Raw genomic sequence first — 54,454 nt, forward strand, 5'->3', positions numbered from 1 at the left:
TGCTACTTGGGTGTGGAAAAGTATCCTTCTGGTGCTCTTCAGTTTGGGGATTCTAGTCCAGCATTTATTGAAGAGATCTGATGCACTCGAGAAGGTAGTATGTTAAAAAGCCTTTATTCTTAGTTGGCTATCATTTACAGAAAGTTAAAAACATTGCCTACGCGTTTCAGCCTCACGGCCTTCATCAGGGCAAGTCTGAATGGTTTGGGGTGTGGCATTCTTTAAAAAACAAGGCAGGCTACTCGAGGTAATCAAGGACAAGTGAGTAGTCACATGGTGCAGGTCTAATCAGATGACACTTCAAATCATATTCAAACGAGAGCTATACATTGAAAAACACTAATCAGAACATCAATAAAGCAAACTAATCTTCATATTTACAGCAATCAGTAATGCAAACATCTTTTATCATTTAGTTCACAATACATTAAGGAAAGAAAGGTACCCAGTAGCCTATGAGCTCACATAACTGAATCAATAACTACAAGAAAGGCAAGAAGTCCAATTCAAAAGAAAAAACAGGAGAGCATGCACATCTACGAGAAGTCAGGTGCTGGACAAATGAATAATAATTAGAAAAACAAATAGAGTCCGCACACTGGATTTTAAGGCTCCTGGTCAATTTATTACGTTTCGATCCCAAGGATCTTCGTCAGAAGAAAGAAGTCCAATTCACCATTTAAACCAAACAGCCTGATTGGAAAGAAAACATTGCCACTGAGATGTCACAACAAGCACTTTTATTATTATTATTTAGTATTTATTATTGCTGTTATTATTACAGTGCACACACACATGGTTATTCAATTATTGCACAAATCAATCAAGCAGTATTCAAGTCTGTTCGTACCTGAAATGTCTTCTTCCTGACTTTTGCCGTGGCAAAGCGTTTGACTAGAGTGGTGAAGTCCAATGTTCTAACAATGTCACTTTCCAATGACATCAATTTTTTTTTTTTTTTTTTTTGGGGCCCCTTGATGTCCCGGGCCCCGGGGCTTCCGCCCCGGTAAGCCCGTTGGTAAAATCGGCCCTGCTTGGAAGTGAGAGCAAAACACGAAGGAACATTAGTTCCTGAACAGAAACAAATACATTTTAACTCTTTTAACCATACTTCAAATCAATTATTATTTATTTATCTATTGAAACTATTTATCTATTTATTAAATTAAATTATTATCCACCACTAATTATGCAGCATGGATTTATAGCATCTGACGTTTTCAGCATTTTAATATAGCATTTTTAGCAGCATTTACATTGCTAATATTTTGACTTTGAGTGTTAGCAGAAGTAGCTCAAGGGTCTGATGTATAATGTGTTAAAGTTGTGTTAACTGTCGCAGCAAATGTGTGGATTTAGTAAAAAGTACAGCCTGCTAGAGTCAGACACACTCAAGGCTGGCTCCATAGGGTCCCATTATAAAGGCTGAAAAAAAAACACAAAACATAAACTGTGATTTCTCAAACATTACAAAACATAATTTAAAGCTGAATTAAGGTGATAGAGTCCTAAAAGTGGTCACTCGTTTAAAGTGTAAATGGCGTGTCTAGCTATGAAGGAGCAGTTACAGTTCAAAGAGCCAGGGCATGGTTTCACCTTGAACTGCTATTTAAAACTAACTGTAGTTGCCCCAGGAGCTGTTGAAGCCATTTGTTTACCAACATCCTGATCCCTCGTATAGATAAATCGTGATCTACCAGTAGATCTCAGGCCATCAAAAAGTAGCTCGCCAAAGAAATCCCAAATGTTTTTTGTTTTTTAATGCATAAACTAACTCCCACTAAGCTAACTCAGTTTCTACAGTATTTAACATGATTAAAGTCCCTGGAAACCAAAATCCACAAAAACGTTCTAACTATGTTATTTAGGGTCTTATGTTAGTAATTGTGTGCCTCCGAAATTATTATACATTACTTTCAACCCAAAGCCTTAAAATCGACACTTTTCTACAAGATTCTACAAAGTACTTCCTCATTGAAGACAGCAGTGCGCGAGGTGCTAAAACGCAGGAGCTTATGACGTCATAAGTTCTATATAACCTTTGTACACGCGCGTTCTTTGCCCCCACAGCGCTGTCTGTCTGTCTGTCTCCCTCCCACTCTGTGTGCTGTGTTCGTTCGTTCGTTCTCTCTCTCTCTCTCTCTCTCTCTCTGGACTAGTGAGAGAGAGAGAGAGAGAGAGAGAGAGAGAGAGAGAGAGAGAGAGAGAGAGAGAGAACGAACGAACACAGCACACGGTGGGAGGGAGACAGAAGCGCTGTGCACTCGAAGTGGCAGAGCAGAGATTAGTCTCGTCGGCGGTGTGTAGAAACCTCTCCTCTGCCTGCTGCGGCGCTGCTGTGTGTGTGTGTGTGTGTGCGCGCGTGCAGACAGATAGACAGATAGACAGATGACCGCCAGTACGCTATGCACGCAGCAACACGCGAACACACACACACACACACACACACAAACCATCTCTCTCTCTCTCCCTCTCCGAGGAGAGGAGAGAGGTCTGACTGAGAGAGGGAAATTTCCCTGCTGTAGACGGGACATGCCCACACAGTACGCGGGAGAAAATACACTCTAAAAAATAATTGATTCTCATGACTTTTGCCAGGACTGTCAAACCTAAATTTATATACTTTGCGACGTTCATCATCGTTCAAATTTGGCTGGTGGCTTATTAACATATTAACATCACATGTGATGTGATGAACTCAAAATGCTAAATAATAAAGAAATATTTCTGGTTTCCAGGGACTTTAAATAATGTTGAATAAATAATGTAATACTGTTAAAATGTACTAATATATGTATGGGAAAAGAAGTAGCGACTAGTTTTATTTTTGTAAGTAGCTCTCATCCTAAAAAAGTTTGGGTACCCCTGGTCTAAACCCTAGGTCGAGGTCTAAAACCAATGGAATATGACTCAGGGAGAGAAAGGCAGTTATATTTAATGGGAGGGGCAGAGGGGTGGTATTGTTCAAAAAAGTGAAAATAACCTCAGAGAAGAATTGTAGTCTATGTGGGAGCAGCCTATGATCAGAGAATAGAACACATTTTTACCAATTACCTGTTGTTGTCTGTCTGGGCTTATTCAATTCTGCAAGACCCAAATACCTAAACCGGTGGTATCGATGAAATGCAATGAGATGAATCTTTAATAAGTGCATAATTGTTCTAACCTTGAAATTATAACATATGCTTTGATCTTATCAGGAGGCAACAATGGCAGAACATATCTTGGAAATAATGGATAATTTGGCTGAGGATGAGTTTAAGAGGTTCAAGTGGCACCTGCAGCAGCCTGACATCCTAGCCGGCTGCAAACCCATCCCTAAGGCCAAGCTGGGCAATGCAGAGCGGGATGACGTAGTGAGTGCGATCACGGCGGCCTATCCCCAAGAATATGTGGAGCTGACTAAGCAGATTTTAAGCAAGGTCAGCAGGAATGATCTAGCACAAAACTTGCCAAGTTCAGGACCCAGAGGTAAGTCATGGGAAGATTAAAAAAAAAAAATGTGGAGGAAAAAAACAACATAGAACTGGCACATTATTCAGAGACACGTCAATTGAGGTATAATACAAAACGTATGTATAATTTATATAAATTGTGAGCTGTATTATGGGAGATCAGGCATAACTAAGTAATGCTAGCATTTGAGGGATCAAGTGTCATTGTTGACCGACATAAATACCTGAGGAGTAGCTTCTTCACAGATTGTGAGATTTTCAACTTGGATATCGCTTTTTTTGTGTCAGCCTAATTCATTTGGTTGTTAGCATGCAAGCTGACATATTGTTTACTAGTAAGTTAACCTGGTTGTTCTGGCTCAAAGGAAAGCATATAGTCCAAAATCACTTGTGTTTTATGACTAAGACACACAATATGAAAATACATTCAAATCTATCTCATTATTAAGACAGAAGTTAAATTTAATATATACTGTATGTAGGATAGGCCAATATACATGATAGATATGGTCGCCGGTGATAAACTGTCACCCGGTCTACTATGATACAAACATTGTTCACACCATCCCATTAGGCTTTTTCACTCCCACCCAAGTCACCCATTTTGTGTCTAAAAGGCAGGAAGTAACACAGGTGCACGCAGAACATTAATGAGGTTTTCCAACTTCCAATCCCTTTGGTGATCCAGTGCTGGGGCCCTCATTACTGTTTTGCTTGCACCTGTGTTACTTCCTGCATTTTAGACACAAAATGCATGAATTGGTTGGGAAGTGAAAAAGGCTAATTAGCATTTTGTTATTTGAGATAGTGATATCAAAAAAATATTACTAGGGATTAACGCAGTTACAGGGTAAGACCCTGTTCAGACCTTGCACTAACTCGGCCCAGCTCCGATCTTTGGCGCTCCGATCTCAGTAAAGTACAGGTCTGAACGCACCCAATGCGCATTGGAAATGCATCGTTGAAAATTTTAAATATGTAACTGCCATGCCACCTTTGGATGATACGCTAATACAAGGGCCAAGTAATCCACAGCAAATGGCTCTCCTGTATAGGCTACCAAACGTGATTCTGGAATGAAATGCAGTTGGGCAACGAGCGCGAGCAATTGATTGATTGATTCGCCCGACAGGCTGTCAATTTAGCGGAGGTAAAAGCGCTCGTATGATATGAGGAGATGAATCAAAATGCTTAGCCAAATGGGAGCAGAGAGCGAGTGCAGGAGATTTGACGCAGGTGCCAGGTGTGGAGTGGGAGAGATGAAGGTGCGTAGCCTAGGCCTATGGAGATTCAAATCGTGCGCTGTCTGCACTGACACTGTTGCACTTATTACTTTTAGCTGCTTTTTCATCAAGGCAATGTCCAGGCAAGATATTGGCTCATAATAAGTGTCCACAAATGCAGATAGCTACAGTAGGAGCGTGCATGTTGTCTGTCTTTCAATAACGAAAGTGTCCTTCCTTACCGAGAATGACATACATGCCTGTTGAGTGCCGACTAATTACATTTTCTTGCTGCAAAGTCGGCCTCTTAATGACAACACTGGAATAAAGATCGACTATAGAGGCTATAAAGAATTAGACTACAGAGAAATAAATGGATTCAAAACGTTTATTTAGGAAACAATTATTTTATAACATCCTTTTTTTAGTGCCCGGTAGATATTCTATATGGCTGTCTGAAGCAATGACTATCGGAATCCCTGCTTCCCACACAGCCCATGACTTTTCTATGATCAGAATTTCAACTACACAGTAACAAGAGAGAAGCACACAAGACACTGGATGGAGATGTCTTTATTTGCATATAGAGCGGGGAAGTGAGATCTGGATACTCCAGACCCCTTGTGGGCCGCATTGTAATGCTAGGTGTGAACTGACGTATACTCAGGTCGGATCTCCCAAGATCCAACTTTGGCCTGTTTCAGGCCAGGTCTGAACAGCCCCAAGTGACTTTATCTGTCACAGTTGGAAGTGTTCTGCCTATCATATAAATAGTTATTATGATGCTGACTGACTGAGAACATCATGATGTCTGTATAATATAGAGACATCATGATTATGAAGAGAGTCATTCTTTGAAAGTCTTTCCAAATGATTGCTGGCATCAAAGTAAAAGGGAGGGAGAGGGAACTGACAGTGTGATTATGTCGCTATGAGGGAAACAGAAGTATGTATACAGTCTAAGACATATACATTATCATGTAATTTTCATTTAATGTCTTGCAGCCTCAAGACCCCCGACTGGAGCGGCTGGTGGAAGAACCACAAAGGCGGTGGGAGGTAGATGAAGTGAAAATCAGTTGATGTTTAGAAAATCTGAGGAGCGAGTCTGAATTTTTGAAGTATGAACTAATGAATTTCAGACAGCAGTTGGATTTATAAAATGGATATACCGTTTTGCCTTTTGCAATGAAACCCTTCATATTGTAATTATTGAAATAGCGAGATGCAAGTGGAGTACAGCCTGATTTTAAATAATTTTCCACTCCCTTTCTCTAGAATTCCTCAAGAATTGTCAGATGCGTATACGAAGAGTTTCTCCCCAAAATGAGACATCCACATTTTTTTAAGATTGACACAACATTATAGGATTTAAAAAATATAGTAACCAACAATAGAATTTATCAAATTTAAACTAAAATGATCATAACAAGGCCTTTACAAAATAAAATGCCAACTGGGTGATACAAAGTGTCAATTGTGAAATAGGCTTTATAGAATTGTATATATTCACTGTATTCCCATGATGCCACATGCATTTCCTACCAATATAGTGCTTTACCATACTGTATATTCAGTGGTGTAGTGGTCCGTGGAGAAGTGGGTAGACTGTAATTTACGCCCCCCCCCCCCCCCCTATAAATGTGCAACCCCCCCTTCCCCCTGGGTACATCTACCTGTTCCCCTTCCCCCGTTCATACATCATGCTCTCCTCATTCACCCCCCCATGGGTACATTGTTTTTGTCCCACTGATGATGTGTCACAATGTCTATGACAGCATCAGTGATGTCATCAGTGAAATCATTATTGACCAAAATCATCATATGGCATCACTGATGATGTCATGGGCATGACACATACATACAGACACTCATGGAATATTGGCACAATATGACACTCAAACACTTGCCAGACATTCTGACAAACAGACACACGGACACTGCTGGAATTATAGTATAGATTAGTTTGTGGGTCACTTCCTGTTACATGACTGTTACATGAGTCATCTTAATTGCTTAGAACAGCCAGTGGTTCTCCAATTGTTTTGGTGTCAGTACCCCCTTTCCCTGATTTCTGATTCCAAGTACCCGACTACAACATTTTGCTTAGAAAACTGCAAGAGAAAACTATAGCCCCATATGTAAAATTACAAAACAAGAAATGGAGTGAAAGAGTTGCAATTAGTGCCTCCTGAGCAGATATATTTTAATGTTTCATTTATTTTTATGATTTATTCTTACATTTTTCCATTTTCCCCTTTCTTGTAGTACCTCCGCATACCCCAGTTTGGGAACCACTAGCCTATCTTACAGAGCTCCACCAGCCTTAAAATCTGATGAATGAATTACCCAGATGAGTCATTTTTCATTCCCTTTCTTTTCAGGGAAACACTTTGTGGATCAACACCGGGTAGCGCTAATCAATGGAGTGAGCAGGGTCGACGCAATCATGGATAAGCTTCTCAGCGAAGATGTTCTCGACGAAGAATCCTACGGTAGAATCATGACTAAATCTACCAGTCAGGACCAGATGAGGGAGCTCTATAAGTCACTGAAAGTCAATAAAGTCAAAGATATCTTCTATGGTATCCTTGAGCAAGAGGAGAATCATCTTATCGAAGACATCTTGGGTTAATGAGTAACTGCCATTTTCTTAGACTAGACATAGACAACTTAAGCTCAATATTGTTTTTATACATTCACCGAACAATTGTGTCTGATCAGAGAAATATTCATTGGTAAAAAAAGGTACAGTAGGGTCCGCACACTGCGTCGTAGCCTTTTAACTGCAAGTTTGTTTGTTTTAAATCGTTGACGTTTTGGTCATGGCGACCTTCATCAGAATGAATATTCATACTCTATCTTCATTTTCATTCCAATTTCTGCCAATTGTTGTTTGACCCTTGGCTTTATTCCATTCAATGTTATGTAAAGCTCTCATACTTAAGATCAATTAGCGTGATTAGAAGGCAATGCCATCACTGCCATCATCTTCTATGGGGTAAGAATTCATCAAGAATCCCACCTGCATTTGACTTTGGATGTCTGCTTTTATTATTCTCCTCAATTTATGCAAATGGACCATTACAAATAAAATAATGAAGAAAAAAAAAGATTGTCCTGCTTCCATCTGCACCTTTAGGTATATTTAAGGTATTTTTTTAGGTATATATTTTAGTTATTTTTAAGTTGTTTTTGATTTATTCCAGATTACCCAAAAATCGTTCAATGTGTGCTGATACATTTATCATTGTGTGTGTGTGTGTGTGTGTGTGTGTGTGTGTGTGTGTGTGTGTGCGTGCGTGCGTGTGTGTGTGTGTGTGTGTGTGTGTGTGTGTGTGCACACGCGCGCATGTGTGTGTGTGTGTGTGTGTGTGCGTGCATATGTAAGGATGACTGCTGTGTGTGGGGAATACAATTTGCATTCTGCATTATTCAGAATTACACAGAAACAACAGGATATTAATGTGATGTGTGTAGTTCTTCATATCTACTAGCCTCTTCATTTTGCTCTCAGAGTGCCCCAGATTAATGCATTTTATTTTAAAATTTACAAAATTTCTTTATCCAGGGGGGGCAGAGCCAAATAGTAAAAGGTCTGTTTTATCTTTTAAGTGCAAGCAGCTTTTGAGGACTGGTCCTTCAGGGTCTCTAGCTAGCATATTAAAGCATTTTTCAAGTAGCCTAGTTTAAAAATACTAGGGTAGGGAAACGCCATAATAAAAGTTGCATGAATATTTATACATGGTTTATCCTTAATTTGGTCAGGTAGCCTATTCTACAGACACCGTAGTAGGCCTATAGGCTACCCTTTAAAACATTAGATTTGTGGCACACTAATCTTTATTTATTTTTTACTTTCATAATGAAAGCACATATGAGCACTGCACATCTGGCATTGTATGCACTGCACATCTTGCATTGTATGCACTGCACATCTGGCATTGTGCACTGCACATCTGGCATTGTATGCACTGCACATCTGGCATTGTATGCACTGCACATCTGGCATTGTGCACTGCACATCTGGCATTGTGCACTGCACATTGTGCACTGCACATCTGGCAATGTATGCACTGCACATCTAGCATTGTACTCACTGCACATCTGGCATTGGCATTGTATGCACTGCACATCTAGCATTGTATGCACTGCACATCTGGCATTGTACTCACTGCACATCTGGCATTGTACTCACTGCTTATCTGGCATTGTGTGCACTGCTTATCTGGCATTGTGCACTGCACATCTGGCATTGTATGCACTGCACATCTAGCATTGTACGCACTGCACATCTAGCATTGTACGCACTGCACATCTGGCATTGCACGAAAGAGCAGACTGTAGTTTCGCCATCGCCACATCATGTAGATACACAGACAGATAGATCGCCCGCCCTGCAGCTCACCAAACTGGCCATGCAGCTCGCATACGCAGCTCGGCTGCTGCGTGGCCTCGCCTGCCCTATTGGTGCGCGCACAATATGTCTCCCTCTCTCTCTCCCTCAGTCTCTCGCCCCTCTCTCTCCCTCAGTCTCTCCCTCTCCTCTCTCTCCCTCTCCCTCAGTCTCTCTCCCTCAGTCTCTCTTGTGTGTGTGTGTGTGTGTGTGTGTGTGTGTGTGTATGTGTGTGTGTGTGTGTCACTGATGACATCATCAGTGATGTCACGATGATGTCACAATGCCTATGTACTGTATATCACTGATGACATAGGTAATTAGGCCAATCACCTAATTAAAAACTCTGTCTATTCTATTCTAAAGCATGGCACCCATTCTCTTTCTCCTCCCCCCTTCCCCTGCTCCTTCTCCACCTCTCCCTCCCTGTTCTCTCCTCCCCCACTTTTCCCATTCCCTCCCCACACGAGGGGGGGAGGGGGGGGCATAAAAATAATCCAGTAGAGATCAGTATCTAGCAGATAGTATAAATACATAGGAAGAAAGACAGAAAAACATAATTAACAATAAGTAACAAGAACAATAAACAATATGAGAAATACAAGGTCTTCCAAGACTAACATATTAACATGGCAAAGAAAAGTAATTTTTCATGTAGTTTAATAAAAGTTACATTAATATTCAGAGGGATTAACATTAGCCTGGGTAAACCCATCCCCCACGTGACCTGCTCTCAGACCTGTTCTCAGTCACTACGCTAGTGACTGGGAACTGAGAGAGCAGGTCACGTGGGGGCTGGGTTTACCTAGGCTACATTAACATATGAACAGGTGCGTCTCTCTCTCTCTCTCTCTCTCTCTCCCTCTCTCTCTCTCTCTCTCTCTCTCTCTCTCTCTCATATCTTTGTTTCTATCATTATGAGAACCAGTTTGATTTTTAAATATTGGCCGGTCCTCAGGAGAATGAAGTAGAATGGTCCTCATGAGGTTAGAAGCAAAAAGTCCATCATCAAATTATTTCAGCGCTATTCAACATTTCTCTGCAGCCATGGTGACAAGCAAATTGGGCCTACCTTCTAGTTCTAGGGCTATACATGCACCTGATTCTGGGGCCGGTGAGTGGATTTATGGAGTGTGGTGGATTATGGGAAGTTGAGTCCAGGATACCAAGTATATCTTGGGATTTTCTACATAAACATCTACACTTGCGCAATGTGGAAAAAGTATGAAATTGTAATCCTGCCAATACACATTTTTACTAAATGTAACTGTAATCTTGATTATGCCTATTTTCTATAACTGTAAGGGATTATTACAGTTACCTTTTTTGTAATCTGATTATGTAATCCCGTTACATGTAATCCGGTTACTCCCCAAGCAGCCAAGCCTGTGCCCACCCATGTGTGCCGCATGTCGTATTTAGTTGTGAATTAATTCAACTCTCAGGTGTTCAGTTTGTTTTCCCAAAAGGAATAAATAAAATCAACTTCCAAAAACATTTGATAGGCCTAGTAGGCTATACAGTAGAATCAGATTTCAATCAGATTTATTGGCCAAGTATGTGCACATATAAGAAATTGTGCATTATAAGGAAATTGGCTCCGGTTCGCATTAGCTCTCAATTTACTCACACACAAAAGAACAGTGAATGGTCAGTCTGAGACAGGCAAGAGTAACAAGCAAAGGATAGTTAAACATTTACATTAACTGCTAACAATTCAATAATTACATTACATTATGTCATTTGGCGGACGCTTTTATACAAAGCGACTTACAATAACACATTTTTGTCAGCAATAGAGCAATCAACTATGCAACACAGTCTGACAGCTACAACTTCTGAAGAAATAGTGGTAAAGGTTTTTTTGTTGTTTTGTTTTGAGAGAGAGAGAGAGATGTTAGTTCAAGAAGGGGCCAGGTGGATTAAATTTTTTACCTAACTTTATTATTATAATAATAATAATAATAATAGGTGTACGAACAAAACAAAAGCGTCTATTTTTGAATACGTGTATGGAAGGACAGTATGTACAGTAGGCCTATATATGAATGTATATGCATAAATAAATAGCTACGTATAAATAAGCTGTATACATATGTAAACAATCAGGTATTGCACAGTATTTACCAGTTATTTACATTGAACGAGGCTTTGGGTAAGATATTGCACAGATATTACTCAGTAAAAACGTGTTCAAGTTGTGTGTGTGGTGTGCTTTTTTTCACAGTCAACATATACAAGCAGAGGGGGGATTATATACACAGGGGTAGATGCTACAGGTTATTGCACAGCGTGTTCAAGTGATCAGAGTGATTCCAGTCTTTACAAAAGTGTTCAAGTGAAAGGTATTAAGTGTTGATCAAAGTGATGGCCTGTGGGTAGAAACTATTTTTGTGTCTGGTAGTTTTGGCGTACAGTACTCTGTAGCGCAGGGGTCACCAACCTTTTTGAGGTTGAGGGCTACCCGAAGGGTAGAGAGTCATGTGGGGGGCTACCTGTTGAAATTTGCTCGATTTACCTTTAAATAATGAGTATTATGCATTTAATCGAGACATACACTCTTTTCTTTCACTGTTGTGAAGAAGAACTCTTCCTCCCACTCCTCTTGAAATTGGTAATGTTTTTTCTTTCGCTTTTCTGCCATTGTTCTTGCTTTCCATCATTTAGCTTAGCCAACTGATATAATCATTGGCAGCTGGCAGTCGCACTGTCGCAGAGTGAATGACGTAGTGACGTAACGTAAAAGTAAACTTTGACCCCAGCCCAGGTGGATCAAAATAGTTAATCAATAATTAATTATACACAGACAATAAATTATACACAGACAATAAACGTTTTTAAAACGTATGCATTGTTAAACCAATTATTTTCTACATTTGTGTGTTATTGTGGGAAGGGAGGAGAAAAACAAATAAAAAATACATTTTCCGGATTATATTTTTTTGTTTTGTTTTTTTGTTTTTCCTTTCTTTCCCCTGTGTCTGAGCCTGTTTGTCTGTTTTGTCTTGTTTGTGTAAAAAAAAAAAAAAAAAAAAAAAAAAAAAAAATTAACATTTTTCTGAACGTGGCCTGCGGGCGCCACAGCGCCACCCCGCGGGCGACCAGGTGCCCGCGGGCACCGTGTTGGCTACCACTGCTGTAGCGCCTACCAGAGGGGAGGAGTTGGAACAGATCATGTCTGGGATGAGATGGGTCTGTGATGATCTTTCCTGCCCGTTTTTTCACTTTGGGCGAGTACAGTTCCTGTATGGAGGGCAGTTTGGCACAGATGATTTTCTTTGCAGTCCTGACTGTCCATTGCAGTTTGTGCCTGTCGTGTTTGGTGGCTGAGCCAAACCAGACGGAGATGGAGTTGCAGAGGACAGACTGGATGATGGCGGTGTAGAACTGGATCAGCAGCTCCTGGGGCAGGTTGTACTTCCTGAGCTGACGTAGGAAGTACAACCTCTGCTGTGCCTTCTTGATGATCATAGGCGGATTATGGCATGATGGGCCCCTGGGCCTGGATGCATAAAGGGCCGCCCTCACAGCGCACATACGCACAATTAAGGCCAGAATAATAACTAAGACATACAGTGCAGGTATTAGGGATGGGCATTTTAAGTAATTTAAATACTCGAGTGCTCTCCTTCTATTATGGACGAGTAATCGGCTACTATAAGAATATCTATTACAATGATAATATTGTAGCATTGTCAGGAACGAGGCGATAGTCAGGATCTAGTCACCGCACTTTATTCTGTTTCACACACAGGTCCGGGGCTACTGTCAGCCGTAGCCCACGCCAAAACAACCCCACACACACACCCCAAAACCACGCTAGCTCCCTCCTAGCTCTCCGCTCTCCCCAAACACAGCCGTCTTCCTCAGGCTCCACGCACCAACTCTCCGAGCTGTTCCCCTCTCGCCCACAGCTCCCCTCCCCCCAGCCAATCACAGGTGAATCCCTCTCTCACCCCCCCCCACTGGCTAAATGTCGCCTTCACAGACCCCCCGTAAATGCCCAGGCACAGAACAGTACAACACACAACAGTGCACACAAACCCAACCCGTTACACTTCCCCCGCACATCAAAGCTTCTGGCCCCCCAGAAGCACACAAGTCCCTCTCCCCCCCCAGTGGGGTCACTCCTCCGCCGGGTGACTCTCCTCAGCCCCCCCCTGTGTCCCACAGTCATCACACGCACTGCAGTAGTTCCGCACATCCTCCTTGTGTTTGCCCCAGTAGTGTCCCCCACGAACACGGCGGAGCGTCTCCTCATACCCGCGATGCCCGAGACAGCCGAGGCCCTTGTGCGCCCACCGCAGTACCAGCCCTCGGAGGGAGCTGGGTACAACCGTCTGGAACCCTCTTTTCCCGTGTTCCCCCCTCCCCAAAACTCCATCTTCACTCAGACGCAGCTTCGCAAACATGTCCCACAGTCCTTTCGTGGCACCGGAAAACGTGTGACTCTCCTCCACAGGGGGCCGGCGTCCGGCCACCACCCACGTGTACACCGGACCGATATCCGCGTCCTCCGCCTGCCTGCGTTTCCACTCCTTCGCTTCGATCGACCAAATGGCCATGTCGTCCGCCGGGTCCACATCTGAACACTCCCCCTCTTTCTCCGCCTCTCGCCCGCGCTCGTCCTCCTGTCCCCCTCCCCCAGGGGGCGGCGTGTTCAGGACAGCAGGGAGAACACAACCGGCCGCGACCACCACCTCGGCTTCCCGTCCAGCAACCGTGGGGGGCGTAGCGCAGCTCGGCTGTGCCGGTCCCTCCGGCGTTAGTGGCGACACCTGCTCACTTGGAAATATGAGCGTTGCTCTCCCGATCCTAACAAAGTTCTCTTCCCCCCGGCTTTCCACACTCTCCCCAACCCGTGTCTCTTCCCTGACCTCCACTGTCTCAGTGCAGTCTCTGGCCAAATGTCCAGGCCTCTTACACGACCAGCAGAGTCTCACCTGCCAGCCGCCTGCACGTCTCTCCTCTCCCGCCGTCTTCTGCTCCCCGACAGCCTCCGGACACCCCCTGGCGAGATGCCCGAAGGCTCCGCACGACCAGCAGACACCTGGTCGTCCCCAGTATCGTTGCTCCGCGTACCCCGTCTGTCCCCCGGGACCGCTGCGGCACCACCTCGCCACGTGGCCCGGTTCTCCACAGGTCCAACACACTCTTTGCGGCTCCTCCGTCCGCTTCTCTCCGCGCTGCGCGACTTCCCATAGTAGCTCCATAAGCCCCTCTGCCCAGGCAGGCGTAGCCTCCAACAGCCGTCTGACCTCCTGCATCAAGCGGGCCTCCACGCCGGCAAGTACCGCGCTGAGCTCTTGCTTCAGGCGGCCCTCCATGCCAGCAAGCACCGAGCCAAACTCCGGGGTCGGTAGCTCCTTTTCCCCCCCGTCCACCGACAGGCGTTCTTCATTGTGCACCATTCCACGTGGTCCTTGTAGCAGCTAGCACACAAACAGCTAACTGCTAACGCCAGGTCGCGCTCGAGCCTTCCAGTCGTTAGTTTTTCTTCTGACGCCAGTGTAGCATTGTCAGGAACGAGGCGATAGTCAGGATCTAGTCACCGCACTTTATTCTGTTTCACACACAGGTCCGGGGCTACTGTCAGCCGTAGCCCACGCCAAAACAACCCCACACACACACCCCAAAACCACGCTAGCTCCCTCCTAGCTCTCCGCTCTCCCCAAACACAGCCGTCTTCCTCAGGCTCCACGCACCAACTCTCCGAGCTGTTCCCCTCTCGCCCACAGCTCCCCTCCCCCCAGCCAATCACAGGTGAATCCCTCTCTCACCCCCCCCCACTGGCTAAATGTCGCCTTCACAGACCCCCCGTAAATGCCCAGGCACAGAACAATACAACACACAACAGTGCACACAAACCCAACCCGTTACAATATTATTATCATGACAGATATCATGACAGAGCAGGGGTAATCTTCTGTGTAGCGGCTGTTCACACAATGTTAGCATTTTGGCATGGAAAAAGTGCTGCCTAGGAGCACTTATTGTGAGGAAATAAATGGACGGACCATGATTGATATGAGGTTAGCTTAGCAGCTGTTAGTCTACCTCAGTAAACTCCGGTGGGTGGATGGTTAACGCTTTGTTCGAGTAGACATTTGTGGAAAAAGTGAAGGCTTATTTCCAATACATGTCCGCTATAATCCATACTGCTTTATGATCTCTGTTACGTAAATCCATAGGCTACAACGTCTGATCTTCTGTCAAAAAGTGTTAACTGCAATAACGTTAGCTGCTAACTGCTAGCCACCTTATTGGCACTTTCCAAATCAGCCCTCAATTCCACTGCGTTGTCCTCATACATCTTGTCCACCCTTGTACCTGTTGTTCTCTGATGGTGGCCACTGGCTTGTAGCCTTCTCCGGCTCCACAACAAGGAGATATACTCCCCTTACACCACCATTTTCGTGACGAGCTGGGAAATCTTCTCTGCCCTGTTTGCCCTGTCTCTCCCCGTTGACGTTCTTGTGCTTTATGCACACGTTGTTAAGCATCGAACTGGATTTTTATGTCTGTTTTGCTAGTTTAACTTTGCATATCTTGCACTGCACAGTCGTTTCGTCGTGTTTGTCAAAATACATCCAAACTCTGATGCGGCGCAATGGTGCCTAGCTGTATCACGTACAATCTGGCATTGTGCAAAAGAAAGCATTGTGTATATCTGATCCACGTGGGGGGTAGGGCGAGTACCCGAACAGCTGAAACGTTCCTCGAGTACTGACGTTACAAACGAGTACTCGAGTACTCCCGCCCATCCCTAGCAGGTACACTCAATTAAACCCAAAAGTAACAACAACAATAACCCTCTAAGTGTTCATAAACTTATAGAACATTTTTGTCAAAAATATAGGGTGGAGCCCTATACTGTAACTTCTCCACACATCATCCCACCAGTTGAAAAAACTGGTGCTGGACTAAAAGAGACTCAAAGTAAAGAAAGGAATGTCCACATTAGTATATTGAATAACTAAGTAGCCTATTTAGTGTTTCCTAGCATACAGTTATTATAAAGTGTTCCCAAAAAATATTGTTTCTCAGTAGTACGGCACTAGTGAGAAATACACCAATGAGTGAAAACTGTGACCACATGCCCTGCTCTCCCCTCCATAAAGCAATCTTATTTAACCATTTGACTTCCCCTTGTCACTATTCCTTATACAAGGTGACCATTAAGACACAGGCAGACACAGTTTCTGGGTTGATTTGTCTTACTGCCTGTAGTCAGCTGCAAATATGGTTTGACCCTAACAAAAATTGGAACAAAAGGTTTCTCAATGGTTTATTGTAGTATCAGGTGTACTTAATAACATATCAAAAGTCTACCAAAATCTGACCACTAGAAAGGTCACATTTTCAAGATGGCCGCTGCCAGTTCCTTAAAAGACCATTACTCCTTCATTATTCATCCTAGACAAGTAATTTTGGTGCCTAACCCCATGTTTTGGTGATCTAGGAATCCAATTACCATATATAAATTATAGTGAAGTGATTACAAGTACAAGTATATATTAAAGCAATTCGTTATAACCATATTTATGTTAAAAGTGAAGAAAATGTTCCAATATAATTGGACATTTCTCCTTTTTCCACGTGCCATAATGCATAATGGTGATTTCACTTACTTTACTTTTACTTTATTCCATTTAGCAGACGCTTTTGTCCAAAGCGACTTACATCATATATCAAAAACACATTTAGTACAAGAAAATACAAAGAAAGAACAGTCAACGCATAAATCATAATCAACCATAAGAGTTAAAAACGAAGACTAATACATAGCAACATACAAACCGAGTCAAGAGTTAAAATATCAGGCGAGAAATTGGTTGCACTTGGTTATGTCATTTCCAGGGAAGTCCAGGTGCAGTCCAAAAAGGTGAGTTTTGAGTCTCCTGCGAGACTTATAACACATTCTGTTGAAGCTTTCAGGAGATTTCTTTTGATACCAATAAGGAATAAATTAATTATTATAATTATATATATTATATATTATAATTATTATATGTGTGGTACTGTGAAATTAGTCAAAACAGGGCCACCATTGATCGAACTTAATAATGGGCTGAACATGGTGTTTGATAGCGAGATCACAGATGAAATTCAGCGTGGACAGAATGCATGTCTTGTCCCCAGAGTACAAGTCAATCATAGGCATAAACACAACAGATGATTGGCCTGGGTGTTCTAATCCTTGATGAATGATATGCATCATTCCCTGCCACCCAGGGGTTTCTTGTTTGAAGTTTAGTGAGAGCTCCCACACTACATCAACTGTCCTATTACAGTCGATCAATGCCGGGAGTAGTTTGAACACGATGGTTTGGCACACGTTTCGCAAATGATTTTGCGATGTTCGGTGATTGGAATTTTACTTTGCAGTGAAAAATCCTGGTTGGTAACGTGTCTCATTGGAATGACACAATCCTTCTTTCGCCCTGGAGTGATAGCCTGGGTAAACCCATCCCCCACGTGACCTGCTCTCAGTCACTAGGGTCAGTCAGTGACTGAGAACTCTGAGAGCAGGTCACGTGGGGGATGGGTTTACCCAGGCTACTGGAGTGAGTGCTGCTATGATACCCATTCAGTGGGAGGTCCCCCTGCCATCGATAGTAAGGATATTGTGGTCAAGATTGTCACCAGCAAAAAGAAGAGCCATGTCATCCGTTAACATATCTGGGGCAACTGAAGCTGCTGCATTATTTTCAAAACGCAAGACTTCTTCATAAGATGAACTAAACTAAATCACATCCCATGAAGGGTATCCACAAGGAATTGTGACTGATAGAAATGATATGCCTGCACTGCAAGGCCAACTTAAGGGAGCTAACAACGGCACGTGGGCGAACTGCTTGGACAATTGGCTGTCGAATTGCTGCAACCTTTCGGCTTGTCTCCTTACCCACAAAAAGACAATTTAACAATGTCCGCAGAGTGTCAGAACAAACGAAAGGGCAGAATCAAGCTCAAGCGACTTTGCACTTGGATACTGATGTGTAAGGGACGGGACATTGAACTTTATATAACTTTTAATCAATCCCGCCGCTGTTTCAATGGTCACTTGTTTCTGTGATCACTTGTTTCTGTGATTCTTCGTCCTTTGCTTGGATTTTGAAATAAGATCTCAGTATCTGTGATGTCCTTTCCCTCATTGTCACTATGTCTTGGAAGCCTGCCTTCTCCTTGTTGCAAAATGTACACTGTCCCCATACTTTTCTTTTCTTTTTGTCTTGAGGTAGGCCTTTCCAAATGGTTCGGAATCTGTATTTGTCAGAAATTCCTCCATTTTATCTCGTAAATGTGTAACTGTCAACTGTTCCTCTTCAGTATTCTCAAGGTAAGAGCAAACCTTCACGAATGCTGCTCCTGATCTTTGTTTTTGGGCTGGCCAGACTTTCTGCGCTTTGCCTCTGGGACTTTGTGGAACTGTAGTGGCCCATTACGGAAATGAACACTGCATGTGTGATGGTAAATCCACTCCACAGCATGTAGATCACAGCAATAATATTCAATCCTGCCTTTCACGGTGAAGGCCTATTCATCTGAACGATTGTCACAACACACAAGAATGGACTTCACGTAACGTATCGGCCTTTACATAACTAGAGTCTGCACTTCCAAAGACAATCGGTTTTGCTGTTGAAAGGACTAGTTGCTACTCTGGCACGTCTCTTTGGTGGCTCAACTTTCTTTTTGATGGCTTTTAATGTCTTTTAGATTGATGTACTGCTTTCAACATTTTGAGTATACTTTTTCACCAGCTGAAATGACTGTCATCCCCTCTTTGCACACTTGCACTGTTGATTCCATCAGCTCCCTTCTGATGAACTTCAACCACATCAGAATCATCTCCTAATTCTTCATGGCAGATTTAGCAAGTCTCTTGGTTTATGACACCAGCAGTCATGGTCAGGCTACAATTGTATAGGGTGTATAGTCAAATATGAATTTGATTAGTTTTGTTCTATTTAGCTGTTTTTGAGGATACCATGAAGCCTTGTTCCAGTAAAAAAAAAAAAAAGGTATTTATTACGTTTTAATAGAGTCACACACAAAATATTGGATTTCACAAGTATGTAATTGTATCTCTGCAATTTGGACAAGTCCAATGGATTTCTAGGCCCCAAGAACATAGAGTTAGACACAAAAATTACTTGTCTAGGATAAATAATGAAGGAGTTAGGGTATTTTAAGGAATTTTTGCCCATCTTGGACGCCATCTTGAAAATTACATCTTTCCAGTGGTCAGACTTTGGTAGACTTTTAGTATGTTATTAAGGACCCCTAATACTACAAAAAGCAATTGAGAAAGCTTTTGTTACAATTTTTTTAGGGTAAGGTGTTATTTTTCCATATATGCAGCCGCCTACTGGTTGTGTGCAGGGTGAGACCTAGCCAACTGAAACTGCGATATGGAGACTCTTGAGACTGAGTGTGTGTGTGTGTGTGTGTGTGTGTGTGTGTGTGTGTGTGTGTGTGTGTGTGTGTGTGTGTGTGTGTGTGTGTGTCCATGTGTTATCTGTGCCTGCAGGCAGGCAGTGTGTGTCATAATTTCCTGATGATGCAAAGCAGGTAGAGGAAAGAGAAGAGGCCCCAAAGTGTCACAACTCATTTACTAAACGGACTCCTTTCTTTATTACTTCTTCTCATCCACCCTTCCTCTTTTCAAATTCAACTCTTCTGCTTGAAACACTCCCCCGTCCGTTCATACTTGCCTTTGCTACCACCCTCTCCTTCCTACCTCCTCTCAGCTTTTCTTTTGCACCACAGGTTTCAAAAATGTATTAAACATGGGTAATTTACAGCAGGGCGATGTGGGAATTTAGAACTTTAATCATGAGAGAGATAACGAGGAAAAGACTGGATGAGAGTATGAAGACAAGATAGGTGGGTTTTTATCCTCATTGACATCCTCATTGCCGGAGTTAGCATTAGCTAACTCCGGCATATTTACATGTTTTCGTATATAGAGGCTTCTGTATTTCTGAACATGTCCATTAATGTGCATTGTCCCGTCACAATAAACCAATAAAGTAAAGTAAGTAGGACAACTATTTTGAATACCATATCACTGGTGAGGGACCAGTTCATCCCAGGCCTGGGCAAGAGACGCGGTGGCCCTGTGAAGAGGCTCTGGGTTATGGCCCCCCTGAGCTCTTGGGCCCCTGGGCCTGGGCCCGGTAGGCCGGTTCAGTAATACATCCCTGTTGATGATGGTGCCTATGTTCACCTCCCACTTTAGGTCCTGGGAGATAGTGGTACCCAGGAACTTATATGATTCCACCATAGAGACAGGGCTGTTGCATATGGTGAGGGGGAGCAGGGCTGGGGGGCTCTTTCTGAAGTCTACTATCATCTCTACAGTTTTGAGCTTGTTCAGCTCAAGCTTGTTCTAACCGCACCAAAGGGCCAGCTGCTCAATCTCCCATCTGTATGCAGACTCGTCGCCATCTCGGATGAGGCCGATGACTGTTGTGTCCTCTACAAACTTCAGGAGTTTTACGGATGGGTCCCTTGAGGTGAAGTTGTTGGTGTAGGTGTAGAGGAGGAAGAACCAGGGTGAGAGCACGCACCCCTGGGGGGCACCAGTGCTGGTTAGTCGGATGCCGGATATGATTTTGCCCAGCCTCACCTGCTGCGTCCTGTCTGTTAGGATGTTTATGATTCACTGACAGGTGGAGGCTGGCACACGGAACTGGGTGAGTTTGGAGTGGAGGATTTCTGGAATGATGGTGTTGAAAGCGGAACTGAAGTCCACAAACAGGATCCTGGCGTATGTCCCCGGGGAGTCAAGGTGTTGCAGTAAGTGATGCAGTCCCGTGTTGACTGCATCATCTACCGACCTGTTTGTCCGGTAGGCAAACTGCAGGGGGTCCACAGGTGTCCTGTCACATCTTTCAGGTGGGCCAACACCAGTCTCTCAAACGATTTAATGACTACCGACGTCAGGGAGAGACACCATCCGGCCCGGGAGCTTTCCTTGACTTTTGTTTCTCAAACAGCTTTCACACCTCTTGTTCACAGATCTTTAGTGCTGGTGGGGGGATGGGGTGGTGGTGATGTGTTTGGGACAGGTGGGGGGTGTGGTTTTGGTGTTTTGCGGTAAAAGTGGCTCTCCTCTTGACTTTGACCAGCTATGTGTGGCTCTCAACCCTCTAAGTGTCCATAAACTTATAGAACATTTTTGTCAAAAATATAGGGTGTTCCCAAAAGTGTTCCCAAAAAATATTGTTTCTCAGTAGTACGGCACTAGTGGGAAATAGACCAATGAGTGAAAACTGTGACCACATGCCCTGCTCTCCGCTCCATAAAGCAATCTTATTTAACCATTCGACTTCCCCTTGTCAATATTCCTTCTCAGTCAGACACAGTTCCTGGGTAGATTTGTCTTACTGCCTGGTTGTGTGCCAGGGTGAGACTGATTGTGCATTCCTTTATAACTGGGAACTGGTAATCTTACGACTTCAAAGGTCATGAGCTGGGACGGTGACGTCACCAGAGCTGGTATTTCCCATTCCAAACTCGTAGGAGCCTCAGCAGCCCCGACCTAAAAAATCCAAGATGGCTGCGCCGCGCAACAATAGTAGTTATAATCATAGTAATGTTGTTTAGCACTTCTGTTTTGTTTGTGTCTCATTAAATCAGCTGTACCACAGCACTGCATAACATCTATCTGTGTGGACATGAGGCTGCAGTGTTTGTATGCGCAAAATGCCGCAAAATGCCATGTAATCAACTGTTATTGCTAACAATGGCTAGCCTGGCTAGTGACTGAATCTGACCAATGAACAGTGAAGATATAGGAATGCGCCATTAGCCAACTGAAACTATGATATGGAGACTCTTGAGACTGAGTGTGTGTGTGTGTGTGTGTGTGTGTGTGTGTGTGTGTGTGTGTGTGTGTGTGTGTGTGTGTGTGTGTGTGTGTGTGTGTGTGTGTGTGTGTGTGTGTGTGCGTGTGTGCATGTGTGTGCGTGTGTGTGTCAGTGTGTGTATATGTGTGTGTGTGTTAGGGTGACCAGATCCCAACTAACCAGATGTGGGACAAAGAGTATGTGGTAACGCTTTAGAATACAGCCCACAAATAAGCATGTAGTTATAGTATAACTACGGGGTACAAGGAGTGAATTTAGACTTTAGCTAGAGGGCAACAAGATCTGTACTTATAGTATAACTACGGGGTACCACACTGTTATAGTATAACTACGGGGTACAAGGAGTGAATTTAGACTGTAACTAGAGGGTAACAAGATCTGTACTGTATAACTACGGGGTACCACACTGTACTTACAGGGTAACTACGGGGTCGCGGGCTGTATTCTGAAGCAGGGGACCAATTCTGTACTTATAGGCTAATTACGGGCTACCACACTGTACTTACAGGGTAACTACGGGGTCGCGGGCTGTATTCTAAAGCAGGGGACCAATTCTGTACTTATAGGCTAATTACGGGGTACCACACTGTACTTATAGTGTAACTACGGGCAGGGGTGTTGTCTACGTGATACGCAGGTATACGCAGTATACACACTGAAATTACTCAGATTTGCGTATCCGCACTGCGAAATGCGCTATGATACGTATCGTTTTCACTTTCCATTCATAAAATTCACCCTGTGCGCTCTGTGTTACAAAGCGCGGACTTTTGGACCCTAGGGGCTTCCGTGCAAGCGTGACGAGTGTGACGTAGCCGTGACGTTGCCTGCTACTACCAAACAAAACAGTTGCTCAGGTGAGGAGATGCCGTATTCGATAGATACACAATGAAGCGAAAGCAAACTACTCAAACGACACTCTTTCAGTGTTTTTGTAGGCCTGCTTGCCCTGCTACTGCAGCTGTAGATGACAATAACGTTACAGAAAGGAATCCTGAGGACTGTGATGAGGCAGCTGCTATCGCAATGTTACCTGATGATATCGTCATACCTGGTAAGTCGCATGTACGTTATAATATGAACGTTACTGTAACAGCAGCAGGGGATTGTTTGGTACATTGAATTATATCTAGAACAAGCACAATAACTAGCTAGGTTGATACATGGGGGGGGGTGTACTGCTGCTGTGTGTGTGTGTGTGTGTGTGTGTGTGTGTGTGTGTGTGTGTGTGTGTGTGTGTGTGTGTGTGTGTGTGTGTGTGTGTGTGTGTGTGTGTGTGTGTGTGTATGAGTGAGTGAATTTAAACAACAGAATGCAATGTTTTGATGCAGTGTATATCTCCTTGTTTCTTTTAGATAAGAACTCGACCTGGCCAGTCGTGTGGAGTGAGAGTCAAGCGACGGAATTTAAAAACGGGCATCCTTGGTTGGAGTGGAGAAACGGAAAGCTCGGAAAAAAATCAAGGCCTTAAAAGTTTGTGAAAATACACATTGGTCATTGTTACGGCCTTAGGCCGTATTTGTATTGTATTCATGTTTCTTGTTAATTCCCTGTATGCATGTGGTTTAGATGTGTGCTGAGTGAGAGCTCTTGTTGTGAGTGGATCTTTGGGTAACACTTTACAATAACGTACACAAATACTATAGTAGTTACTAGTAAACTAACCATTAACTAATAGCCAGTTAATGAGTAGCTAATGAAAAATTTGGCATTAGTCAATCACTAGTTAATCATAGTTAATGAGTAGGTAGTCATTAGTTAATGATTAGTATCTAATTTCCTGAGTAGAGTAGTTAATCAATACTTAATGATTACTAAATGTCAGCTCGTGAATAGAGTAGTTAATCATTACTTAATGATTCCAAAATGTCAGTGCGTGAATGTATTAGTTAATCATTAGTTAATCATTAGTTAAGGTCACATTGTGAGTATAGTAATTAATCATTAGTTCATGATTAGTTGTTAGTTCCTTAGTAGAGTAATTACTCATTAGTTAATGGTTAGTCAAAGGTCAGTTTGGGAGTATATAGTTAATTGTTAGTTATTCATTACTTAATTACTTAATTATTACCTGTCCATTAGTTACTCTTTTTGTGTACCCTATTGTAAAGTGGTGCATCATACTCAGTAGTTTATGAATACTGAATCATTACTTAATTATTATCTGTCTATTAGTTAGTCTTTTTGTGTACCCTATTGTAAAGTGGTGCATCATAGTTTATGAATACTGAATCATTACTTAATTATTACCTGTCCATTAGTTACTCTTTTCGTGTACCCTATTGTAAAGTGGTGCATCATACTCTGTAGTTTATGAGTACTGAAGCATGGATAGCTATCTCCAGCTCGGCGGTGGACAGGATGCCCCAGAGCTTGGCTACGTTCCTGAGGTGAAAAAAACAGTTACGGGTCAGGGGCCGGTTGCACCAACTGGTCTTAACTATGCCTGGTCGTAACCAGTGTTGGGCAAGTTACTGAAAATTGGTAATTAGTTACAGTTACTAGTTACTTATCTCAAAAGGTAATTTAATTACTTTAAAGTTACCAGTTACTTCAAAGTAATTAGTTACTAGGGAAAGTAACTTCTGCGTTACTTTTAAAAGTCTGCTTTGATTGTCTTATTAATGCACACATTATGTTAGTGTTGCTGTGCCACCGTGAGGCATTGAACATTCGCTTATTGGGGAGGCTTATAGCCTATCAAGGTCATTAGCCTCTGGGGCTTATAGCCTACTCAAGGTCATTAGCCTCTGGGGCTTATAGCCTACTCAAGGTCATTAGCCTCTGGGGCTCTGGCTGCAGCTGCAGCTCTCTCCCCGGACTAGGTCTGAGCATCAGAAACCGGATAGTCCTCTGAAGTTGTCCTAAAGTAACTAGTAACTAGCCCAGTTACTATTTTAGTAACTGTAACTGAGTTACTGAATTTGAAAAAGTAATTAGTTAGATTACTAGTTACTGAAAAAAGTAGTTAAGTTACAGTAACTAGTTACTTAGTAACTAGTTGCTCCCAACACTGTTCCTATCACATTTCTTGTTTTCGATACATGCTACCGCCCCCCCCCCCCCCCCCCCCCCCGCCCACGGCTCATATCCAGTTGTAAACCCTCATGTTTATAAAGGGAAAACCTGAAAAACCTGAAAATATCCTGCTCTCTCTAGCCTGACATGATCCAGACTTCATGTTTTAAACAAAAGCAAAGGAAAGCTCCCAATGGATGGTGTCTCTCCCTGATGCCGGTGTTATGCCGAGAAATGCCCCCCCGGCGCAAATGCCCCCCCTGCTCACGGGGGCGCGCAAAGTCTCCTCCTGGATTCGAAGGTATGAGCTATACTTTTCCTTGAATTACATGGGGGCCGCGCACATATATACTCTATCTCGCACACAACTTGTAGACTACACGATTGTAGGCTCAACAATCGGGAGGACAGGTTATTTTATGTGATGTGTACAAGACTATAATATTATGTAACAGACTAAAATTATGTTGCAGACCAGTGCAGACTTGCTTTGGTCTAGTCAGTCACAGCTAGCTAGCGACTAAGTAGGCTACTTGTGCATCATGCATGCGCGGTGCTGCATTTTATAGTATTGCGCTAAACTATTAACCATATGTGTCCTGGAAGCGTTTTGCTGGCACCACATAGCCTATATAGTCCCATATTTATGATATTTCATTCAGGAAATTTAACAGGGGGGGGGGGGGGCAATACTGCTGCCGAGATACCCCCCGCCCTGCTAAGGCCACGTGACTGTTGCCTCTATGAAATTCTCAATGTCACTCACAGACAGCCATAAATATCAGCTGGTAACTGGGTTTCACCCTATAGTCTCTGAAAGGAAATTTAACAGGGGGGGCAATACTGCTGCCGAGATACCCCCCCCCCCCCCCCCCCCCCCCCCCCCCGCTAAGGCCAGGTGACTGTTGCCTCTATGAAATTCTCGATGTCACTCACAGACAGCCATAAATATCAGCTGGTAACTGGGTTTCACCCTATAGTCTCTGAAAGGAAATTTAACAGGGGGGGCAATACTGCTGCCGAGATACTCCCCCCCCCCCCCTGCTAAGGCCAGGTGACTGTTGCCTCTATGAAATTCTCAACGACACTCAAAAACAGTCATAAATATCAGCTGCTAACTGGGTTTCACCCTATAGTCTCTGAAAGGAAATTTAACAGGGGGGGCAATATTCGGCAGGGTGGTTTCTGCTGCTGCCGAGATACCCCCCCCCCCCCCTGCTAAGGCCAGGTGACTGTTGCCTCTATGAAATTCTCAATGTCACTCACAGACAGCCATAAATATCACCTGGTAACTGGGTTTCACCCTATAGTCTTTGAAAGGAAATTTAACAGGGGGGCAATACTGCTGCCGAGATACCCCCCCCCCCCCCCTGCTAAGGCCAGGTGACTGTTGCCTCTATGAAATTCTCAATGTCACTCATAGACAGCCATACATATCAGCTGGTAACTGGGTTTCACCCTATAGTCTCTGAAAGGAAATTTAACAGGGGGGGCAATATTCGGCAGGGTGGTTTCTGCTGCTGCCGAATAGCCTCTGAATCTCGGCAGCAGTATTGCCCCCCCCCCTGTTAAATTTCCTTTACACGCACACGCACACACGTCTCACACACACACACACACACACACACACACACACACACACACACACACACACTCATCCCCCACCCAGCTCAAATGACACAAGTCTTCAGGGCGGAGTAATGTGAGTGAATGTGGAAGTAAACATATAGCCTAGGTTCGAACAGACTACATTCCGACAAAGGCAGAGCAGGAGGGAATCGTCTGAGGGGTGAGTGTTACATTATTATTGTTATTTTATTGTCAAAGTCAGCTGTGTGTCTATTCACCTGTCAAACAGCCCGCTTTTTTAAGTTGCTTAATGATAACAGATGTTATTTGAGATAAAACAAAGATACAACAAAGAGAGAAGATGGCGTGTGGTGTGGTGGAGTCTACACAAGGGCAAGACGCAGCTGATTCAGGCTATGGTCTGACCGACCCTGGGGAATGGCACACACACAAAAAGAGTTTGCTGACTTTATGCAGGCAACTCCGGTACGTGGGGCGGGGGGCACCACATCTGTTTTAGGTCAGTGGGAAGTTCAAGTGAGAACACCATAGGGCGGGTGGAGCAGGCTTTGAAATGGATGTTAGGAGGGCGGGGGGGGGGGGGGGGGGGTGCTCAACGTGGAAAACGCACGCACACACACACACACACACACACACACACACACACACACACACACACACACACACTCAGTCTATACTGTCGTGTGCGGTCGGTTATGAGGAAGTGCTTTCTCGGCGTTGTAGCCTACATATATTGCTGTGCACTACCATACCGTGCCATACGCACTGCGCTTGATGTGCGTGTACGAAGCGGCGGCAACATTAGCCCGCTTCACTCTGTCAAAGAGTATTGACTGATCTGCCGCCTTTTTTGCTTTAACAAAAGCGCTGCTGCCATTTTGACCTGAAAAAACGCCTCCCTGATCCAAATAATCGACATCTACATGTAGCCAGGGGCTCCTGTATGTAAAATACAATGAATACAGCTACATCTAGTTCTAAATAAACAGACAGCAGTCAAAGTCACCAGTTCAAGCGCTGTTACAAAGCAGTTTTATTAAAGGAATAAAATTACTATTTGCTGGTCCTGCTGGGAAAGACTGAAGAGATAGACGATAGGTGAGGAGGCGGCAGCACAGTGTTACACCAATGAGGGAGAATAGAATAACTCACTACAAACAATAGAAAGGGAATGGATCACTACAACCAATAGGAAGAGAATAATCACTACAACCATTAGGAAGAGATTAGATCACTACAAACAGTACACTCACAACTTAAGAGTGACCACGCCCAAACTATCAACACACCACTCCACTGCAATTGGGTACCACACCACACGTCCCCCAGTGCACCCCGACTGCCACCAGGAAACCCTACAGAAGGACAGAGGACCAGTGTTAAGTCTATTTAAAATACTAAAATCGGGCAGCATCAATAAACAAACAATTAAAACAAGTGGATAATAATCGGCGCTTGACTGGAATTAAAAGAACAAAGAGACAAGTTAGCCGGAGCACATTCATATAACCAATCAACAATAAATGTGACAATTGTTGCCTTGTAGACATTCATAATTTTCCATAACTACCAAAGGTATAAGTTGACACAACCCAGGCAGCTATAGGGATGTGTTCTCCAGGCTCCAGGCACAGCACCAGATGACCAGTCACTCTACAAACAAACAAACAATTCAAACACAGCATAGGGGAAAATACATGCATAGTCCTGGATGCTTAGTAGACAAAACAATGACTTACCCACTAACAGTAAAGTATTACCTCAACTGTATGTGAGTGGGGAGGGCTGTGTTAAAGCAGCTGTCCTAAAAGAAGGACATAGACATAAATCACCTTCTACATGTGTGTGTACGTGTCTGGTGTGAGAGAGAAACTTCACCAAACTGCATGGCTTACCCTATAGGTCTCAGGATGTTTCTCCACATGTGTTTTGACAAGAGGTGCAAGGCAAAGGCCAGACACACTCCAAGCTTGGCCTTTTATACTCCAAGCACCTCCCACTGACACACCTGTTCCTACTTCCTCATTATCTTCCCAGTGCACCCAATCCTAAGTCCCACCCACTACACACAACCCCCCCAAGTGGAGTCGACGTCCCGTCGGCTCTCTAACACCAGGGTCTAAAGATGTGTTCTCTGAGTGCAAGGGATTGTTGTGACACGGGGACACCTACAGCTTGTCTCTCAACATTACCCTCCACTGATTCTGCTTGGATAGACCGTGGGAGATTGTGAGGATTCGAGTGGTGGCCTGCAGTTGTGCGGGTGGTTCTTCTCATCGGTTGACTGCATGTATAGGGGGCCGTTGATGGCACCTCTGTTACTGCAGGTGTAATGCCTCCTGGTGGAATGTCATCGTGTATACACTCACCAGGAGGTGGAGGACCGGCTGATGGCATAGCTGCTTCAATGGGTTGTTGCCCTGTGGGTTGGCATATCCCCCTCCTGGAAACCATCAAGGTGGCATTAGATTCATCATTCCCACTGTCCAAGATGTTCTGTGGAATCCCTTTGTCTCCTGCCATCCCAGTCATATGTCCTTCGGCGCTACGCAGTTCAGCTCTGTGTATCTGCTTTGTTCTCCCATCCCCATTCACTGGCATGATGGTGTAGACTGGGCTCTGGTCTTGTGGGCATTTAACTACTTGATATAATCTGGGGTCCCAGAAATCTTGAATTTTCTGCCGTCCTCTCTTGCTGTGGTCCCGCCGAAAGACAATTTGACCTAGTTTAAGGCCTGTGTCGTTTACCTTCCCATCATTTTTCTGGGCCCTCTGATCTGCAGTCCGTTGAAGCTGACTTCGAGCTTTCTGGTAGACCTCCGTCAGTTTCTCCTGATGACTTGCCATCCAGTCAGTCACTGTCCCCTGCTTTGGCTCCTGTAGTCCCAGTGTGACATCCAGAGGAAGCTGGGGTTCCTGGCCAAACATCAAAACAAAAGGTGAGTAACCAGTAGACTGGTGTGCAGTTGTGTTATAAGCAAATAACACTTGTGGAAGGTGTTGTGGCCAGTTGCACTTCTGATTCTTTGGCAATGTACGTAACAGGTCATGAAGTGTTCTGTTGAAACGTTCACATTGGCCATTTCCCTGAGGCCTATAAGGTGTTGTGCGGGTTTTGGAAATGCCATAGGTATGACACAGCTCTTGAATTAACCGGCTTTCAAAGCAGCGCCCTTGATCTGAGTGAATCTGATGTGGTACTCCAAATATGTAGAACCAGTGATTTACCAGCGCTTTAGCGACAGAGCTAGCAGATTGATCTTTGGTTGGGATGGCTTGTGTAAATTTAGAGAAGACATCAGTCATGATTAGTACATTTTCCTTTCCATCTCTGGATGGTTCCAGTACTGTAAAGTCAATAGCCAAGATGTCCAAAGGCTTGGCGGCCAACAGATGTCCCATGAAGCTACGTACTTTTGGCTGTACTGCTTTGGCCAGGGTGCATCTTTCACAATTCTTACAATATTGTTCAATGTCGTGTGCCATACCTGGCCAGTAGCAGCGTCTCCTCACCAAGCCGGTGGTTCTTTCAATCCCCTGGTGGCCATGGTTGTCATGCAGGCCTTCAAGGACCTCTCCCTTCAGAGACTCTGGGAGAAGTAGCTGACACATTTGTTGTCCGCCATCAGGTGGGAGTATTTTCCTATACAAAACGCCATCTTCTTCCACTAGTCTGTTCCACTGTCTTATCATTTCCACAACTTGTGCGGAGAGGTTGTTACGTTCCATTTTATTTGGGCCATATTTTCTTTTCCAGAACACCAGGAAGGGGCCAATTACAGGGTCTGCTGCCTGAAGGGCTACCATGCTTTCTTTGGGATGCACTGGAAAGGTGGTCACAGCCTGCTGTGCTGCCTCGACTTGCTCCTCCCTACTGTCATAGATACTCTGTCTTAGGGCAGGGGGTAAGGTAATAGAAGGGGCCAGTGCTCTGACAGTCTGTGTGGCTATAACATATTGCCTAGACAATGCATCAGCATTGCCGTTTGATTTTCCTGGTTTATACCTAATATCTAGGTCAAACATGGCAAGCTGTGAAGCCCACTGCTGCTCCCATGCTCCGAGTTTAGCCGTTTGTAAATGACTCAGAGGATTGTTGTCTGTATAGACAATACACTTTTGGCCCAATAAGTAATCGCGGAACTTTTCAGTTACTGCCCACTTCAGTGCGACAAGTTCCAATTTCATGGAGCTATAGTTGTCCATATTACGCTCAGTTTTCCGCAAGCCCCTGCTAGCATAAGCAATTGGCCTAACCCTCCCACTGTGTTCTTGAGAAATGACTGCGCCCAACCCGTGGTGACTGGCATCAACCTCTACTATAAAGGACTTTGAAAAATCGGCATAGGCCAAAATAGGGGCTGTTGTTAACCTCTCTTTCAGAGTTTGAAAAGCCAATTCGCATGCATCTGTCCAGTGATCTATAAGGGTCAGGGTGCCTCCTTTTTTATTTGAGTGACGAAGCAGAGATGCGGCTAGGTCATTTAGTGGTGCTGCGATTTTTGAAAAGCCTGCAACAAACCTACGGTAGTAGCTTGCAAAGCCTAAAAAGGATTTGAGCTCTTTGACGTTGGTAGGGGCTCTCCACTTTGCAACAGCTGCAATCTTATCGGGGTCGGTTGACACTCCCTCCGATGATACTACATGACCCAAATATTTGACTTGCTTCTGGAACATGCAGCATTTGTTTAGCTTCACCTTCAAGTTCTCCCTCTGGAGGCGCTGTAGTACAGTCTCCAACCTTTGTAAATGCTGTTCAAAAGAGGATGAGAAAACAATTATATCATCAAGATACAAAAGTAGTGACTGACAGCTTTGGTCAGCAAAAATTCTCTCCATTAGCCTTTGGAAGGTGCTTGGAGCATTACAAAGGCCGAATGGCATACGGTTGAATTCAAAAAGACCAAAGGGAGTACAAAAAGCAGTTTTGTGGCGGTCAGCTTCAGTCACCGGCACTTGATTGTATCCGCTTGCCAAATCAAGTGTTGAGAACCACTGGGCTCCAGAAAGTGCATCTAGTGATTCATCTATGCGTGGTAATGGATATGCATCTCGCCTAGTTTTGGAGTTGAGCAGACGGTAGTCCACACACATTCTGAGGGTTCCATCTTTTTTTCGAACCAAAACAATGGGTGATGCATATGGGCTGCAGCTTTCTCTGACCACTTGTGCTTCCACTAGCTGTTTAATGTGGTTTTTAACTTCCTCATACTGTGATGGAGGAATACGGCGATAGCGTTGCCTCACCGGCGTCTCATCCAACAAGGGAATATGATGTTCTATTAAGTCAGTGCATCCCAAGTCATTATCATGTTTTGCAAAGACATTGATATATTCCTTCAATAAGGTCTTAACTTCAGCGCTTTGGGCCATTGTGAGATTTGACATGTCTCTGGTCGCAAAATGTTTATCAAAATCATCTTCTATATCAGAATGAACCTCAATAGATGCCACTTTGCATTGTTCTGAACCTTCTTCACAAAAATCCATAAATGTTTCATTTTGAGAAACAGTGTGTACACCACCATATAACTCTCCTAATGGGGCTTTGCATGGCAAATAAGCTACTGTAGAGCTTACATTAACCACTGGTACATATGCCAGACCATTCTCTATGGTAAGGAGAGAGGGTGACAGCAACACACCTGAAGGTAGGTGAGTCTCGTCCTCAGCTGTTGGTTCCAGCAGTGCCTCGAACCGTCCAGAGGGGTTGCCCTTTGGTGCAGTTACTGGAACCATCACCATAGAGCCTGCTGGAATCTTGACTGGGTTCTTAGACTTGACATGTACTTTGCCAATGCTCTTTTCAGGAGGTTGCTGCGCCATCTGCTGACAGCAAAGGAAGACTTCTTTCCAACCTGGTTCAGCCTGGGTTAAAGCAGGGGCAGAAAGCAGCTCCGGACCATAGTTTTCATGTAGCTCTTGATAGTATCTGTCAATGATATTCATTCCAATTAGCCCAGGTGTCAGTTCTTTGTGTTTTTTAAAGGCTGTTAGTGGTGGATCTTCCACCACCAATATCCCACAATCTTGAATGGTTCTACCAAGAACCGTCACATCTACCTCAAAGTAGCCCAAATACGGGATACTTAAGCCGTTGGCAGCGCTCAGTTTCAACCAATGGCAATTCTTTAACTTCTGTTCTCCATGGGGCATAAACTTTTTAAAGAAGTAGGTTTCAGTTATAGTGCTTACCATGGAGCCAGTGTCCAGGAGACATGAGATGTTTACTCCTCCCATTTCTACCTTTACTGTTGGACATCGGCCCACCAGTCTTTTCAGGACTGTTGGGCACATTTGTACAGGAGTAGGTGAGCCTTCTTTTTCCCCTACTGAAGTCTGGCTCTTGACCCCAGCGGGAATTAGTTTTCCGACTCAGAGTGGGAAGATTGCTTCCTTTTACTTCTGAAATCATTCGGCATTGCTGTTCGACAATACCTTGCTGTATGGCCAAACTTATCGCAGCGTAGACACTGTCGTGGCGCGGAGGGGGTAGATTTGTTAGTCATTTGAGACAAGGGAGAATGAGACTTTCCCTCTTCAGGGCTGGGCTGCAGAACATTTGCGGCAACTGTCAAAGATTGAAGACACTGGGTTAATGCAGTCATCTGATCTTGCTGCTGTTTAAACATGTCCTTGATCTGAAGCTGCTGTTGCATGAACAACTCCTTCATTTCAGAGAGCTCAGATGTTGATTTCATTCTCAGATTTCCAGGTCTGAAAGACACAGCATTACATTCTGTTACCTCAACCTCTGTTTGATGGCACCATGGGGAGGGGGAGTTCACCTCCAGTCCAGCATCTCCTTCTTGCACCCACCGGATCGCCTCTTCCCTGATCTCCCACAGGGTCATCCGAGGGCGCTCCCTGGCAAGCCTTTTAAGCTCTCTGCGCAAGGACACATCTCTGACATGGTGTATGAACTGGTCTCTTAAAACACGCTCATGATTAGCGACACCACCTGGATCGCTGGCCAGAATAGACTCCATTAATTGCATCAAAGCATGAGAATATTCTGTGAGGGACTCACCGTCACTCTGCTTCCGTTCATAGAAGCGCTGTTGGAGGGTGACGAAGGGCTGGCAGTCACCATATGTCTGCTGAAGCATGTCAAATATCAAGTTAGGCTCTTGCGACGTCCCCCGCAGCCTAAATTTCACCTCACGGAGGGCCTGTCCACCTAGGTGGTCGAGCAAAAACCTTGATTTTTCTCTGTTTGAAGAATGTTGGTCCTCGATACAAGCCTTGGCTTCTTCTATCCACTCCTCCACATTCAACTCATTAATGGACTGATCTCTACCATAAAACCTTGGGCACTTCCTGTCACGGGGTATATACACTACCCTGTCAACTGCTCTCAAGTGAGAGTGTGACGTGCCTGGTATGGGGGAGGAGGGGTTATTCTGCTCAGTGACCTCAGAACTATTTCTCCTTGCACGGAGAAGTTCATTATCATCCTGAGCTTTTTTTAACAAGTCCTTTAAACGCAAAATCTCATCCTCCATTTTGTTGGAATTGGAGATTAAGTGGAGACTTGGCTTGAAACTTCAGGCTTGATCAGTACGACGACCACCTCTGCTGACGACAATCCTCCGTTGATGCACCGATTATTATCCACTACACTACCTAGCTGCCGTAACTATGGAAGAAAAAGAAAAAGAAAAAAAATCCTCCAAATTACATCAAAATACACATCAGCAAAATAACATGCAACTTGAACTGGTAAGACTGCTTGTCTGTCCTGTCGACAACGCCAATTGTAGCCAGGGGCTCCTGTATGTAAAATACAATGAATACAGCTACATCTAGTTCTAAATAAACAGACAGCAGTCAAAGTCACCAGTTCAAGCGCTGTTACAAAGCAGTTTTATTAAAGGAATAAAATTACTATTTGCTGGTCCTGCTGGGAAAGACTGAAGAGATAGACGATAGGTGAGGAGGCGGCAGCACAGTGTTACACCAATGAGGGAGAATAGAATAACTCACTACAAACAATAGAAAGGGAATGGATCACTACAACCAATAGGAAGAGAATAATCACTACAACCATTAGGAAGAGATTAGATCACTACAAACAGTACACTCACAACTTAAGAGTGACCACGCCCAAACTATCAACACACCACTCCACTGCAATTGGGTACCACACCACACGTCCCCCAGTGCACCCCGACTGCCACCAGGAAACCCTACAGAAGGACAGAGGACCAGTGTTAAGTCTATTTAAAATACTAAAATCGGGCAGCATCAATAAACAAACAATTAAAACAAGTGGATAATAATCGGCGCTTGACTGGAATTAAAAGAACAAAGAGACAAGTTAGCCGGAGCACATTCATATAACCAATCAACAATAAATGTGACAATTGTTGCCTTGTAGACATTCATAATTTTCCATAACTACCAAAGGTATAAGTTGACACAACCCAGGCAGCTATAGGGATGTGTTCTCCAGGCTCCAGGCACAGCACCAGATGACCAGTCACTCTACAAACAAACAAACAATTCAAACACAGCATAGGGGAAAATACATGCATAGTCCTGGATGCTTAGTAGACAAAACAATGACTTACCCACTAACAGTAAAGTATTACCTCAACTGTATGTGAGTGGGGAGGGCTGTGTTAAAGCAGCTGTCCTAAAAGAAGGACATAGACATAAATCACCTTCTACATGTGTGTGTACGTGTCTGGTGTGAGAGAGAAACTTCACCAAACTGCATGGCTTACCCTATAGGTCTCAGGATGTTTCTCCACATGTGTTTTGACAAGAGGTGCAAGGCAAAGGCCAGACACACTCCAAGCTTGGCCTTTTATACTCCAAGCACCTCCCACTGACACACCTGTTCCTACTTCCTCATTATCTTCCCAGTGCACCCAATCCTAAGTCCCACCCACGCCTCCCTGATCCAAATAATCGACATCTACACTACTAGTGCAATGCCCGTTCCCCGATTATCCTGCTGAACACAAATTAGGCTACCTCTCCCATAAAGGTGTCTCACGGCTGGTTTAGCTGGCTCGGCCTGGCTGGGGGCGTGGTCAGGGTGGGGTAAAAACCCCCGTTCTATCCATTCAGCAAAGTTAGAATTTGAGCAGATGTCTTGTGTTCTGCTCTAGAACCCCCAAACCTGTAGTTTAGAGCCACAGCACCGTCTTTTGGTGAGTCAACCCATGAGATATATGGGCGGTTTTACCCCACTCGCGCGCCAGCCGTTTAACATTTTGTGGGCGTTCCCAGACATGCGGACTGTCTCTATGCATTTAAGTGAAATCCCCATTCTAACCCCATTCACTTTTCCCCTGAAGAGCCAACATGCTACTTCCGGACTCATTCCTGCAGTGCTCTATAGACAGAATTGTTAGTCCTGCTCTGCTTTTCTTCTCTCTCTCTCTCTCTCTCTCTCTCTCTCTCTCTCTCCTGTCCATAGCAAATGCTGCAACATGAAGTTAGCTGGGTTTCAATTAGTGCTGCACGATTTGGGGAAAAGGTGCGATTAGCGATTAGGGTGGACAATATTGCGATTGCGATTGTGATTGCGATATAATAAACAAGAGGTATCTAGGGATGTGCCGGCATGAGTTTTTGACGGTATGATAACCTTGGACAAAAATACCACGGTTTCACATATCACAGACTAAAATACATGAAATATGTTACAATTTAAAATATATAAAAAAAAAAAAAAAAAAATTGAAATTAAATTATCTTTACAAAAAAATAAAACATTTTGAGACATTTGCCTGTCCCAAACATGTAAAAAAGAAACACCAGTCAAATAGAAACTGCACTGTGTTACAGCACATAGAAGATGGCTCAGCAAAGTTGCAAAGTTAGTTACATGTCTGTCCAGCAATACTAATGAATGATACACCCCGTTTATTTATTTTGTAGCGGCAGATGGCCTTAAACGCCACACTCACGTGACGCTTCTTGAGAGAGAGAGGTGAGAACGTGCATCTGCAGACTTTTAACGAGGGACCATGAAGGCGTCATGTGACAGGTTAGTTAGCTAGCCTGGAGGTGATGCTGCCAGTGCTGGCAGCTGCGACAGTGTTTTGCTATCAACCTTGTTAATCTCGTTATATTCTTCATCACAGCGGGTCATCCCCACTGTGTACTTAATCGCGCACTAGTTCTGCATAAGCACCTGCAGCTCTCTCCTTATTTTACTGACGTTCTCTGATCACACGGCTCTTTACATGCGTTTCTGAACGAACGGCTAGCTAGTTATTAGCATAGCTTGCTGTTAGCGATCATGGATGTTCTCTCTCGCCCTCTCGGTAGATAATATGTAACCTTGCTGCACATAACATTACTTATTTGCGGGAGTGCATGGGAGAAGTCTCCTGCTAGTATTGATGCCCAGTGTGATGGCAGAGAAACGTGTGTTTGCTGCTTCGCGTGTAACGTTAGTTTAGAGGAGGCTCTCACACACACACACACACTCAAAAAGACGTGAAAAAAATAAAATAATCGCACACTTTTGCGGTTATGTAATCGCACGTGCTGACATCGCGATTGCGATTGCGATTCGATTAATCGTGCAGCACTAGTTTCAATTAGAATGATTTTGTTGTCAAGTTAAAACCGTCTATGAATAACTTCAATACTGGGCCTATACAGGATCAGGTTGTTTGTAAATAAACGGCTTCACAACTTCTGGGAGCAACTGCTGTTAATTTTAAACAGCAGTTCAATGTGAAACCATGCTCTGGCTCTTTGAACTCTAACTGCTCCTTCATACTTAAAGTAACTACGAGCAAGATTTTCGATTGTTATTAAAGTCGAAATGAACCCATAGAGACACTGCATAACGCGCCATCATTCAGAAACCACGCCCAAGACGGGGGAAAACACAAACTCCTGTCCAATCCTGGCGTTCTCCTATGTCACGTGCATGGTTGCGTGTTGCACCAAAAGATCATATATATGGAAGATGAACACTCCAACTTACTTCCTTAACAGCTAGATCCACATTTTTCCTCTCGCCAATTCTCAATGGCTTCCTTGTTTTGCTCAGGAGTACAAAAAAACTTTAACTGGCGATTTTTTACATTTGTTGTCTCCGCAGCCCACCACACAACAGCTTTTAGCTAGGTTTAATTCAAGGAAAATGACGCTGGTGTGTGGAAATGAACGGAGCTCTTCCCCCGTGATGGGCGTGGCCTATTTTATGCAGTGTCTCTATGATGATTTTATTTGACAATTCTGGGGACTGGATTGGGCTTTGGCCAATCCTGGCGTGTCCCGGCGCCAAATCGAGTGGGATTCAGCGTGTTGTTGCGCTGTCCTCGGGAAAAGCCTGGTGACGCGAGGTTAGTGGCTGAGTAGTCTCTTAGAACAGACGAGTTGGCTTCCGCAATTTTCAAATGCTTCCGCCATACCGTCTGTAATTCGTGGGGGAGAAGCATGCGCCAACCGGAATGGGAAGCAGAAAGGCGGGTCTTCCGCTCATTAGTCCAATCAGAATTTTTTTAAGGCGGGTCTTCCGCTCATTAGTCCAATCAGAATTTTTTTCCGTGGACACACGTGTCGTGATTGGTCGGATTTTGTCGAACTTCCTTCCAGTCTGAAGGTTTTTTTCCCAACTTCCTTGTGCATGTTCTGGGGGTGTAGCGTACAGAGTGTTTAGCTGCATTCGCCGGATGTAGATGAGACAGTCTGTTTTAAGAGACTAGTGGCTGAGTGGAGCTTGGCGAGCCGCAGGCAGCCAGCTGCCTTTGTGTTGCGGAGCGGAGAGTGCAGCCCGTCGGCCTGGAATCTCCGAGGGGCAACCCCTGACAACCAGGCTCTCTAAGGCGCGCCCCAGTTACGCTATTGCGGTAAATACAATATTCCTGGAATGCGAGTTTAAGAGCCAGTTACATTTCTTTGCATTGGCAGAGAGAGACAGAGAGAGAGGGAGAGATAGAAGAGAGAGAGAAAGAGGGGGAGAGACAGGGAGAGAGCGGGCGGAGACAGAGGGAGCGAGTGGGAGAGACAGACAGACAGGGAGACGAAAGAGAAGCTGAAAAAACAAACAAATGTGAATTGTGAAAGCAATGATGACGAGTAGGCTACAGGCTGAGGCTGTTATAACAGCCTACTAATAGTATGTACTGTATATAGCCTAAATTCATAGGCTCTCTCTCTCTCCCCCACTTAAATGCCATGACAACACATACATGCAGAGCACACTGGTGTGAAAGCAGTGCCCAATTCAGCCTCCCTCTTTTTGAAGCCTATGCGGAAATTGCATTATTTCAAATGGCCAGTGGGGGGCACAGTTTGTATAGCACTCCCCAGGAACATGCATTCAACTCTATGGGAAATGAGCCAACTTCTCTCTCGGTCTATGTCTTAAATAAACACTTTCCAAATGAGTTTATGGTCTGAAGAAACTATTTCAAGTCTTTTTCATGCTCTCATGCCCTCCGTTTTCTAAATTATAGCCCCATTTCGAGGAAAATAGACGATATACATCGGATATAAGAACAGTAATACTTCCGACAGGTAGAGGCAGCAATGTGCTGCAAGGCATAGTCTGCGGAAAATAACACGAATAAGAAATGTGTTAAGCAACCTAGCAACTAATGCTAGCAGATAGCAAGTAATAGTTTAGCAAATTATCAGAAAATAGCGTTACTTTATGATATTTTAATAATGTTAGTAGACACACTTAACTGTATAGATACCGATACATGTAACGGGATGCTCATAACATGGCGGACCATGTAACGTTATCTAACGGTATGTAAATTATACGTTAAATAGATGGTCTGCCCATGTTATACAGTAAGCATCATAAAATTATGTAACATGACATAACATCACAAGTTTTTGCAGACTTGAATGCTGTTGGTCGTTTGTTCAATTTGCTCTTCTGTCTGGTATTGGACATTTAAAGCTGATATACACTTGTCTTGAAGCATCCGCCAAGCTCAGCAATTTAATGTGTCATGATGATTGGAAAACATACTTTATCGGATCGATAGAACTCAACATAGGGGGGTGGGGGGTGGGGATCCCCTCCCTCCCTCCCAAATCCGTGGCGGGCCAAAACAAACAGAGCGCCAAACTTGGCCCGCGGGCCCCAAATTGGTCAGCACTGATCTAAAGCCTACCTCAGACAGTATCTCCGATGGTTGGATGGATGGCATTAGCGCTTTGGAGCAGACAAGTTGTGAAACAAGTGAAGGCATTTCCAATAGCCTATGTCCATTGTCCAGCAATGTCAGGTTATTGTCCAGTATCATCCATTTTACTTTATGATCACTGTTACACTAACGTGTAACAGTACACTAAAGTCCGGTGTTCTGCCAAAAAGTGAAAACTGACCAGTGTGATTAACATTACAGCTGCAGCTGAATAGTGATCACCATGAAGCGATTGTCTCCCAAAAAGTGATTCTTTCTCCACATTTCTTGTGACTACCGTTATGGGAAACGACAGTGTAGTCAGTAAACTAGCGTTAGTGCAAAGTTTTGAATGAGTTTTATCGGGCGTGCGCTATGAAGAAGTGTGCGTCTCATTCGGGGGAATATCTCCAGCCACCATTTTTGGGATGAGCTGGAAAACTTCCAGTTAAAACTTTCAAAATAATGTTACTTAAACAAAAGTAAATAGCTTATTGATGCACGTCGGAGGAGAAAAGGTATTTCAACGAATGAAGCAGCATCCTTGTATCAAAATACTCGTTGTGATGTTATATGGCGTGAAACTGTGGCTGTAACGCATTACTCAAAATAAATAAGGTTACGTTACAATAAGCGTTTTATTTTGAAAGCAACAAAGCGGACGACATACTTGTACATTCTGGCTGACTTGACGCCCGTGCAGTTCATGCTGCCAGATCCACATGACGATGCGTGCGTAGATCTTCTAGACCATTTTTAAAGGGGTGGGGAGTGGGGCGAGTACCCGAACAGCAGAAACGTTACTCGAGTACTGACGTTATGAACGAGTGCTCGAGTACCCGAGTACTCGCGCCCATCCCTAGTACATAGCAGAATAACTGAACATGCCCATTAATGGTAACGGTTATATTTCGACGTCAGCTTGACGTTCCCGCGTAGATGTCTAAATCATCCCCAAACCGGCTGTGATTTGGCCACGTCCTGGACAACACTGAAAGACGTCTAGGTCTGAGACTCTGGGAGATCATGCGGTCGGTTGACTTTATGCAGGTGTAGTCAGTGGTGTAGTCTAGTTTATTCTAGTGGGTACTGTATACTCAGATTTTTCCCCTCCCAGCCTCATACACATGCACCCGTCCTGGAGCAACAGCCGCCCCAAAGCAACACCACATAACCACCACACTCATTAACGCATACAGTATGCATCCACACATCATTGAGAGCATTCTGAAAGACTGGTTATGTGTTATCTAAATGTGAATTTATTATAAGCAACAAAATACTTGAACAGCCAATGACATTTACAGCTGGACTTTGGACTGATTTTCTACTGTTTACTGTTAGAGTTACCTAGGAGCTACATATAGCCTTAGATGTTATAAATACAGTCCCTCCCTGGAGCACAGGTTTAACAGCTACTGTACAATTGAGTGCAAACTAATGGACAGTTCGTCCATTCGTTCGACATTTCTGCAGTTCTGTCACAAACACTCAACATAGGGCTGCTCGATAAATCGATTTTGAATCGTAATCGAATTAATTAGTTAGGACGATGTTAAAAAAAAAATCGTCAAATCGATTTACACTTTAACTAGGGTAATTACGTTACGGCGGTGCGGCTCTCTCTTATGTACGCATGCTGCTTAAGGTAGGCTCGTCCCTTCTCCCCGCTGTAAAGTCTCTCTGGAGCCTGTGACTACTGGCTACTAAAGACTTGAACTTACATATTTCAACACCTCCAAAAAGCACACAGAGTGCGAGCAGCGTGTTGCACTGCGGGCTGTAGCTGTACAAGATAACGATTGACACCCAACACACACACACACACTCACACGAACACAGACGTTATCACCAGACAGTGAAATGTTGCCTTTATGATTCAAGATTCAAGATTTTTATTGTCACTCCATGGTACAAGTATCACGTGTGAAATTCTTGTGCTGTGGACTCCGTTTACAACATAGTACAAATGTAGGGCATATGGTTCACATAACAACAAAACAACACGTGAGGCCACCGAGTAGCTTCTGCTTGTGCTTCATGGCTGTAGTGTAACGTTATGTTACCAGCCTCACTCAATCACCAAAGGTATATTCCACCACCCAAATACTACTTCATGTACAAGTACTTAGGTATAGTCCAGCCAAATACTACTTCTGTCTAAGTACTCTTAAAGGACAGAATACCTTAGAAACTATACGTACTTGGGCAGAGAGTAGAATTTGGGTTGAATATACCCTCAAAAGTACATGAACAGAAAGTAGTATTTGGGCAGAATATACCTTTGAAATGATACCTACTTGGACATAAAGTAATATTTGGGTGGAATATATCTTCTAAACTATAAGTACAGTACTTGAACAGAAAGTAGTATTTGGATAGAATATACCTTCAAAACTATAATACTTGGTCTCCGGCTCTACAGATCCATAGTATGGCTATACCGACGAACCTGATTCAACATGCTGGTTAGCAGTTGGTATAACCTGACTAACAAGCCTAACAACACTGGGCTGTGGGTCCAAATCTCACGGAACAACTCTTCAATGTATTTGTTCGGTATAAGTAATGGTTCAGTACTCATTGGGCTCTATTCTCCCACAGGCCATCGGCGCTATTACGGGCCTTAACCGCAAAAAAACGTGCCTTGCGCCTGTTTCGGCAAGATAGCAATAGGCTTTAGGCTGCCAAATGCGCTTTAGGCCGAATGGGCGTGGCGCAGTCCCAAAGTGGGCGTGTCGGCGCTAAATACCAGCCTAGTGATATCTTGGGACCTGGCGTACATTTAGCGCTTTGCGCTTTTGAAAAGCAGGCCTATTCTGTCCCTTCACTGCCTCTTCTCTGTCACCCTTCTCTCTCTCTCTCTCTGAGTTCCCAGCATGCATTGTGTTTCTCCATTTCGCTACTAAATAGCAACCAAATGAGCCAAAATAGATATAAAAGGTAGTTCTAAATTAATGTGTAATGGTAACACAGCCTGCCATTGTCAACATTTCAATATTGGACCAAATAAAACATCGAAATGAAAACACCACCCTATGTGAAACATATATGTCCTCCTGGGCCTATATATACCCCTTGTCGAGTTAACATGATTTAGAGAAGTAACAGCGGAACGCGCTTCGGAACGCGCTTCTAATGGCATCTGCTATTCTGTGATGTCCCTCCAATAACTTGGCCCTATTTCACATTTAGTTTTACAATAAAAACACATTTATGCAATGACTTGACATAATGTAGGCTATATTTATGTGCATCATCCTTCCTGCAGCAGGCGAGAGAAAATGATATCTTTCTGGACAAACTTTCACCAATCTAATAGGCTATATTTTTCTAGCTGATGCATAGAACATTATTTTCACTTTGATATTGCTATAGTGTAGCGTATTTACATGCTTGCAGTATTTAAACTGCAGTTAGATTGGTTGAGAAGCATCATAATATGGAATAATAGCCGATATATGGAGACAGACGGGATGAAGGGAGGTGGGGGGGGGGGGATCAGAGGCTTATTCCACCTGTATAATTTCAGACAAATAAGGAGCTGTCTGTCCACAGACGCTGCGTTTTTATTTTTACACTCAATGATCCTTTCGCATCTGAACTATTGTATAACTAGCTGGTCGCTGACAGGAGTAACCATCCTCAAACCAGCCGAACTACTCTATAAAAAAGCCCTGAAAATACTAGATAAAAAACCCTTTTCTCATCACCACTGCCATATCATACGTAAATATGGCATGCTAAGTTTTGAGAACTTTAGAAATTTCACCTCTGCCTGTCTAATATACAAAGTTCTACATGGACTGGCGCCGCCTCCTCTTGTTGACTTTATCAAATATCGTGCGACCGCCAATTCGACCCGTGTCACCCGGGCCATTACGAACAAGGTCTGTGAGGTCCCCTTTAGAAAAACTTCCTTTAGCCAGAGGACCCTATCCTTCATGGGAAGCACTTTCTGGAATAATCTACCTCCCTCGATCAGAGAATGCCCGAGTCTCGCCACCTTCAAAGGCCAGTTGAAAATATGGCTCAGATCAAACCAACAATGTGATCACAATTAACATTTGCCATGTTTTGCAGCATGCTCTGTGTGTTTTATTTATTTTATTTATTTTAGGTTTTACTAACCTTTTATACTATTAATTTTTTTTTGGTATTATTAACTGTGTGTTTTAATCATTTTTGGTTTTACTAACTTTCTGTACTTTTAATCTTTGTTGTATTATTAATTTTTCTTTCGCTTTCATGATTACACCAACCTGCCATGGGACTACAGGTGGAAACTAGCCCTTGGGCTACAACCTGACATATTTACTGTACGGCTGTACTGTTCATCAATGTGTAAAGTCCCATTCTTTAAATAAATGAATCTGAATCTGAATCTGGGTTTCATCTGGTTTTGCGGGACCAGTGGAATTGGAGCTAAAAAGGCAAGCGTGCCATTCGTTTATTGCACTTATCCAATGAGCATGACAGTGCATAATTTTACGCCTAAAAGGCGTGGTTGTAATGCTTTGGGCTGCATCTAGCGCCAGCACGACGATATCAAGTGCGCCTGTCCACGCCCACTGCTTTGATCTGCGCCTGCCGCTCGGCCTAGAAACTGCGCCGATGCAACGATAGGGCCCATTAACTATGGACCTTGCACCCATAATCATTTGACAACGGGGCATTCAAAAATAAGGTGGATAGCACCTTGGAAAAAATAAAAGTTTACAAATTGGATTGTATGAGCTCAAGGTACAGCCTATGTTTAAAATCAGCGGGAAAATATGAGCCCATGGCAGACATAACTTATTGCACATTTCGAAAACAAAGTTTTCAATGTTGGGGTGAGACATAATGCGAGCAAAGTAGGCCTATGAATTAGGAGAAAGGGACTTGTATTTGATGGGAGGGGCAGAGGGGCGATATTGTTCAAAAGGAGAAAACACCTTGCTGAATAAATGCATATGATCAGACAATAGAACTATTAAACCTATATACCTTGTGTTGTCTGGGTTAGGTATAGGTATGGGTTAGATATAGCTATAGATTAGGTAATCTTGCAAGACCCAAATATCTAAAACAGTGGCATTGATGAAATGCAATGTAGACGAATGTTTAATAATTGCATAATTGACCTTGAAATGATAATTTAAATATAATTTGATTTTATCAGGAAGCAACAATGGCTAGACACCTTCTCTTGAAAATACTGAAGCAATTGGGAGAGGAAGAGTTTACGGACTTCAAGTGGCACCTGCAGAATCCTGGCAATGACATCAAGCCCATCCCTAAGTCCAGCGTGGAGAAGGCAAACAGGCATGAGATGGTGGATCAGATCGTGCAGGCCTATAGCCAAGACTCTCTGCAGGTGACCAAGCAGGTTTTAATGGAGATGGAAATGAATGATCTAGTGCAGAAGATGTTGCCAAACATCAGTTCAGGACCCACACCCACAGGTAAGTCATGGGAAGGTGTGTGTGTGTGTGTGTGTGTGTGTGTGTGTGTGTGTGTGTGTGTGTGTGTGTGTGTGTGTGTGTGTGTGTGTGTGTGTGTGTGTGTGTGTGTGTGTGTGTGTGTGTGTGTGTGTGTGTGTGTGTGTGTGTGTGTGTGTGTGTGTGTGTGTGTGTGTGTGTGTGTGTGTGTGTGTGTGTGTGTGTGTGTATATGTGTATATGTGTATATGTGTATTATGTATATATGTATGTATATATATATATGATAGTGTTGTATTATAACTAATTTTATGAGATGGGTGTCTCTGAATATATATATATATATACAAATGTGTATATATATATATATATATATATATATATACTAATTTTATGGCTGATGGAGCTTTTATGGAGATTTTATGGCTGGTGGAGGTAGGTGAAGTCTAATAAGAAATGACTATAGGAAGTGAACATGTGTCACTATTCCTGGGGTGACTGTATATATATATAGATAGATAGATAGATAGATAGATAGATAGATAGATAGATAGATAGATAGATAGATAGATAGATAGATAGATAGATAGATAGATATGCTTTATTCCAGACTCAAGGTCCATACAAAAATACAATCAAATACACACAATACAAAAAAGATTAAAAGAAAACACAAAATTAAAATAGTCTAGTGACTCATTTTAAAAGACACCTATACCAGTGCTCCCAAAACTGAGACGTGCAGCGCGTGGCACCGTACGCAATGTTCACCAGCACCACAACATTTTGATTTTCAGAATCATTTAACCGACAGATAAACCTATACATTACATTTCTCAAGACAGCTTGCAGTGTGTTCACTCCAGCACTCACAAACATCTCACTCGCACTAGTCCATCTGGGCCTTTTTAGCAGTATTCTCAGAGCATCATTATGCCACTTGCAGTCTCTGAAGGCTGGCTTTTTTATAGTTCAACCACAGATGTGCAGTGTACAAAGGTGAACAATACGCTGTAAACAGAGTCAGCTTCACTCCATCAGTGCAACAACCAAATTTGTGTGACAATACATTTGCTCGCACATACAACATACGACACTGACGATAAATGTCCTCGTCATCTGTCAGTTGGTCTGTGATAAGATATTTAACTTCACTGCAGACATTCAGAACATTACCAGACAGTTTAAAGTCAGGAAAGGTCATACGTCTATCTTCCACGGTTCTGCAAATCATAATAGCACTTTTTGAATCGTTATATTTTACATCCTGTTGTTCCCCAAACACAGAGCACACATTAAGGAGCTGCTGCAGACCGGCTGAGCTCGGGCTAAAAATGACACAATCATCCGCGTACATAAGATGGTTCATCACTGTACTGCCGACCATACAGCCAGTCTTACATAAGCTTAATACATGATAGATCGTTCATGTAGAAATTGAATAAAACAGAGACAAAATGCTCCCCTGTCTCACCCCATTGCTGACATGAAAAGGAGCAGACATACTGTTGTCCCATTTAACCTGCATGGTCTGTTGGGCATACCAATAGGACAGGATTCTAACTATATATTTAGGGACACCAGCTGCACTCAATTTTTTAAATAATTTCCCATGATTCACCCGATCAAATGTCTTAGACGCATCTAAAAAACACATAAAAACAGATTAATTTTTTCTCTTATAGTTACTCAGCAATTCCTTTAACACATATATGCACATAACCGTACCATGTCTCGGTTTAAACCCAAATTGATTATCTGTAGAAATAATCAATTCTTCGATCCTCTCCAGGATAATTCGTTCAACCACTTTCGATAATATATATATATATATATATATATATACGTATATATATATATATATATATATATTTAAGCAATATAGCATGAGAGCCAGTGTGTTGTGGCAAATATATCCCGCTGATCAGCTGTTATCCCACGAGGCCGCAGGCCGAGTGGGATAACTGCTGAGCAGCGGGATATATGCCACAACACACGCAGCTCGAGTGCTATATTGCTTTTATAAAACGGTTTCCAAGTATGATAATATAATAATAATAATAATAATACTATAAGTCCGACTGGCATGGCATTCTGATAGAGTCAGTTGAAACACTACTGTAAGGCGGGACCTCTAGCAAGAAGATAGACGTGCGGGTGATTTGATTGGATCGTTCTGGAGACTGAAGTTGACATTGGCCAATCCTGGCGCTTGCTGAGAAGCTGAGAGCTTTCTGCAAAGCCCGACACGCAGCTCGAGTGCAGCGCTGCATTCTCAGCGCTTGCTGAGAAGCTGAGAGCTTTCTGCAAAGCCCGACACCAACTAACATTACGGGGTTATATATATATATATATATATATATATTCAGAGACACCCATCTCATAAAATTAGTTATAATACAACATGGTACATGGTATTGTGCTGTGTCCCTATCTGTTTTCTGATCAATAGAAGGAACTGACTGGTGATTAGACTGCCACTACATGAGGGAAACACAAGTATGTCTACAGTGAAAAATATACATTTATCATCTAATTTTCATTCTCATTTAATGTCTTGCAGCCTCAGGACCCCTGGCTGATGGAGCGGCTAATGGAGGTAGGTGAAGTATAATAAGAAGTGACTATAGGAAGTGAACATGTGTCACTATTCCTGGGGTGACTGTTACACAACTCTTCTTAAGGCTTAGAAAATCTGAGGAGTGAATCTGTGTTGTTGAAGTATTGACTGATGAATTTCAGAGAGCAGTTGGCTATTTAAAAAAAGTTGTTTTGTAATGAAAACCTTCATATTGTAATTCTTCAAACTAGCTAGACGTGAACGGATTAGGCTACAGCCTGATATTAATGCAGTCATTTTTCACTCCCTTTCTCCTCAGAGAAGAAGAAGAAGCACTTTGTGGATGAACACAAAGAAGCGCTCATCCGGAGAGTAACAAAGCCCATCATCTCACAAATCTTGGATAAGCTCGAGGCTGCGGATGCTATCGATGACGAATCTTACAGTACAGTCAGAGATAAATCTACCAGTCAGGATCAGATGAGGGCACTCTATGAGGCACTGAAAGTCAGTGGACCGAAAGGCAAAGATATTGTCAAAAATTACCTTGAGGAAGAGGCTAAGTTTCTTGTGGATGATCTCAAGAAGATTTGCTAGGAATTGTCATGGTTAATGATCAGGGGTGTAGTGCTGTGGGGGCGCAGGGGACCGGAGCTCCCACACTTTTTCTCCAAGGGTTTGTTTTTACAATAGTAAATGTTCCTCATATAGGTGTGCTCCCCCAGTTCTCCAGATAGCACTACACACCTGTTAATGATGCTTTTCTTAATTTCTTTACAAGAGAAATAATAGATCCGCACACCACTGGAGCTCCTGTGTATTTTGTTTTATTTTCTTTTTAAATATAGCGTGATGTTTCGAGCCAGTCGGCTCTTCTTCAGACGCTTTAAGTAACTCTTTGATCCAGCACCCACCCTAACTGTGTTGGATGTGCGTGCCTCCTCTATTTTTTCTTATTTTTTTTACCAAACATATAGGCAAAGTATGGGGAATCTTCATATTTTACTATATCTTCATCTGTTTTATGTCATATTTTTATACTTAAAACATATTACTTACAATGTGTATGGAGTATATTGTCATCGCCACCATCATCACCATCATCTAGGCTCCCTGAATTTCTTTGGAATAAATATGAGATGTTCTATCAGGTTTGAAAGAGGAAGCAGCCCATGTTCATCACAGAATCAGAGCAGAAAATAACTAAGAATTCCACCTGCAATTGAGCATTGTTTCTTCAGGGAATAACACTTATAAAATAGATGTATTTTTTGTTCTTGTGAATTAATATAAGTGGGGCATTAAATGAAAAACGAGGGGAGCTTCTTGTAAAACTGGTTTCTGACTTGTGCTAAATTAAAAAAGCAGCAGAAAAGACTTACCTCTCATTCAAAAATGTTTTATATTTTGTATGCCATAATAAAGTCAATTATCTTCTTTGGTGGTTCTTGTTCTTTCAGGAAGTGTTTGAACAGCCCTATAGAATCAGAATCAGAATCACTTTTATTGCCACAATATGCAAGTTACATATGAGGAATTTGTCTTAGTGTCTGTATGCAGCGTAGCGGTCACGTCAATATACAGGGATAAGAAGTAGGAAGATAACTAAAGGCAATCGCAAAGTTGCAAGTGCAATCAAATCGAGTCAATATATACAATATGTATATGAGTGGTGAAGTGTTCTGTGGATGATAAATATGAATTTAATGTACGTTGGACTTACATGAGATTTACAGACTGAGTTAAATAGATGTTAAATAGGCAGTGGATTTACATGAATTTACAGTCAGTTAGATAAGAGTTTACATTGAATGTACATGAAATTTACAGGCTAAGTTAAATAGGCATTAATGTGCAGGGAATTTACATAAATTTACCAGTCCCAGTTAGACAGGCATTCAATTAGATACAGTATGAGTTCCAGTTTTATGGGGGGGGGGGGGGGGGGGGGGGGGTTGTGAGTTTGTGTGTGTGTGTGGGGGGGGGGGGTTGTTGGTGAGGCCCTTGGCGGAAGGGGTTTCCCGGCCTTGTTGGTGAGGCTGATGGCGGTTGGGAAGAAGCTGGTCTTGTGGCGGGTGGTTCTGGTCTTGGCAGACCTCAGTCTCTTGCCTTGGGGGAGTGTCTTAAAGAGTTTGTGGCCAGGGTGGGAGGGGTCAGCCATGATCTTGCGAGACCGTTTCAGTGTCCTGGCTGCGTGCAGGTCCTGGAGGGATCGCAGGTTGCATCCGATTATCCTCTCAGCGCAGCGGATGATGCGCTGAAGTCTGTTGATGTCTTAGAGTGGCAGCAGCATACCAGACAGTGATGGAGGAGGTGAGGATGGACTCAACGATGGAGGTGTACAAGTGCACCATCGTGGCCTTTGGCACTTTGAATTTCTTCAGCTGCCGCACAAAGTACATCCTCTGCTGTGCCTTCTTGGTGAGAGCTCTGATGTTCAGCTCCCATTTTAGGTCCTGGCTGATGATGGTCCCCAGGAAGCGGAAGGACTCCACAGTGTTGACTGGGGAGTCACCCAGGGTGATGGGGGAAGGTGCGGCTTTGTGCTTCCTGTAATCCACAATCAATACAGAGCAATAGCAATAGCAATACAGAAAGCCATTCTGTGATACAGTTACAAATCACAACATGTTCTCATCCTTCCCTCTGGGTTTTGAAAACAAATCAAATCCATCCAGACCGGCTGTGAATAGTCCTGTATGGCCACAGGCAAAACTACATGTAGTCTAGCCATTTAAAGCTAGACAACGTAAGGATACCGCTGCCTATATGCCGAATAATAGAATCTGCATTATTCTCAAATGACACAAAAACAGCAGGTAAATGTCTTTACTGAGATGATGTTAAGGTTTAGGCTACATGGCCTTCAATCCAATACTGAATACTGAATTCTCAGTCACTCATGTGCTTATAGCCAACAGAAAGATCCATCCGGTTAATATTGTTAAACCAGTTTGTGCTTCTTTACTCCTCAGCAATCCAGTTTGATCCCTTATTCATCCTTGTCTTTTTTCCAATATTTTATTTTGTAGTTTTTACAAATGAGCTCAGATACAGGGAAAGAAATGGAGAGGGGGAAAATGCAAACATATATACTGTACACACACACACACACACACACACACACACACACACACACACACACACACACACACACACACACACACACACACACACACACATGTTTGGCCTCACCCTTTATACATTTCCCTTTATTGACATTTAGATAGTCTTTAGTCTAATTCCTCTTCCTCCTGACATGTAGCTCCTATCATTATTTTAATTATGCTATGTGTCCTTATTCTTACTAATACCATTACATCTTTTTCTCAGAAATCATTAATTGAATAAGGCTGTACCCACACACTCACTCTATTATGTATTTTTCCTCATTAGAGGTTAGGCTTTCTTAACGTGTGGTGACTCCTGCATTTCTTTATCTATTTTTCATATTTCTTGCCTTGTGGCTTTTGCGATGTCATTTGATGTTTGTTCTTGTTTTGTTTTTTGTTCTGACTGCTGTGACTACCTTCTGTCTATGAATGCTTGTGTCTGGCATTCACATGTGGATATTATCTGTATCTACTCTCCTGTTGGCTGGCGGGTACGGTGGCGCAGTCGGTAGCGCTGCCTGTCGCCTCACAGTTAGAAGGTCCTGAGTTCGATTCTCGCCTGGGACGCTGTAGGCGCTGGAGTTGTGACCCCCCCATATCTTCAGTGCCTACTGCCCAGGTGGGCTATCTCGTCGAAAGGGCCTTTCACCGGCAACCGTCAGCATGAGTGTGTGTTGTGACCCCATGCATGTGTTGTAGTGTGTTCTTGTGACAATAAAGACGGGCTTCCGTCTGAAATCGTGTTTTTTTTTAATCGTATCTGAAACTCGCAATTAAATTGCATTTTTTCACTATTCTTGTTACCATGATGACTTAAGGCTGAAACAACGTATGTTTCTTTGCCCTATTAAAACAAAAAAAGTTGACTTGTGAGTGCATTTCCCCCCCTTTCCTGTATGCTGAATATGCATACAGGAAGGTTCCTAGTAGAGGATGGGTCAAATGCAGAGGATGAATTTCCCCATGGGGATGAATAAAGGATAACTAACTTAACAGACCTCCCCCCAGACAAAGCATGGAAAAAGAAGCCCCCTCACTCAATTCCTGGATGCCTATGGGATTATGATTGTGTTTGAACCCATAGGCCAGGCGCGCGGGAACCTATTTCCCACAAGGGGGGCTGAAGCATTTCCCCCCGACCTGGCCGCGTCGCGCACATTGCGCGTGCACGTGCAAGGTGCGTGCACGTGCAAAGTGCGCGACGCGGTGCACTTTGCGGTAGTGGCGTTTCACATTGCCACTTTTAATAAGTGCAACGGTCTTGCAGCAGATCAGACACACAGGCTTTGAACTGCCCATGGGGAGAATAAACTAAAACATGTACAAATCTGTCCATTCTTCATTAAAACTCAGTTCTCTGTGTCCACTTTTCTCTTTTTAGAGCACGCCATAGCCTACTTCTCACCTATTTCTCCAACTGCTCACTGACACCAGCTGTGACAAGCAGAGCGGACCCGCAGGGAGGAATCTTGGAATGGCTGGAATGTAAATTTCATTGGCCGAGTAGCATCACGTGGGACTCCAAACCAGTACCGTAAATGCTAGAATAGCCAGAAAAGCTGCGCAATTTAAAAATACAAACACTGCAACATTGAAGAAAAATCTCAGTATAATAACAGCTTATAGGTCTGGGTCCGCATAGGACGGTGTCTCGGTCCGGATTCGGACCGCGGTCCACCTATTGGTGACCCCTGCTGTAGTCGTCAACTTTAAAGGTGTTAGAATAGCGCAGCGCCAGACGGGAGATCGCAGGAGTTTCGCCAAGTGAAAATGCAGGGCTGGGGGGGCTGCGTCAGGAAGGTGCAGGGGCTGAGGCTGCCACCAGGGGGGGGGGGGGGGCTGCAGCCCCGGCAGCTCCCCACTTCCAGCGCCATTGCCATAGGCACTCAACAATTGAGCCAAGATAGCCTGATATTGCGGTTTGACATACTTCAGACTACACCAAACGCATGAAAAAGGTTTGTATTTGTTTCTAACAAAGTGGGGAAAACGGTAAAATTCCCCAAAACTATATCTCTGAACTATCTCTTTAACCAAATCACACACATTTAGGCTATTCTATGTGATCTCCTTTTGATAGCTAATGGAATATTTTTTCACTTCCATTCCATTCCATTCAGCCTCCCCTGAAACCTCTTGGAGCGCCCCTGGGGAGGCCCGTGGAAAACCTCTGATCTAGATAAAAACTACATAAAGCAAACTGTAATAGTGTCCATTTAAGGCTAGAGAATAAAGGTTTGCTTGCTCCTGTCACTCGCTGTAACTATGAGCAAGGGGTGGATCCATGCATTTTGGCCAAGCATGATATGCAAATAGCCTACTTTTTTTTTTTTTTTTTTTTTTTTTTTACCTTTATTTATACAGGGGGAGTCTCACTGAGAGCAATGCTCTCTTTTTCAGGAGCACGCTGTTCACATTCACACACACATTCATACCTGGAAGCTGACCAGTACAACCACAGTCTAATCTGTTGGCCACTGAGCAGCTCCACTGGAGCAGTTGGGGTTAAGGGCCTTGCTCAAGGGCACGTCAGTGGTGGTAATGAGGGAGGGGCAAGCGCTGCCTTTTCGCTTTCCTCACCCAGATTTATCCTGCCGGTCCCGGGGATTGAACCGACGACCTTCCGGTCACAAGCTCGCTTCTCTAACCATTGGGCCACCACCGCCCTAAGTGAGATAGATATTTGCTGCAGCGAGGAGGCAAAGAGACTCAGTGAGTTTCACACATTTTTACTTCTAAAAGCTCAAGCGAGGAGAAAGTGGGCTAATCAATCATTAGCCCGCTTCTTGTGTGTTTAACCACATCCTCTCCCCAAGGTTATTTGCGGATGTTGGGGTGGGACATAAGGCAGTGAGGGATCATTCAAAAGTTTAAACCAATGGAATATCAGTCAGGAAGAAAAAACTATTTTAGCCTATTCACCTTATTCTTTGTCCATATAAGGACGCTTCTGCATGACGTCATTTTGTAATCGTCTTTCCGTTTTAGACACGGAAGTAGATTACGCCTACCGTAGTCATTTTTAGACTTGCCAAAAAGCTGTTTTCAAGCAAAAAAACAAACTGTTTTAAAGTTTTAATATTTTTTAGTGTGAGAACGTATTCCAAATATGTGACCAGTTTATCAGAATAACGCCTATTCGGAAATATTTAATGAGCAGCCAGTACTGAGAGCGCTGGCTGTGCTGACCGGTCGGACTAGCTAGTATCTGTCAAACCCTACTGTAGGCCTACTGGCAGTGAGAAAACAGTGTCGACGTGCTTTTGTAACTAACGTTAAATGCAGACCGGGTACAGCCATCGGCTCCTTGCAGCAGTAACGCTATGAACATGTAACTGAAGTTGGCCGCAGTGTAGCTTCTGAATGTTGCCAAACTTCATTCATTCATAGTGACGTTTTGTTTTGAAATTGGCCGCCAACTAGCGCTGAACCGGAAGAACAAATAAAATTGCAATATTTACAAATCCAATATTTCTTTTTACTTTCAATCGTCTTTGAGATTCAGACTCTTGTGGTCTGCATCCATTCCCGTGTAAATGTCCATTAGAGTCAATAGGTTGCAGCTGGACAAGTCATTCGTAGCCATCAGAACTTCCCCACCACAACATATCACAACTAGCCTATGCGGTAGCATGTATCGATAACAAGAAATGTGATAGGAAACAGGTTTAGCGAATG

At 43.5% G+C, this 54,454-nt stretch overlaps 2 protein-coding genes across 4 annotated transcripts in view; both read left to right on the forward strand.

The window, feature by feature from the left end:
• LOC310780962 (apoptosis-associated speck-like protein containing a CARD) overlaps positions 1–7,779 on the forward strand; it is a 9,922-nt gene extending 2,143 nt beyond the window's left edge. The window contains exons 2-4 of one of the 2 annotated variants that reach the window (XM_083641493.1): positions 3,204–3,471; positions 5,684–5,737; positions 7,063–7,779. In XM_083641493.1, the coding sequence (XP_083497619.1) occupies positions 3,210–3,471; positions 5,684–5,737; positions 7,063–7,313 (567 nt within the window). In that variant the 5' untranslated portion in view covers positions 3,204–3,209 and the 3' untranslated portion in view covers positions 7,314–7,779. Of the gene's footprint in view, positions 1–3,200; positions 3,472–5,683; positions 5,738–7,062 lie in introns of both variants that reach the window. The other variant, XM_083641492.1, reaches the window with a different exon arrangement.
• An 18,901-nt stretch (positions 7,780–26,680) lies between these two features.
• LOC310775735 (apoptosis-associated speck-like protein containing a CARD) lies at positions 26,681–49,100 on the forward strand. Of its 2 annotated transcripts, none has more exons than XM_083635875.1 (4): positions 26,681–26,762; positions 44,846–45,128; positions 47,667–47,702; positions 47,983–49,100. In XM_083635875.1, exons 2-4 carry the CDS (start codon positions 44,855–44,857, stop codon positions 48,258–48,260), a joined length of 588 nt encoding a protein of 195 aa, XP_083492001.1. In that variant the 5' UTR covers positions 26,681–26,762; positions 44,846–44,854; the 3' UTR covers positions 48,261–49,100. The 2 variants fall into 2 exon arrangements, with proteins under 2 accessions (XP_083492001.1, XP_083492002.1); XM_083635876.1 differs by lacking the exon at positions 26,681–26,762 and adding an exon at positions 36,458–36,566.
• Positions 49,101–54,454: the final 5,354 nt, after the last annotated feature.

Source organism: Poromitra crassiceps, assembly GCF_964638095.1.
Source record: "Poromitra crassiceps genome assembly, chromosome: 1".
Classification (NCBI taxonomy): domain Eukaryota; kingdom Metazoa; phylum Chordata; class Actinopteri; order Beryciformes; family Melamphaidae; genus Poromitra; species Poromitra crassiceps.

Coding starts and splice junctions, on each gene's coding strand:
- LOC310775735 (XM_083635875.1), top strand. CDS start 44,855: ATGGCTAGACACCTTCTCTTGAAAATACTGAAGCAATTGGGAGAGGAA. Junction 45,129..47,666: donor TTCAGGACCCACACCCACAG/GTAAGTCATGGG, acceptor AATGTCTTGCAG/CCTCAGGACCCCTGGCTGAT. Junction 47,703..47,982: donor TGATGGAGCGGCTAATGGAG/GTAGGTGAAGTA, acceptor CTTTCTCCTCAG/AGAAGAAGAAGAAGCACTTT.